This window comes from Heptranchias perlo, chromosome 1 (genome assembly GCF_035084215.1).
Source record: "Heptranchias perlo isolate sHepPer1 chromosome 1, sHepPer1.hap1, whole genome shotgun sequence".
NCBI lineage: Eukaryota > Metazoa > Chordata > Chondrichthyes > Hexanchiformes > Hexanchidae > Heptranchias > Heptranchias perlo.
Window position 1 is genome coordinate 93,377,959 of NC_090325.1, and position 69,059 is coordinate 93,447,017.

At 44.4% G+C, this 69,059-nt stretch overlaps 1 protein-coding gene across 1 annotated transcript; it reads right to left on the bottom strand.

Moving 5' to 3' along the window:
- Positions 1–1,342: 1,342 nt before the first annotated feature.
- On the bottom strand, positions 1,343–28,741 carry LOC137334784 (beta-klotho-like). Its single transcript, XM_067999792.1, has 5 exons — positions 27,989–28,741; positions 11,384–11,888; positions 8,160–8,428; positions 5,085–6,258; positions 1,343–1,810 (listed from the first exon to the last, which is right to left on the bottom strand). The coding sequence occupies exons 1-5, from the start codon at positions 28,739–28,741 to the stop codon at positions 1,476–1,478; spliced, it is 3,036 nt and encodes a 1,011-aa protein (XP_067855893.1). The 3' UTR covers positions 1,343–1,475.
- Between the last annotated feature and the right edge of the window lie 40,318 nt (positions 28,742–69,059).

Below are 69,059 nucleotides of genomic sequence, written 5' to 3' on the forward strand. Positions count from 1 at the left end.
ATAACTTCTCTTTAACTTTACACACAGAGGAAAATGTGCCTATGTATATTTCTTACTAGCACTCCATGGCATGCCATCTCAAAGACCAGTAAAAAATTAACAATTCTCCGAAGTAAGGTGGGTGAGTTCAGATGACAACCAGCCCTGGGAGTGATTCTCAGCATTTAGGATGAAGCCGACCCCTGAGCTGTTTCAACTGCTGGGCTAGATAAATCAGATGACCTTCTCTGCTTGCCTACTGATGGCCCAATATAGTAGTAGTTATGATGTTTCCTTCACATTGATATAACTGCCATTCACATCCCACTGTTGGCTGACTCTCAAATCCACCCCCTCACCCCCCACCCCTCTCATGAAACACAAAAGTGATGCCTATGCACAAATTTTATTTGAGGTTACAAAGTTGAGTACTTTAAAGCATTATTGTGCCTGGGATTAGAGAATTTAAAAACTGACATTATTCTTTGGGGATGCCACAATCAGCCTTTTTGACAGCACAAGAAATAATTTTGTGGAATATCATGAATATTCCCACTTAGGAAATGTAATATTTTCCTTCAGAAGGGCTTGGTGCTATGTTATTATTGTCTTAGCCATTTTTCCTACTGGTCTTCCAATATAACCATGGTAATCAATATTAATGATCAGCATGACAAAAGTAATGCAGTTGATGATCATTGAATCATGGATATTATCACGTTATCATCTGTGCTAGAAAGGGCTTGGTCTACCAATAAGTGTAAGCACCTCAACACCGCAATGAGAGATACATGGGGCAGTTTGCTCACTTGGGCCACATGAAGTGATTGCATGCTTTAGGTCTCCCACTTTACTGTGCATTTCAGATGAAAGGTCACTGAAAACATTAACTTTCCCTTTCAGATGCTGCCTGACCCTGCGTGCACTTCCAACATTTTTAATTTATATGTTTTAAATATTGCTTTAATATATTTGATTCCTAGATGTCATCAATTTGTAAATAATTTACAAAGAAGTAACATTCTGATATTCTTTTTGTCAATCTGCTGTCTGTTGGTCATGTAGCAGTGTCAGTGTCACTGACTATGGAAATTGTAACCTTTGGATAGAAGGCTGTGGTAACAGGAAAGCGAGGAGAAGCAGAAGTGTAAATGTAAGAAATTCTATGAGTGTACAGGTAAGATATTTTCTTTGAACCCTCTTGTGAGTACCTTTACCCCAGCAAACCAAATTTGTCTCCCATTCAGTCTTCAGGCGCATCCCAAAACTGGAGTGCAATAACTGATTCTGCTAACTCACATTCCTTTATCTTTAACGCTGTTTTTCCTTTATGCAAACACATTATAATGATGCCATTTCCCCTATTTTTTTTGCAATGGAAATCCAGTAATGAAAAATGGTATCTAAACAGCTAAAAGTGCAGGCCATGCACACAACAATATGAGCTGGAACATTGAGCTCCCAGGGCTCCCTTCGTGAAGTTGTAGGTATTTGATTCAGTAGGGTTTTCTTTGGTTTTTCTTGTGTATGAAAATGATTGTAGCAAACAGTACAGTGGTGAGCAGGAGACAAAATCCGAAGAATATAAATATTTTTTCCTCTTTTATAAGCACACACATGGGGCAGTATGTTGGTCTGTCCGTCTCTGTGGAGCATTGTTTGCTTGACATTCCCAAAGGAAAACCATTGGCACTGATAAGTTTGTTGTAAAATTCTACTGAAGTCTTTGGTTCAGAAGCGCTCAAGAATCCCAGTGAATGCTCATTTGTATTTGTATCCTTTAATTTCAAGGCATAGTATCCTTTGACATTGACTTGGTCTAGTAGGTGTGCTGTGGACAAAAAAGAGCATTTATTTCTTGAAAAGTAAATTAAATTATCACATTTCAAGATTAGTTTTCTCCCCAATACCCAAATAATTCCCTGACTGATAAGGTGGACAGCTCAGTGTTCCAGGCTTCTATTAATGCCAGTCTGTAACCATGATGTGGAGATGCCGGTGATGGACTGGGGTGGACAAATGTAAGGAATCTTACAACACCAGGTTATAGTCCAACAGCTCCGTATAGCGTTGGTTGGAGGTCCTGTGCAGTGAAGAAGTCGTGCTCGAACTTGTGCATGAAAATGTTGGCGTATTGGGGTGCGAATTTGGTCCCCATGGCTGTTCCGTGTGTTAACGCTATACACCAGATATATCGACGACATTTTCTTCCTATGGACCCACGGCGAAGAATCACTGAAGAGACTACACAATAACATCAACAAGTTCCATCCCACCATCAAGCTCACCATGGACTACTCCTCAGAATCAGTTTCTTTCTTGGACACACAAATCTCCATCAAAGACGGGCACCTCAGCACCTCACTCTACCGCAAGCCCACGGACAACCTCACGATGCTCCACTTTTCCAGCTTCCACCCCAACCACGTCAAAGAGGCCATCCCCTGTGGACAGGCCCTACGAATACACAGGATCTGCTCAGATGAGGAGGAACGCGATGGACACCTACAGACGCTGAAAGACGCCCTCGTAAGAACGGGATATGACGCTCGACTTGTCGATCGACAGTTCCGACGGGCCACAGCGAAGAATCGCATAGACCTCCTCAGAAGACAAACACGGGACGCAACCAACAGAGTACCCTTCGTCGTCCAGTACTTCCCCGGAGCGGAGAAACTACACCATGTTCTCCGCAGCCTTCAACATGTCATCGATGACGACGAACACCTCGCTAAGGCCATCCCCACGCCTCCACTACTCGCCTTTAAACAGCCACCCAACCTCAAACAGACCATCGTTCGCAGCAAGTTACCCAGTTTTCAGGAGAACAGCGTCCACGACACCACACAACCCTGCCACGGCAACCTCTGCAAGACATGCCAGATCATCGACACGGATACCACCATCACACGAGAGGACACCACCCACCAGGTACATGGTTCATACTCCTGTGACTCGGCCAACGTTGTCTACCTCATACGTTGCAGGAAAGGATGCCCCGGAGCATGGTACATTGGCGAGACCATGCAGACGCTGCGACAACGGATGAACGGACACCACGCAACAATCGCCAGACAGGAGGGTTCCCTCCCAGTCGGGGAACACTTTAGCAGTCAAGGACATTCAGCCACCGATCTTCGGGTAAGCGTTCTCCAAGGCGGCCTTCGAGATACACGACAACGCAAAATCGTCGAGCAGAAGTTGATAGCCAAGTTCCGCACCCATGAGGACGGCCTCAACCGGGATCTTGGGTTCATGTCACGCTACACGTAACCCCACCAGCAAAAAGGGGGGAAAAAAATTATGTTTTTAATATTCCCTCTCTCTCTCTGCCATTTGGGTTTCTTTCTGTCTGTCTGTGTAATTGACACAATGTATATCCAGTGTACTGGGACGTGCTGTTCTCCGTGACTGGCCTGTTTGAATAACAACGACACCTTTTGATTGGTGTGATGCTGTCCCAGCCTAGTATAAGATATGCGATTTGAGAACCTTTTCACTCATTCACCTGACGAAGGGGATAATCTCCGAAAGCTTGTGATTTTAAAATAAATTTGTTGGACTATAACCTGGTGTTGTAAGAGTCTGTAACCAGGCTCTACAGAGTCTGCAAGAGCAGCACAAGGTTGACTTGACTTCTGATTTTTCCTTTCTCCCTCCCTGGGGAAGGACATCAACTTCAGTCAGAACTTTCTCCTCCTCCCCCAAAGTTCAGTTGAGACTTGAAACTCATTGATTGAGGAAAATAACAAAAAGTTTGTTTAAAACTCAGTTTCTGCTATTCTTGTAGCTCATTGGTAAATGCCCTGCTCTGTGTGTACTGAGCCAGGGAGACCAGGAAGGGCTCAGGTTTGATCCCTGGTCAGTGTTGGGTTGGCTGATCTCAGGCAAACCAATGGTGGAAACATTAGAATTGGCCTCAGTGCCCTTGAGCTGGGGGTAGAAAATCAGATATGGCTGCAATTCCTGATTGCTATCCAGTGACCCATACTGGAAAATGTGTGAGTGTGGACTTCAGGTGAGGACAGGATTGGAGTTGGTAGTGATGGTCCTCTCAGTTGAGTAGCCTGCTAACAATCACTGTTCAGAAGACAGTGACCCACGTTGGAATACAATTCCACCAGTGACTGCAGCACACTGCAACCTAGCCTAAGTGATCATTCTTACTCTGAGCTTGAAGAGTGTCACTTCGTCATTTTACCATGGGGGAAGGGAATTCCATCGGAGTCCAATCCTGCCTTCACTCACTCGTTATACATGCTTGTTTCCAGTAAGAATCGATAGTTAACAATTAGGAAAGGGATTTCTGCTTCAGTTTTCCCTTCTTTGCTCTGGGACAAAGTAAGGATGGACCCTAGGATCTTCCTGGTATGTATGGTTCAGTGGCACACCATGGGTTATTGGGATACATTTGCTTTGCAATTACTGGGACAATTTTTCCTTTGAAAATTAATTTGAAGAGAAAATCAAAATATAAGTATTTTAAACTCACATCGCACAAGCAATAGATGAATCACCACGTGTACCGGCTCATCTACACTGGAACCAAATATGGAGGAGTACAATGAACCATTAAACACAACTTTTTTACCTCTTCACCAGAATGATTTTACCCAATTACTTTTCTAGTGCTCTCCCCTTTTCTTTCCCCCTCTTCCTCTTGCTGGTGTACAATCCTGTGGGTGACAGCTGTCCTCCATACTTTACCTAAGTTACATTCTTCCTGTATTAGTCATTAGGAGCATCACAGCTGAGCCCAGTCCTGTCCTCGCCCAATATCCAGACACTCTACCAGGGGTCACTGGACAATAATCATGATTGGGAACCCTCGCTAGCTGAAGCCAATCATAGTTGAGATCAGTTGACTGTGGACTGACCCTGAGTACTTCCTGGTCTACATGGTTTGGTATCACTCCAGGAAGTGTCTTTATTAACTGAGTCACCGGGGAAGCTCTGATTACCCACTTTATTTAATCTAATTTTTAACTATTGGCATAAACAGGATAAACTTTGTCAGTTGTGAGTTGTCAGGTTATATGGGATATAATTCAGACGTCATGGGTCTTCATAATGTTTCCTCTATGTATATAAATAATAAGACTCACCTTTCAAAACCTCATTAATATAACCTTTATGATAATATATTCGAAGTTGATCACTGATGGTGGACCTGTCCCAAACTCCATTTGCCATGATATAAATATCCACATTTCCATAGTGCAATTTGATCCATTCTAGAACTTTACGTATCCCCCATGGTGCGACTGCCATCTCAGAATGGTGGGGGGAGAGGAAAGGAAAGGAGGAATGGGGAGGGGATGGAAATGTCAGCAATGTTACATCTCTCAGCAAACTCCCATCATGATCCATTTCATACTTGCTTCCATTTTTTGGTTTATGTAAGATGAGCCTTGTGGTAATATGACTGATAGCAAAAAAGTCTGCACTTCCTTTAATCATCTGTTTTTCTTCCTCTGTGAAATGTGGCAAGAAGGAGCTGGAGAGATGTTTTTTATTTTTGAAGAGGATATAGTCCTTCATAATAAGTGGATAGTCTCCTGTCTTGAAAATGGCATCTGCAAACCAGGCTATTTGGAATTGCAGGAGCCTCTCAGCAGCTCTCCAATGGGATTTAAGGAAGGGATTTGCTGGTTCTGCCCAGTCAGCACGCAATGTCAGAGACACAAGACCATGGTACATATTCCTGAAGTCTCTGTTATAGGTATGCCAGGCCAGGGCATGAGCGATGATCATGTTGTGTGCTGTCCTGTAGGTGTCGTGTTTATTTTGAACGTTTATGTTTGGTTCATTCATAGTGAGCCACAATTTGACCAAATCACCAAATTCTTGAAAGCACAATTTTGCATAATCATTGAAAGCAAAGGCAGTCTGTTTATTGACCCAGCCTCCCTTAATCAGCAGTGGTGCAGGTAAGTCAATATCGTGGTATGTTGGATGATACAAAGTGATGGTGCAGGCAATATTCAGTTTTAACAGTTCACTGATGATACATCGGTAATAACTTAGAATGCTTCTGTTTACACTGGACAGATCACCACGGGGTAGAATTTGGGACCACTTGAAGGCGAAGCTGTAGTGGGTCACATTCATCTTCCTCACCAATGCCACATGTTGTTTGAAGTTGCTGAAATCAGTGCACTGAGGTGGACGCGGCCACATAGTCACCCCACTGACTTTGTATAGTTTCTTATCTCCACTACAGTTCCAAAGGTAAAGGTTGCGATCAATGAACGCAGGGGACAAAAACACATTGTTTACCTGCAACCAAAGAAAAAGGTAAAAAAGCGGCACATGACCTGCAGTTTTGGGTATACTATTCTAACGTTCCATTTTTTATGCCAGCAGGCCAAAGAATCAGATTTTCCACACTCCTTGCAGTGAGAAAGTTTATTCCCCAGTTGGGGTGCAACTTAACTGCTCCTACAACAAATATGTGGGCAAGGCATCTGTTAGACATTTGCCAAGCAATGGACTTGGGAAAACAACAGGAGACGGAAGCCCACTTTTTGTGGACACATTCCACTCCCCTCCTCCATGTACCACCGTAAGCTCCTGTAGCTGAATGGGCAGATTCCAGCACTCTATCGCTCTCCTAAAGAACCAGATGGAGCAGTGTACAATTAGCCCCCTGTTAATCTGCCTCCTTCCCCTAACTTTGGCTTTGACAATGTCAGTGACTAATACCACCCCAGAGGATAGAACTATTACACCCTCAAAGTATGTAGCTATAGCTACCAAATCAGTTGGGAGCACTCCCACTCTAATTCAGAAGGTTGTGGGTTCAGGGCTGGAGTACATATTGTAGACTGACACTTCAATACAGTACTGAAGGTACGTTGTTAAGGTACTGTTTTCAGATGAAACTTTAAACGGAGGTGAATGTTTGAGATCCTATAGCACTTCCTCTGAAGAAGAGCAGGAAGTTCTCTTGGTGTCTTACCAACATTTTCCCTCAACCAACATTATTAAAAAAACAACAGATTAACCTATCATTCATCTTATTTGCTGTTTGTGAGACTTTGCTGTGCACCAAATTAGCTATCATGTTTACGCAAGAACAGTGACTAAACTTCAGGAAAAATAATTCATTGGAAATGAAGCATTTTGGGACATCCTGAGAGAAGTGATGAGGTGCTATATAAATGTACATTATTTCTTCTTTACCATGTGGTCTGTAATATAGCACATATTCTGTGTTGTACATGGACCTGAAAAAAACATGTAAATTTTGTATAACTCAATTAAAAGAAGATATTTCTATTTTGTTTTCTATTTTAACTACCTTCAGCTGCCATAGTTCCTTCTTCAAGTGATGGAACATCCTGGACTGTAGATTTGTCCACAGTCACCATTATTACTGTTTAATAAACACCCAAATCTGCAACTGGCCCTGATAGTTTTCTTTCTCGCAGCATTTACCACTTTTAGTAGCCCAACTGAGAACTGGCGAGATTCAACTATTTTAATAGAGACTTAAGTTGAATTTGCCATATGGGGATTATTGATCTTAGGTGTGAAAGACTTGCGGGCACAACTCAGGCATGGCAACAGACTATCTGAGTACTGAAGCAGCTTCTAAAAATATGCACATATTTTATCACGGGGGCCACACAGGGGAGAGAGGGAGAGTCAACTCATTTTACCCATGTTACATACCAAACAGCTGGTGAGTGGTATGGGGAGCCTCCAGATTCAAGAGAAATGAATCATAGACATATTAGTGAGAGTTAATGTTAGAAATGTACAAAACAAAAATTTATATAATTTTCAATTCAGACTTATTAAATTACATTTCTTTGAACCCTTCAGACTCCTGATGTTGGTGCAGATGTGCTACTGTAGTCTCCTAAGGTTAAAACAACCAAACCTTATCAGCAAAATGAATGTATTATTTTTCCTTAATATTTCAGTAAATTTTTTCTTGTTTTCAATGACTTACTTGAAAATTCAGTTACTCTGAACACCAAACAGTAACTCTGTTGGATTCATTAAATATACAGAGCAAACTTTCATTTATTTTGACAAAGCTGAAGTAGTTTAAAGAAGATTTCGAGGGAATATGTTAATTTTCTGACTTCAAAATTCCAGAGGAAAAGGATCCATGCTGGAAGCCTGAAGTCGGAAAATGACCCCTCTAATTCAGACGGGGATGAACTTACCTGCAGCACTGTCTCTGCAGTTCCCCAGGAGAAGTTACAGGGAAACTGTCCATTCACAGTCTGGCTAACCTCAGTCACCGGAAAACCATTTTGTTCTATTATTTGTTTATAGAACAGAGCAGAGGATTTGGCAGTCCTGGACTTGTTTTTACTGTTGAAATCCACATAAAATAATCCACGTGTAATACTATAGCCAAACTGCCATTCAAAGCCATCCAGTAGGGACCAGGCATTATATCCAAACACGTTGACTCCATCAAAGCGGATAGCTAACCAGAATGAAAACAAATCAAATTAGTGATCAAAAGGCACTCAGATAAAAATATGTTTTATATACCAGCCTTCTTAGTCACAATCTTGTTTATTTGTCTCACATCAAACAGTTGTGATTCTGCACAAGTTCTCTGTGTGGTGCAAAAGAACAGTTTTCTATTTTATTTCTAATTTTTCCTTCAATTTTCTCCCTTGCTCACATGAAGGAATATAGGAATAGGAGTAGGCCATTCAGCCCCTCAAGCCTGTTCCGCCATTCAATTAAATCATGGCTGATCTGTACCTTAACTCCATCTCCCGCCTTGGTTCCGTAACCCTTAATACTCTTGCCTAACATAAATCTATCAATCTCAGTTTTGAAATTTTCAGTTGACCTGGCCTCAACAGCTTTTTGGGGGAGAGAGTTCCAGATTTCCACTACCCTTTGTGTGAACAATAGGCATTGATTCTTTGCTGGGGTATAGTCCCTGTGAGTGCTGGGCACCTTCTTATACCTTGGTAGGCTATTCAACCACTGGATGCAATACAGCTGAGGACGATCCTGTCCTCATCCAAAGCTCACATACATGCACTTCCAGCAGCCAGACAATGTACAGGACTGGGATGCAGGCCAACCTTCCCTCCCTAATCCAGAGGCACTGAGGACAGTAGTAGCACCCCTTCTGCCATCTCATTGAGATCGGCTAACTCAGAACAGACCAGGGATTGATCCTGGGGTATTCTTAGTCTGAATAGCTCCTCTACGCACAGCTGTAATCAGCTGAGTGCTGAGGAGCCCCAGAGGATAATTTTCAAGGGAGTCACAACTTTTATTTTTATCACAATTTTTAAAAATAAACAATCTTCAATGGTGTTCATTTTAGGAGGTGCAAAAGGGTTACCCAGAGTGACTCAAGCTTCGAATTTCTATCCCTGCTGGTCAGGAAAGCTTCTAACTGCCACCTATTTCCTGCATCTGATAGGATAGCCCATATTAAGATCTCACATGTTGGAGATTCAGGGTGTGAACCTGACACTCTAGGACATAAGCATGTTGGCACACCAGTCTGGTGCCCAACAACACACATGGGGAATTCTTTAAAAAACTGAACACTGATTCATCTGGGACTGGTAAAATGTGTTAGATTAGGTCAGAATCATTTTGCTAGATCATCCATGTTTGTCTTATGACTCTCCCTGGTAAGCTTTCTAAGGTATTTGTTGTTATTCTACAGATGAACTTTCAGTCATCCATCATGTCATAGATAGATATTTTAACACACTAGTATCAGCTGTGGAAACCATAACACATACATGCCAATTGTCAATGTTTCAGACTCACTGTCAGCATTTTGGGGCCTGGTAAGAGTGTCATTGTTTGCTGACACAAATCAGAGTGACTGGGCCCTCTCTGCCTCCCCTGTCCCATTTCTCCAGAGTCTGGTGGCTAATACACCATAAAGATTCCACTGCCTCTCTTCATACTGCTCCCAGGACCAATGATTTTAATCTCTGTATACTGTAGGCGGGAGCTCGCTCAGACTCAAGTAGTAGTGGGCAGGGGTCGTGGGGGGGGGGTGGAATTAATGCTAAGTGGGGGAGAGGGATGAGAATGCATGGTAATGTGAGGGAACAGAATTCATGGCGAAGGGATAGGGCAGAATGCATGGCAGGCAAGGGAAAGGGAAATGGATGGTAGTGAAAGAACGGGGATTGGGTAACGGTGAAGGAGAGAAGGAAGGGGAAAATAAAGGGGAGAGGGAAAGAGCAAATTGATGGCAATGAAAGGGGAGGTAAATGGATGACAATAGAGGAAAGAAGGAAATGCTTACTCATCAAGGAAAGGGATATTAGGCTTAATTTATGCAGGGAGCAGAGGAGCATCCCAGAATAAGTTGGCTGAGGGTCCACGGCAGCCCCAGGGAAATCAGGTGGGACCCAGATAAGCCAGGTCCCAACCCAGGCTGCGAATTTCCAATGGGGTCTGGGGTTGAAGGAACCTCTGTCCGCCTAAAACATTGCCTATGATGTCAGAGGTGGCGGGGCCGAGGAGGGGGAATTCCCATGATGGAAATTTCCTCAATCCCAGCCTCCCTACCGGCTAGACAGATGAACCTGGCATAGTCAGCTAAAGGGTGGAAGTGGAGCCCTCCGGGGTCTCCTGGTCTGGGAGAACCTGAAAATACTTCAGGCGCCCGTTTGGGCGCCTGACGGCTGATCCACCTGTCTGCCAGCATTTGTGGGGGAGAGGGGTACTGTGCAGCACCACATTTCCTACCCTCTCCTCTGGCACCTCGAGATGTGCCCGCATTGGTGCTGGTGCCCACCATACCCATGTAAATTCAGAGACCCCACCCTCGATACTCCAGCATGGTCCGGAGCAGAGGTCATTGGCTCCTGTTCTGCTACACTTACACTGCCAGAACAGGGCCAAGAATTTTCAGCCCTCTTGTCTCCAACCTCAGAAGACCACCCCCATCTTCTGCATTTTCCATTTCACATAGTAGCCATGCATATGCTTCTCCCAGTGATAATGCCAATGTATTGCCAAATGAGACACAGTTATGTGGAGTGGGTGGACAATCATTAGGAACTGGGTTGAGACTGGCCAAATTCATCTAACAGAGGACGCACGTAGTGAAGAGACAGAGGAGGATTTCCATCAGTCTGGAGCAGTTTCAAACCCAAGCCCCAGAAGTGAAAGGAAGTGCACCAACTCACTGAAACACTCACTACTTCCTCCGCCCCCAAATTTGCTCATCATATGATCCAAGGATATTCCACTAAAGCTCATGGGTGTAAAAGTTTGTACCTCAAGTGACATTTTAACCCTGTTTCCTCAACAAAATATTAATATTGTTATATTAATAGATATGACCTTGCCTTGGCCATTAATTAAAATGGAGATAAAAGTGACAACATAGATTATTGAGTATTGGATATAGAGATGTTAACACTCTAAATATACTCACCTTTTAACAACTCGTTTATGAATTTTTTCATGAGGTAAATAGCAATGGTGTCTTCTGTTTTAACATGGCTGTCAGAAAACCATCCATTCTCTGCAATTAAGATCCTGGGGCTGTTGTATTCCAGCTTTATCCAGTTCAGGACTTGCCCAAGATGGAGAGATATACGATCTCCAAGTTTGAGAATGTCTTGCAGTGATCGAAAGTTATTTGGACCAAAAGAAAAAGCAAAGAAATCTGCAGTTCCGTTAATGAAGCTCTTTTCTTTTTCAGTGAACATAGGCAAAGGAGGGTTGATTTGTGTTTTCAAGCTGTCAGGATAGTCACCATCCACAAAGATAGGTTTGGCAAACCACCCTAGCACCAGATCCATCGACTTCTGGAAGTTTTTGTAGTTGAAGCTGTCATTCTTCGGTTCAATCCAATGGGAGCCCAGCACAATGGACACAAAGCCTTTCTGTGACTTGCGAAATTGCCTGTCGTAAGTGTGCCAGACTGTCGCATGTGCCTGTAAGAAGAAAACAGTACAACACCGAACTGTTAACGGCAGCAAATGTGATCAGAGATTTGAAACCCCTTTAAAAACATATGGAGTTTTGATTATTCTTTAGGGTAGCATACCACATTGTCTCAAATATATGGCACTATGCATATATCCGCCCCAGGAAAAAAATGAACTCACATTTAGGCCACACACCCAACATAAGCTGATTTGTCTTTTGCAGCCAATAGTGGTGATTATACAATCGACGAACCTAGCATCTTTGGAAATCACAGGTGGCATGCCTGCCGTCTCCCAGTGCGTGCTCCCTGCGAGTGCTGCTCTCCACTGGGAGTCCTGGATTGTGGAATCACTCTTTATATGACAGTTAATGTGGTACGTCAAAACAAGTCACATTTTAAACAACAGCGAGTGACTATCATACCTAATGAGTGACATCTGGCAGATTTGGCAACATTACCTTCTTGGATACTTTTCTTTCCCTTCAATGTTCTTTCCTCTTTCTCTGAATTCACCTATTGGTGCTGAGGTACAGATTCATGGGCTCCTGCGGATTGTGATCAGGCATGGGGAGAGCAAAGGGGAAATGAGAGAAAATATACTAATGTAAAATCAGCAACAAAACCAGCAGGTGAGTGGGAGGACACTGTGCTTCTTACTTTACCATGTTCCCCATTTGTATTCTGGGGCTGATCCAGTATTTGGGGATGATGTTTGCTGCCTTCCTGTGGAGCAGGCTGGCAAGGTCTTTTTTAGTGCAGGCCTTAACTACTCTTCTGCCTCTGTCCCCTGACACGCAGCCCTGAATGCCCCTTCTATACAATCGTTGTTTCTGGGAGACGAACCACAGGCAGTCATTGAGGAAAGTGGGATGGACCAGAAAACTACACCTTCTCTTCATCAAACCAAGAACATGGCAAAGTGAGAACCACAATGTCCTCCTGCTCACCTGCTATTTCTGTAGCCTTTTTATATAGGTATATTTTCTCTCATTTCCCCATTGTTTGCTCTCCCCTATAATTTTACCATCGGCTCTTTGCTGAGAGCCTCATTAGTTACAATTTTATTTTTTGGGGGAGGGGAATATTGGTGACTTGTGCTCCTTGGGAGCCAATGGGACTTCCCACAGGCATCCCCCTGTTTCTCTGCTATGAGGAAGGAAATGCGAAGGATCAGGAAGTCCGATTCAGGGAGGCCAGGCTGATCAGGCACCTTAGATGTTGTCTAGTCTTGATCTGGAGGTACCCAAGCCACTGTATCTACAAACCCAGGTGGTCCTATTAGAAGCTCATGACTCAGCAATACTTGAGAAGGCGGCTCTTCCTTCCCAAGGCAGTAACTGAGTTCTGCCAGCTGCTTGGCCCGGACTTGGAGCCCACGTCTATCAGAGGCACTGCAGTGTTAGTGGCAGTAAAACGCAACACGGTTAGGAACTTATATGCCACTGGTTCCTTCTAGGTTCTAATAATGCTGGGAGTACACCCTGATTATTTAATGAAAATCCACAGAGGAAAATTGGACAAGGTCATGGTGATGTAACACTGACTGGGGGAAGTACAGTCCCACCGTACTTCTGGCGATAAGCCGGGCAGAGAAAACATTTAGCCCCAAGTGTCAGAAGGGTATTTGACTGTGGAGGACATCAATGCTGTCCTCACCTAATATCCACCAATGCAGTATCCAGTAAGGTATCACAGAATAGTGATCAGGAACCCTCTCTAGATCAGGGACATGTGGCATTTTCTGGAGGTCCTATTCCTACCCCAGCTGAGATCAGCTAATTCAGTACAGAAGAGTGATTAAACTTGCTGTATTAATGGTGCAACATGGTAGCCTAATAGGAAAATTGTAGATTTCATATGCTACTGGCTCCAGCTTCCTGTCCCATGTCAAGTTAGCATTCAAATTTGTCCATTCAGTTCTAGTGAGTTTAGTTTACTCTCACCTAGGCTAGACTTTCTACCTTGGTTCCATTTAATTTTTTTTCTCTTAGCTTCAATTTTGTTTCATTTTATATAAATTATATTTCTTGTTTGCTTTGTTTTGTCCTAATGATCACCTTTTCTGCCTATTGTTTTTCTTTATATAGTTAAAGCTTGTTACTGTTAACACCAAAAATGCTCGCCTGACTTTCTCGTTCAGATGCTGGTTGATCTGCTTTGTATTTCCAGCATTTTTGGGTTTTTATTTCAGTCACCGACCAACTAGTCCACTATCCACTATCCACCCCTGGGAGTGCAAGTCCCTTTGGACTTGAAGATTGGAACTAAGTCAATCTTCTGTGGCAGACTTGGTAATCTGATAACCAAGCCTGGGAGATCCTCAGTACTTCATTGAGCTTGACTCATTAATGGGACTTGGAGGATTAGATCTGTCACTGAGGCTGGGATTCTTCCCACTCAGATAACCCTGCAAGCCAATACCTCAATGGGTAGGATGGTCCTAGCTGTGGACAAGCAGAGGGAGGCTTATCAATGCTCTGTGCTGGTGAATGGTCTGACTTTAGTTGGTTAAACTCCAGCAGTAACCCTACACACACTCGGGGGTCCCTAACCTTGGTTCTTGGCCAAACTGCATCGAAAGTCTCTGAACTTAAGAGCACGGGGTGTATTCCTACAGGTAGAGAGTTTAACATTCCACTACAAACAAACAGAAACTCTACTTGAGTGGATTTCTCAGTAGCTTGGTTTGGGGATTCTTAAACAATGTTGGATACGGTAGCATAATGGTTATGTTACTTGGACTAGTAATCCAGAGCACCTGGACTAATCATAGAATCATAGAATCATAGAAGTTACAACATGGAAACAGGCCCTTCGGCCCAACATGTCCATGTCGCCCAGTTTATACCACTACGCTAGTCCCAATTGCCTGCACTTGGCCCATATCCCTCGATACCCATCTTCCCCATGTAACTGTCCAAATGCTTTTTAAAAGACAAAATTGTACCCGCCTCTACTACTGCCTCTGGCAGCTCGTTCCAGACACTCACCACCCTTTGAGTGAAAAAATTGCCCCTCTGGATCCTTTTGTATCTCTCCCCTCTCACCTTAAATCTGTGCCCCCTCGTTATAGACTCCCCTACCTTTGGGAAAAGATTTTGACTATCGACCTTATCTATGCCCCTCATTATTTTATAGACTTCTATAAGATCACCCCTTAACCTCCTACTCTCCAGGGAATAAAGTCCCAGTCTGTCTAACCTCTCCCTGTAAGTCAAACCATCAAGTCCCGGTAGCATCCTAGTAAATCTTTTCTGCACTCTTTCTAGTTTAATAATATCCTTTCTATAATAGGGTGACCAGAACTGTACACAGTACTCCAAGTGTGGCCTCACCAATGCCCTGTACAACTTCAACAAGACATCCCAACTCCTGCATTCAATGTTCTGACCAATGAAACCAAGCATGCTGAATGCCTTCTTCACCACCCTATCCACCTGTGACTCCACTTTCAAGGAGCTATGAATCTGTACTCCTAGATCTCTTTGTTCTATAACTCTCCCCAACGCCCTACCATTAACGGAGTAGGTCCTGGCCCGATTCGATCTACCAAAATGCATCACCTCACATTTATCTAAATTAAACTCCATCTGCCATTCATCGGCCCACTGGCCCAATTTATCAAGATCCCGTTGCAATCCTAGATAACCTTCTTCACTGTCCACAATGCCACCAATCTTGGTGTCATCTGCAAACTTACTAACCATGCCTCCTAAATTCTCATCCAAATCATTAATATAAATAACAAATAACAGCGGACCCAGCACCGATCCCTGAGGCACACCGCTGGACACAGGCATCCAGTTTGAAAAACAACCCTCGACAACCACCCTCTGTCTTCTGTCGTCAAGCCAATTTTGTATCCAATTGGCTACCTCACCTTGGATCCCATGAGATTTAACCTTATTTAACCTTATGGAGTCATGAGTTCAAATTCCACCATGGCAGCTGGGAAATTTAAATTCAATTAATTAAATAAAGTCTAGAATAAAAAAAACTAGAATCAGTAATGGTGGCTATGAAACTACCAGATTATTGTAAAAATCCATCTGGTTCACTAAAGTCCTTTAGGGAAGGAAACCTGCTCTCCTTCCCTGGTCTGGCCTATGTGTGACTCCAGACCCACAGCAATATGGTTGATTCTTAATTGCCCTATGAAATGGCCTAGCAAGCCACTCAGTTGTTCAAGAAGGCAGCTCACCACCACCTTCTCAAGGGCAATTAGGGATGGGCAATAAATGCTGGTCTTGCCAGTGATGCCCACATCCCATGAACAAATAAAAAAAAGCATGGAGATGGGTTTCCAAGAGCATCAGATACCACTTCACGAACAAAATTTAAGATTTCTGGCATTCATAGCTTTTCTTTGTATTTCAAGTTCTATAGGGTTCATTTCAGAAAGTAATACCATAGGCCACTATGCAACTTTTGAGTTGTACTCTGCACTGGAAGTTTTTAAAATATTTCTCCTGAGGTGATAGCATTTTCTTGTGCCCTGTCACAATATTGGTGGCGCAGTATTGCAGCTCAAACTGAGGGCCATTAATGTTGAATACTGTTCAGTTAATCGAACGTGGTCAGAATTACTGAATATCTGCAGCAGAAATGTGTAGGTTTCGTCTATAATTTCTTACCCTTCCCCATGAGTTTCACAGTTATCGCATGTTACAAGAATGAAGAGTAACAATAAATCAAGTGAAACAGATCTGGGAAAGTGAACTGACTGCATAATGGAAAATATCTTTGGCTCTTTTGTATCACCATATGGAATTTCAGTAAGAAGGTTTTGCTCTTTCAATTTATTTCCAACGTTGTTTAGGCCAGCACTACTTGTGCTGAGAATATTAGCTCCTCCACAATGCAATATTTTCAAATGAAATTCTTAATACATTCGCTGCCTTAAGCTGTAGTGGCAGGAATCCTGTAAGGACTCTATTCCTCCTTCTCCCAGTTCCTCCGTCTCTGTTGCATCTGTTCTGACGATACCACCTTCCGCACCAGTGCTTCTGATATGTCTTCCTTTTTCCTCAACCGAGGATATCCCTCCACTGTAGTTGACAGGGCCCTTGACCGTGTCTGTCTTATTTCCTGCGCTTCTGCCCTCACCCCTTCCCTTCCCTCCCAGAACCATGATAGGGACCCCCTTGTCCTCACCTTCCACCCCACCAGCCTCCACATTCAACGTATCATCCTCCGCCATTTCTGCCACCTCCAGCGCGATCCCACCACCAAACACATCTTCCCCGCCCCCTTCAGCATTCCGAAGGGACCGTTCCCTCCGCAACACCCTAGTCCATCACCCCCAACACTCGCTCTCCTCCCCACGGCACCTCCCTGTGTGAATGCAGGAAATGCAACAACCGCCCCTTCACCTCCTCCCTTCCCACCGTCCAGGGCCCCAAACACTCCTTCCAGGTGAAACAGCGGTTTACTTGGACTTCTTTCAATTTTATATACTGTATCTGCTGCACACAATGTGGTCTCCTCTACACTGGGGAGACCAAATGCAGACTGGGTGATCGCTTTGCTGAACACCTTCGCTCAGTCCGCAAGCGTGACCCTGACCTGCCGGTCACTTGCCATTTTAATTCCCCTTCCCACTCCTTCTCTGACCTTTCTGTCCTCGGCCTCTTACACTGTTCCAATGAAGCTCAACGTAAGCTCGAGGAACAGCACCTCATCTTTTGATTAGTAACATTACAACCTTCCAGATTCAACATTGATTTCAATAACTTCAGATCAGAACCTCTGCTCCCCTTTCTTTGTAAGGAGTCGCACAACACCAGGTTATAGTCCAACAGCTTTATTTGAAATCACAAGCTTCCGGAGCTTTGCTCCTTCGTCAGACTTCACCTGACCAAGGAGCAAAGCTCCGAAAGCTTATGATTTCAAATAACGCTGTTGGACTATAACCTGGTGTTGTGCGACTCCTTACATTTGTCCACCCCAGTCCATCACCGGCATCGCCACATCATGGCCCCTTTCTTTGGTCAGCTAGTGCTGGTAATAGTTCTGCTGTTGCCATTTACAGCTACTCCTGATCAATCTTTTGTTTCTTAACCTGTCCCATTACCACCCTCCTTACCTTGCACCATCATCCCTTTTGTCATTTAATCACTCGTGCCCTCTACTCTATCACAGACCTTCCCTTTTGTTCTTTCCTCCCCTCCTCCCCTTTCCCTGGCTCTGTACTTGCTCAAAAACTTTAACTCTTTCAACATCTTCCAGTTCTGATGAAAGGTTTTTGACCTGAAACGTTAACTCTGTTTCTTTCTCCACAGATGCTGCCCGGCTTGCTGAGCTTCTACAGCATTTTCTGTTTTTATTTTAGATTTCCAGCATCTGCAGTATTTTGCTTTTGATTTTGTGGCAGGAATCTTTTTATGTTGTTCAAAATATTGTTACAACAACAACAACTTGCATTTATATAGTGTCTTTAACGTAGTAAAATGTTCCAAGGCGCTTCACAGGAGCGATTATTAAACAAAATTTGACTCCGAGCCACATAGGAAATATTAGGACAGGTGACCAAAAGCTTGGTCAAAGAGGTAAGTTTTAAAGAGCTTCTCAGAGAAGGAGAGAGAGGTGTAGAGAGGTGGAGAGATTTAGGGTGGGAATTCCAGAGCTTAGGGCCTAGGCAGCTGAAGGCATGGCTGCCAATGATGGAGCGATTAAAATTGGGGATATGCAGGAGGCAAGAATTGGAGGAGCTCAGAGATCTCGGTGGGTTGTAGGGCTAGAGGAGGTTATAGAGATAGGGAGTGGCGAGGCCATGGAGGAATTTGAAAGCAAGGATGAGAATTTTAAAATCAAGGCATTTCCGGACCAGGAGCCAATATAGGTCAGCGAGCACAGGAAAGCAATGGCTTCAGTCTCCCCAATGTTTAGTTGGAGGAAATTTTTGCTCATCCAGTACTGGATGTCGGACAAGCAGCGTGACAAATCAGAGTCAATGGAGGGGTCGGGAGAGGTGGTGGTGAGGTAGAGCTGGGTGTCGTCAGTATACATGTGGAACCTGACGTTGTGTTTTCGGATTATGTCGCCCAGTGTCAGCATATAGATGAGAAATAGGAGGGGGCCAAGATAGATTCTTGGGGGACTCCAGAGATAACGTGCAGGAGTGTGAAGAGAAGCCACTACAGGTGATTCTCTGGCTACGACTGGATAGATAGGAATGGAACCAGGCGAGCGCAGTCCCACCCACCTGGACGACGGAGGAGAGGCGTTGGAGTAGGAGGGTGTGGTCAACCGTGTCAAAGGCTGCAGACAGGTTGAGATGGATGAGGAGGGATAGGTTACCATGGTCACAGTCACATAGGATGTCATTTGTGACATTGATAAGGGCCGTTTCAGTTCTGTGGCAGGGGCAGAAACCTGATTGAAGGGATTCAAACTTGGAGTTGCTGGAAAGATGGGCACAGATTTGGGAGGTGACAAAACGTTCAAGGACTTTGGAGAGGAAAATGAGGTTGGAGATGGGGGCGGTAGTTTTCAAGGACAGAGGGTTGAAGGGTGTTTTTTTTTGAGGAGGTGGGTGGTGACGGCAGATTTGAAGGGGAGGGGGTCAGTACCTGAAGAGAGGGAACCGCTAACAATATCAGCTAACATGAGGACCAGGAAGGGAATTTGGGTGGTCAGCAGTTTAGTGGGAATAGGATCGAGGGAACAGGAGGTGGGTCTCATGGTCAAGATGAGTTCGGAGAGGACATGAGGGGAGATAGGAGAGAAACTAGAGAAAGATGCATATTCAGGGCTAGGGCAGGGGGCAACCGTAGGGGAAGTTTGGCTTGGTGGACATGGGAAGGGAGGGAAATGGCAGAGGCAGCTGAACGGATGGTCTCAATCTTAGTGACAAAGTAGTCCAGGAGCTCCTCACACTTGTTGTAGGTGATGGTGGAGGGAGCAGGGGAAAGGGGTTTAAGAAGATGGTTTGTAGTGGAGAAGAGAAGCCTGGGATTGTCTGCATTCCAGGATGATTCTGGAATAGCGAGCAGTTTTGGCAGAGGAGAGCAGGATCCGATAGAGGTTTACATAAGAACATAAGAAATAGGAGCAGGAGTAGGCCAATCGGCCCCTCATGGCTGATCTGATCCCAACCTCAAATTTAAATTCATGTCCAATTTCCTGCCCGCTCCCCGTAACCCCTAATTCCCTTTACTTCTAGGAAACTGTCTATTTCTGTTTTAAATTTATTTAATGATGTAGCTTCCACAGCTTCCTGGGGCAGCAAATTCCACAGACCTACTACCCTCTGAGTGAAGAAGTTTCTCCTCATCTCAGTTTTGAAAGAGCAGCTCCTTATTCTAAGATTATGCCCCCTAGTTCTAGTTTCACCCATCCTTGGGAACATCCTTACCGCATCCACCCGATCAAGCCCCTTCACAATCTTATATGTTTCAATAAGATCGCCTCTCATTCTTCTGAACTCCAATGAGTAGAGTCCCAATCTACTCAACCTCTCCTCATATGTCCGCCCCCTCATCCCTGGGATTAACCGAGTGAACCTTCTTTGTACTGCCTCGAGAGCATGTATGTCTTTTCTTAAGTATGGACACCAAAACTGTATGCAGTATTCCAGGTGCGGTCTCACCAATACCTTATATAACTGCAGCAATACCTCCCTGTTTTTATATTCTATCCCCCTAGCAATAAAAGCCAACATTCCGTTGGCCTTCTTGATCACCTGCTGCACCTGCATACTAACTTTTTGATTTTCTTGCACTAGGACCCCCAGATCCCTTTGTACTTCAGTACTTTCCAGTTTCTCGCCATTAAGATAATAACTTGCTCTCTGATTTTTCCTGCCAAAGTGCATAACCTCACATTTTCCAATATTGTATTGCATCTGCCAAGGTTTATGTGGTCTAGACAGATCTGGTGATGAATGGCTAAACCAGTTGTCCGCTATAAACATTCAAGTCTGCGTCCCTCGGACTTAAGGGAGTGGAGATGAGGTCCACACCAAGGGGAATGACCAGGGTGAGAGAGAGTAATGACTTTAATGGGGACTAGGAAAAGATAGTCGGATCTTCTTGATGGCTAGGGGGGTTTTGTACTCCACATGGTGTAGTACTGAGCCATATGGGGGGGTGGGTCAGGTAAGTCGCAGGCCTGTGTTAGGTCAGCTTACCTTGGCTATGGTGGTGGTGGTAGCACATTGATTGACTACGTTGTCCTTGAACTAAGGACAGGAAAATAAATGGTGGGGTGGGGGGTGGGATCATTTTAACCTAACTCGAGATTTGCCTCTGATTTGTCATGCTGCATGTCCGACTGGAGGAACAGAAATTTCCTCCAACTAAATATTGGGAAGACCGAAGTCATTGTCTTTGGTCCCCACCACAAACTCCGTTCCCGAGCCACCGACCCCATCCCTCTCCCTGGCCACTGTCTGAGGTTGAACAGACTGTTCGCAACCTCGGCGTCCTATTTGTCCCTGAGATGAACTTCCGACTCCATATCCGCTCAAACCAAGGCCTCCTACTTCTACCTCCATATCATTGCCGGTCTCCGCCCGGCTCAGCTCATCTGCTGCTGACACCCTCACCCATGCCTTTACCTCTAGACTTGACTATTTCAATGCTCTCCTGGCTGGGCTCCCAGCTTCCACACTCCATAAAATTGAGCTCATCCAAAACTCTGCTGCCCATATCCTAGCTCGCATCAAGTCCCGTTCACCCATTGCTCCTGTGCTCGCTGACCTACATTGGCTCCTGGTCCGGCAATGTCTCAATTTTAAAATTCTCATCCTTGTTTTTAAATCCCTCCTTGGCCTTATCCCTCCCTATCTCTGTAACTTCCTCCAGTCCTACAACCCTCCGAGATCTCTGTGCTCCTCCAATTCTGGCCTCTTGAGCATCCCTGATTTTAATCGCTCCACCATTTGCAGCCGTGCCTTCAGCTGCCTAGGCCCCAAGCTCTGGAATTCCCTCCCTAAACCTTTCCATCTCTCTACTTCTCTCTCCTCGTTTAAGACATTCCAGAAAACCTTCCTCTGTGACTAAACTTTTGGCCACCTGTCCTATCTCCTTATGTGGCTTGGTGTCAAATTTTGTTTGATGACTCTCCTGTGAAACGCCTTGGGATGTTTTACCACGATAAAGGCACAATATAAATGCAAGTTGTTGTTGTTGTATGAGGTTGGCCACCTGATTTACATGCTGCCCGACTTTACATTCCATTGAAGTCACCTCCTCTTGACCTTCAATGGAACTATCATTGGCGAATCCACCACCATAAACATCCTGGGGGTCACCATTGGCCAGAAGCTGAACTGGACCAATTATAACAACACCATGGCTACAGAGCAGGGCAGTGACTGGATACTCTGTGACGAGAGGCTCAGATTTTGATCCTCAAAGCCTCTCAACCATCTACAAGGCTCAAGTCTGGAGTTTAATGCAATACTCAGCACTCACTTGGATGGGTGCTGCCACGATAGAACTCAAGAAACTCGACACCATCCAGAACAGAGCAGTTTGTTTGATTGGTGCCACTGCCACTGAACTTAATATCCACTCTCTCCACCACTGCAGCTCTGTGGCAGCAGTATGTGCGATCCACAAGATGCGCTGCCGGAAGTCACCAATGTTAATTCGACAGCACCTTCCTCCTCATGACCTCTACCACCGAAAAGGACAAGAGCAGCAATGTCATGGGAACATGATCACCCGCAAGTTCCCTCCACATCACACACCATCCTGATTTGGACGTATGTCACCGTTATTTCATCCTGGAATTCCCTACCTAACACCATTGTGGGAGTACCATCACCACAAAGAATGCAGCAGTTCAAGGACAAGGCCCAGATTCTCTTGGCAATTAGGGATGGGCAATAAATGTAAGAAACATAAGAAATTGGAACAGGAGTAGGCCATACGGCCCCTCGAGTCTGTTCCGCCAGTCAATAAGATCACGGCCGATTTTCGACCTCAACTCCACTTTCCCACCCGATCCCCATATCCCTTGATTCCCCTAGAGTCCAAAAATCTATCGATCTCAGCCTTGAATACACTCAACGACCCAGCATCCACAGCCCTTTGGGGTAGAGAATTCCAAATTCCAGTGTCACCCACATCCTGAGACTATTAAACGAAAAGAGGTCAGGGCACTGAGGACATGATCAGCTAATTCAGCACAGACTGGAGATTTGAATCAGAGTCCTTCCTTCCTCGTTCGTGTTTCAAATCTCTCTATAGCCTCAGCTCTACCTACTCCTGCAACCTCCTCTAGTCCTATATTCCAGCATACTTGCTCTGCTCTTTTGACTCGGTATATTGTGTTTCCCCCTCTGTCTACTTCACTGTTGATGGCAGAACCTCTGTCAGCATTCCCCTGCATTCTGGAACTCTACTATAGAATATCAGCTTGGCTCAGTTGGTAGAACTCTTGCTGATAGAAGGCTGTGGGTTCAAGCCCCACTCTAGGACTTGAATAACAGTGTACTGCTTTGTTAAAGGAGCTGTCTTTAAGATGAGATATTAACCTGATCCCTCATTTGCTAGTTTATTTAGCCATAAAAGATCCCATGGAACTTTTTGAAGAAGAGCATGGAGTTCTCCGGGTGTGGGCCAACAATCCTCTCTCAACCATCAACACTAAAATAAACAGTTTAAATGGTCATTCTTCTCATTTGTGGGATAAATAAAGTGTTGGAGATTCACAGCCCATTAGTCAGCAAGGCTGTACACCTGAAACATCATAACCTGCTTTTTCTCTTTTCGGATGCTGACTGGCCTGCTATTTCTGTTTATTTCAGATTTCTGGCATTTGCTGTTTTCCCCCTTTATTTTGCTGTTTGTGGGATCTTGCTATGTGAAAATTGGCCTCCTACATTTGCCTACAAAACAATAGGACTGCACTTCAAAAAATAATTCATTGGATGTGAAGCACTTTGGGCGTCCTTAAGGCCTTCTAAGATGCTACGTAAAGGCAAGTTTATTCATTCCTTATTTCTGAAACGTTTCCTCCTTGCCACTCACTCCCATCTGCTCAAAACCGCCTACAATTATACCTTTGATCATCTCCTATAATTTCTCTCCTAATGCCTTCTCAATGTCCTTTGATATCAGCGCCTTGAGAAATTTGTTACGTGAGAAGCACTATATAAAGTTGTTGAATGGCTCAGTTCCACTCTCAGCATCGTTCTCTACCAACTGACTCGGGGAAGCAAAACATTCCCAATTTGAAATTCTGTGGCGGTTCCGCCGGTCTCCCACTGGAGTTACTGTGGAATTTCAGGACCATTATCTTCAGCAAAGTAACCCTTGGTGCATAAGTATCCAAACTACGATGTGGAGATGCCGGTGATGGACTGGGGTTGACAATTGTAAACAATTTTACAACACCAAGTTATAGTCCAACAATTTTATTTGAAATTCACAAGCTTTCGGAGGCTTCCTCCTTCCTCAGGTGAATGTTGTGGAAATGAAATCCTCGAACCCTTCGCATTTATAAATCACAGAACAATGCCTGGTGATTACAGATAGTCTTTCCAACTGCCCGTTGCCAAGGCAATCACAGTGTGCAGACAGAGAGGTGTTACCTAAAAGACTACCGAATATACAAACCACCAAAAAAAAACAGAGAGGCAGAAACATAGAAAAGACAGCAAATGACCCGTTATATTAAAAACAGATAACATATGTTCGCTGGTGGAGTTACGTGTAGCATGACATGAACCCAAGATCCCGGTTGAGGCCGTCCTCATGGGTGCGGAACTTGGCTATCAATTTCTGCTCGACGATTTTGCGTTGTCGTGTGTCTCGAAGGCCGCCTTGGAGTATGCTTACCCGAAGGTCGGTGGCTGAATGTCCTTGACTGCTGAAGTGTTCCCCGACTGGGAGGGAACCCTCCTGTCTGGCGATTGTTGCGCGGTGTCCGTTCATCCGTTGTCGCAGCGTCTGCATGGTCTCGCCAATGTACCATGCTCTGGGGCATCCTTTCCTGCAACGTATGAGGTAGACAACGTTGGCCGAGTCACAGGAGTATGAACCATGCACCTGGTGGGTGGTGTCCTCTTGTGTGATGGTGGTATCTGTGTCGATGATCTGGCATGTCTTGCATAGGTTACCGTGGCAGGGTTGTGTGGTGTCGTGGACGCTGTTCTCCTGAAAGCTGGGTAATTTGCTGCGAACGATGGTCTGTTTGAGGTTAGGTGGCTGTTTAAAGGCGAGTAGTGGAGGTGTGGGGATGGCCATAGGGAGGTGTTCGTCGTCATTAATGACATGTTGAAGGCTGCGGAGAACATGGCGTAGTTTCTCCGCTCCAGGGAGAAACTACGCCATCCCCACACCTCCACTACTCGCCTTTAAACAGCCACCCAACCTCAAACAGACCATCATTCGCAGCAAATTACCCAGCTTTCAGGAGAACAGCGTCCACGACACCACACAACCCTGCCACGGTAACCTATGCAAGACATGCCAGATCATCGACACAGATACCACCATCACACGAGAGGACACCACCCATCAGGTGCATGGTTCATACTCCTGTGACTCGGCCAACGTTGTCTACCTCATACGTTGCAGGAAAGGATGCCCCAGAGCATGGTACATTGGCGAGATCATGCAGACGCTGCGACAACGGATGAACAGACACCGCGCAACAATCGCCAGACAGGAGGGTTCTCTCCCAGTCGGGGAACACTTCAGCAGTCAAGGATATTCAGCCACCGACCTTCGGGTAAGCATACTCCAAGGCGGCCTTTGAGACACACGACAACGCAAAATCGTCGAGGAGAAATTGATAGCCAAGTTCCGCACCCATGAGGACAGCCTCAACCGGGATCTTGGGTTCATGTCACACTACACGTAACCCCACCAGCGAACATATGTTATCTGTTTTTAATATAACGGGTCATTTGCTGTCTTTTCTATGTTTCTGCCTCTCTTTTTTTTTGGTGGTTTGTATATTCGGTGGCCTTTTAGGTAACACCTCTCTGTCTGCACACTGTGATTGCCGTGGCAACGAGCAGTTGGAAAGACTATCTGTAATCACCAGGCATTGTTCTGTGATTTATAAATGCGAAGGGTTCGAGGATTTCATTTCCACAACATTCACCTGAGGAAGGAGGAAGCCTCCGAAAGCTTGTGAATTTCAAATAAAATTGTTGGACTATAACTTGGTGTTGTAAAATTGTTTACAAATATCCAAACTACAACCTGGTCACATGTGGTTCATGAGACTTAGCCATCTGGCTCATGAACCATTGCTCCTGAGATGAGTGACTGCATCTACTGGGACATATTCTCTCCTGTGCTTACGCTCCGTGTTGTTATTTAATGGAGAAGTTAATTGTGGCGGCAGTTTTGGGGAGAAGAAAGTGAGACAGACACGTAGAGGAAAATCGCAGGGTGAGTGTCACCTGTGCAAAGATTTAGTTCAGTGATAAGTTATGGAGCAGTTTTGTGGGGAAATTGAAGAGAGAAAAAAAATTGGAACATGAGTAATACAGAGGAAAGTAGATTTTGTTTTGGAGGGGCGGGGGAGATAAAGCAGTAAATAATAAAATGACTGATCAACTTGACCGGAGTCTGTGCGAGTGCAACAACTTTTTTGCTTTTTAACTTCAAACCTAAAATGTAAATTCCTGCCTGTTTCAATGTGAAATAAATCACTACTTTGGCCACTTTTTGTTTGGGCTATTGAAGGTGCCCAATGACAGGGAGTTGGAAGCTGCTGCTATTTGACACCTCAAAAATTTTACCTCAAAAATGGACAAAGAGGGTTACCAGCTTAAAATGAATTTCCACTCCCCCAGCTTGTTACTGTGTTGTTCCAAAAACACCAGGACTGGAGTAAACCCTCTGTATGTTCCACTACCAAAATACATTCAAATGGGAGCATGTACAGTTTGTGCTGTTGTGCCAAGTAAAGAAACTCCATTCCAAAACTGTGGTATATGTGACCTGTGGGATATTCCATGGTGCACAATTAATGTATATGTGACTTGTGGGATATTCCATGGTACACAATTAATGTATATGTGACTTGTGGGATATTCCATGGTACACAATTAATGTATATGTGACTTGTGGGATATTCCATGGTACACAATTAATGTATATGTGACTTGTGGGATATTCCATGGTACACAATTAATGTATATGTGACTTGTGGGATATTCCATGGTGCACAATTAATGTATATGTGACTTGTGGGATATTCCATGGTACACAATTAATGTATATGTGACTTGTGGGATATTCCATGGTACACAATTAATGTATATGTGACTTGTGGGATATTCCATGGTACACAACTAGTATATGTGACCCACGGCATTCCATGGTACACAACTAGTGTATATGACCATGGTACATAACCAAATGGTGTATAAAAACAAAGAGATTGGACAGTCTGTTTATAAATACTTTAGAATCCTGTAAGATTCTATAGATTGCTTTCAGAGAAATAAAGATGCATAGATCTAGAGGACAAATTATAAATAATGAAGGATTTATTTAGTGCATCTTATTTAATTTAACAGAGTCCTGAAAGACAATTTTAAAAACGTTTTACACAGTATTAATGGTAATCTGGAGTCAGATCATCTAGTCAGCAACAACAACTTACACTTATATAGTGACTTAAACATAATGAAAGGCTATGAGAGGGGAGGGGAGAAGAAAACAGCCAATCTCGATCTTTGAGGCAAGAAACTCCATCAACTCCTCGAATTTATTTAGCGCCTTTAAGGTTAAAACGCATTCCTACATGCTTCATAAAATAGAAATAAGTGACGAAAACAGTGATAGACTTGGAGTGGATTGAGGACATCAAAGGCAGAGACAAGAGTGCAAGTCAAGATATTATGATAATTTAGCAACACAGCTACATAAATATCATCTTGTCACAGGGATAAATTCCTCTCAGTGAAAAGCGGGAGAATGCCTGTTATTCTCCGTAATTAATGATCCGCTAACAAATTCACATCCCCGGAAATCATGTTCCAAGGCTGCATGTTCCTATAATTTCAATAGCAGGCCATTCATTCTGGATAAAAACAAGCATTCTTATTTAAAAGAGGAATATCTCCGTAATGTTAAATTAAAGAAGTGAAAAAAATGTAAAACAAATGGAATTACTATTCATTTTTACCTTAATCAGGTTGTGCCCTACAGTATACATTGCTGCAGGGTTCTCTCTCTGTCCAGGGGGATAGTTCCCTGTTTTGTATCCATGCCAGGCAATTAGGAAAGGATTGTAGATTGTGATCCAAAATTTAACACGATCCCCAAATGCCTGAAAGCAGAATTTAGCATATTCATTAAATATATCAATCATAGCCTCGCTGCTCCAGCCTCCGTACTGCTCTTGCAATGCTAAAGGAAGATCCCAGTGGTAGAGGGTGACAATGGGAGTCATTTTTCTCTGTATCAGGGAGTCGATAAGTGTATTGTAGTACTGGAAACCCTTGTTGTTGACAGATTCCACCATTCCGTTTGGAAATAGCCGGGGCCAGGAAATGGAGAAAAGGTAGGAAGTGACTCCCAGGAATTCGAGGGCCGCCAAGTCCTTGTCTAGGAACGTATAGCTGTTACTGGAGGTGTCTGCTGTTGCGTTGTTGAATCTGAAGTATTCAGTGTGGGTAAAGTGATCCCAGACAGAAGGTCCTTTTCCATCCTTCTTCCAACCTCCTTCGATCTGAAAAGCAGAACTTCCCACACCCCACATGAAGTTCCTGGGAAAGGTGTCATAGAGAAAAAGACCTCTATCCTTCGTATAATTGTGGCTCCATTTGTTTTCCCAGACAACTTTTCCTGCCCCTGGTTCTCCTTGAACAGTAATGCTTCCTCCAACATAAAGCAACAGGACACTTATGAAAAGTCTCCCTAACCCACACTCAGTCATCGTGTGTATATGGATCCCAAAACAGATCTGACTCAGTTCATTATTGTAAAAACATCACTGAAACACAGTAGCCTGGTTCCATTAAAAGTGAACCAAGCACTAGTTTAACTGTGTGGTTATATCTGATCTCTGTCAATGATTAGCTTGTTCTGGACTTCTAGCTTGGGCTGTTTAAACATTGTTGCTGAAACAGCAGGTTGGATAGATCCGTGTCAGAATTCATCATCTACAAAGTGTACAACATTACTGGAAAAAAACACATCTATATCAAATAATGTAAGCCACTAACAATGAATTAGTATCTATTTATCTATCTATCTATCCACACTAGTGGAACTCCATGGCATTACTCGTAAAGATAGGCCTTTAGAATGATAGGAGTGTTGTACTATGTAACACAATGTATATTATCTCAGAAGCCTCTCCCTACACCCACCATAATTGATCTCTTGTGGCATTTGCGCAAACAAAATAAAATCTCTTCCTGTAACTGTTTCTCTGCATTTTCCCCACTATCCATTGTGTTGTACTCTGTATTCTTTTTTGTCTCTTTCATCCTCTCAGGACAGGTGTTGAAACTGCACAGGCCACGCTCCTGGCTGTTGCACCAGGATTGGATCTGCCAGTGTTCTCTATCACTGACCCTGCCAGAGTGAGTGGGAGGGTACCTCATTAGCAGGGGGCGGGTGGGTTTTCGCATCATTCCGTGGCATTCACGGGTGCTTGCCTGCTCCATGCTCCTGGAAACTCCAGAGCCTGACTGCCATCAGGGGGGTGACCAGCCACCCTCCCAGAAGACTCCATATATCCTTGGCCCCCTGTTCTAGGGGCTTATACTAGCACTTATACCCTGCCTGGTAAGGCCCACTTCTGCCCTTCTGGAAGCTGCTATACCTCATCTGACTCAGCGTACTGGCCTCCAGTCTTATGTTGGGTCCCTTATGGGGCCGGTGAAGCGGGAACTCCCAGTGTAGGGAGTCCCTCGGTCCTCTGACATGCCTGGCCTTTTGAGGGGCGAGTGGAGGCTCTGCCCCTTACAAGGCCGACCGAGATTTCCCAATTGAGGTCGAGACCCAGTGTAATTGTTATGGTCTGTCTCCGAGTAGTTCCGTTAGACTTTCACCGGAGTCGTGGTGGACGTACGGCGGAGCTGGTGAGGATTCCAGGCCTGAGTGTCTGTATCACACCGCACAACTCTTCTTGTTCATTTTTTCTGTTTTACTCTTTCTGTAAGTCTCTGCTTCGTTCTGCCTTCTTTCTCTTTTGTTTGTCTCCAAGATCTCTGTGTGACTCTCACACATGCTCCTTTACCTAATGCAAATTTGCAATGCTGGCACGGGACCTTGTCCACCAGCAGCATACAACATGAATTCAGCACAGACCCCCCCACCCCATGATTTTCTGTCCATTCACTTTAATCCTGATCATTTTAAGCCATGTCAGCAGTGCAAACTCATAAAGTTACCCCTAATATCTGTCTCTTGCCTCTTTTAGGCCTCGGGCATTCAGGAAAATGGGAGACAACATATATTGGATTGGAGCAAGATAGGAACATAGGAACAGGAGTAGGCCATTCAGCCCCTCGTGCCTGCTCCGCCATTTGATAAGATCATGGCTGATCTGTGATCTAACTCCATATACCCGCCTTTGGCCCATATCCCTTAATACCTTTGATTGCCAAAAAGCTATCTATCTCAGATTTAAATGTAGCAATTGAGCTAGTACCAATTACCATTTGCGGAAGAGAGTTCCAAACTTCTATCACCCTTTGTGTGTAGAAATGTTTTCTAATCTCGCTCCTGAAAGGTCTGGCTCTAATTTTTAGACTGTGCCCCCTACTCCTAGAATCCCCAACCAGCGGAAATAGTTTCTCTCTATCCACCCTATCCGTTCCCCTTAATATCTTATAAACCTCGATCAGATCACCCCTTAACCTTCTAAAATCTAGAGAATACAACCCCAATTTGTGTAATCTCTCCTCGTAACTTGACCCTTGAAGTCCGGGTATCATTCTAGTAAACCTACGCTGCACTCCCTCCAAGGCCAATATGTCCTTCCGAAGGTGCGGTGCCCAGAACTGCTCACAGTACTCCAGGTGCGGTCTAACCAGGGTTTTGTATAGCTGCAGCATAACTTCTGCCCCCTTGTACTCTAGTCCTCTAAATATAAAGGCCAGCATTCCATTAGCCTTCTTGATTATTTTCTGCACCTGTTCATGACACTTCAATGATCTATGTACCTGAACCCTTAAGTCCCTTTGGACATCCACGGTTTTTAACTTTTTACCATTTAGAAAGTACCCTGTTCTATCCTTTTTTGATCCAAAGTGGATGACCTCACATTTGTCTACATTGAATTCCATTTGCCACAGTTTTGCCCATTCACCTAATCTATCAATGTCGCTTTGTAATTTTATGTTTTCATCTACACTGCTTACAATGCCACCAATCTTTGTGTCATCGGCAAACTTAGATATGAGACTTTCTATGCCTTCATCTAAGTCGTTAATAAATATTGTGAATAATTGAGGCCCCAAGACAGATCCCTGCGAGACTCCACTAGTCACATCCTGCCAATATGAGTACCTACCCATTATCTCTACTCTCTGTCGCCTTTTGCTCAGCTAACTTCCTAACCAAGTCCGTACTTTTCCCTCGATTCCATGGGCTTCTATCTTAGCTAACAGTCTCTTATGTGGGACCTTATCAAATGCCTTCTGGAAGTCCATATAAATAACATCCATTGACATTCCCCTGTCCACTACTTTAGTCACCTCTTCAAAAAATTCAATCAGTTTTGTCAGGCACTACCTTTCACAAATTCATGCTGGCTCTCTCTGATTAACTGAAAATTCTTGAGGTGTTCAGTCACCCTATCCTTAATTATAGACTCCAGCATTTTCCCCACAACAGATGTTAGGCTAACTGGTCTATAATTCCCTGATTTCCCTCTCTCTCCTTTCTTAAAAAGCAGAGTGACATGTGCAATTTTCCAATCTAGAGCGACAGTTCCTGAATCTTGAGAACTTTGAAAGATTATAGTTGGGGCATCTGCAATGTGCTCACCTACTTCCTTTAAAACCCTGGGATAGAAACCACCTGGTCCTGGGGATTTGTCACTCTTTAGTGCTTTTATTTTCTTCATTACTATTGCTTTACTTATATTAATTTTATTGAGTCCCTGTCCCCGATTCAATATTAGTTTTCTTGGGATTTCTAGCATGCTGTCCTCTTTTTCTACCGTAAATGCTGACACAAAGTAGAGAGGCAGGGACTGATTAGGAACAGTCAGCATGGTTTTGTGAGTGGAAAATCATGTCTCACGAATTTGATTGAGTTTTTTGAAGGGGTAACCAAGAAGATAGATGAGGGCTATGCAGTAGACGTGGTCTACATGGACTTTAGCAAAGCCTTTGACAAGGTACCGCATGGTAGGTTGTTACATAAGGTTAAATCTCACGGGATCCAAGGTGAGGTAGCCAATTGGATCCAAAATTGGATTGACGACAGAAGACAGAGGGTGGTTGTAGAGGGTTGTTTTTCAAACTGGAGGCCTGTGACCAGCGGTGTGCCTCAGGGATCGGTGCTGGGTCCGCTGTTATTTGTTATTTATATTAATGATTTGGATGAGAATTTAGGAGGCATGGTTAGTAAGTTTGCAGATGACACCAAGATTGGTGGCATTGTGGACAGTGAAGAAGGTTATCTAGGATTGCAACGGGATCTTGATAAATTGGGCCAGTGGGCCGATGAATGGCAGATGGAGTTTAATTTAGATAAATGTGAGGTGATGCATTTTGGTAGATCGAATTGGGCCAGGACCTACTCCGTTAATGGTAGGGCGTTGGGGAGAGTTATAGAACAAAGAGATCTAGGAGTACAGGTTCATAGCTCCTTGAAAGTGGAGTCACAGGTGGATAGGGTGGTGAAGAAGGCATTAAGCATGCTTGGTTTCATTGGTCAGAACATTGAATACAGGAGTTGGGATGTCTTGTTGAAGTTGTACAAGATATTAGTAAGGCCACACTTGGAATACTGTGTACAGTTCTGGTCACCCTATTATAGAAAGGATATTATTAAACTAGAAAGAGTGCAGAAAAGATTTACTAGGATGCTACCGGGACTTGATGGTTTGACTGAAAGGGAGAGGTTGGATAGACTGAGACTTTTTTCCCTGGAGAGTAGGAGGTTTAGGGGTGATCTTATAGAAGTCTATAAAATAATGAGGGGCACAGATAAGGTAGATAGTCAAAATCTTTTCCCAAAGGTAGGGGAGTCTATAATGAGGGGGCATAGATTTAAGGTGAGATGGGAGAGATACAAAAGGGTCCAGAGGGGCAATTTTTTCACTCAAAGGGTGGTGAGTGTCTGGAACGAGCTGCCAGAGGCAGTAGTAGAGGCGGGTACAATTTTGTCTTTTAAAAAGCATTTGGACAGTTACATGGGTAAGATGGGTATAGAGGGATATGGGCCAATTGCAGGCAATTGGGACTAGCTTAGTGGTATAAACTGGGCGACATGGACATATTGGGCCGAAGGGCCTGTTTCCATGTTGTAAACTTCTATGATTCTATGATTCTATGAAAGTAATCGTTCAACATGTCCGCCATTTCCCCATTGTCAATGACAACTGATGTTGTCCACCCTCTGCTGTTGTCCACTGCTCCTGACCACCCTCTTTTTTCTAATATAACCATAAAAGTTCTTCGTATTGGTTTTGATATCCCTTGCAAGTTTCTTTTCATACTCTCTTTTTGTAGCTCATACTATCTGTTTTGTGACCCTTTGTTGATCTTTGTATCTTTCCCATTCGCCAGGATCTGTGCCATTTTTTGCCCTTTCCTCATGTCTTATACATTCCAGTACAGCTACAACACTGGCATCTACCCGACAATGTGGAAAATTGCCCAGGTATGTCCTATCCACAAAAGCAGGACAAATCCAATCCGGCCAATTACCGCCCCATCAGTCTACTCTCAATCATCAGCAAAGTGATGGAAGGTGTCGTCGACAGGGCTATCAAGCGGCACTTACTCACCAATAACCTGCTCACCGATGCTCAGTTTGGGTTCCGCCAGGACCACTCGGCTCCAGACCTCATTACAGCCTTGGTCCAAACATGGACAAAAGAGCTGAATTCCAGAGGTGAGGTGAGAGTGACTGCCCTTGACATCAAGGCAGCATTTGACCGAGTGTGGCACCAAGGAGCCCTAGTAAAATTGAAGTCAATGGGAATCAGGGGGAAAACTCTCCAGTGGCTGGAGTCATACCTAGCACAAAGGAAGATGGTAGTGGTTGTTGGAGGCCAATCATCTCAGCCCCAGGACATTGCTGCAGGAGTTCCTCAGGGCAGTGTCCTGGGCCCAACCATCTTCAGCTGCTTCATCAATGACCTTCCCTCCATCATAAGGTCAGAAATGGGGATGTTCGCTGATGACTGCACAGTGTTCAGTTCCATTCGCAACCCCTCAAATAATGAAGCAGTCCGAGCCCGCATGCAGCAAGACCTGGACAACATCCAGGCTTGGGCTCATAAGTGGCAAGTAACATTCGTGCCAGATAAGTGCCAGGTGATGACCATCTCCAACAAGAGAGAGTCTAACCACCTCCCCTTGACATTCAACGGCATTACCATCGCCGAATCCCCCACCATCAACATCCTGGGGGTCACCATTGACCAGAAACTTAACTGGACCAGCCATATAAATACTGTGGCTACGAGAGCAGGTCAGAGGCTGGGTATTCTGCGGCAAGTGACTCACCTCCTGACTCCCCAAAGCCTTTCCACCATCTACAAGGCACAAGTCAGGAGTGTGATGGAATACTCTCCACTTGCTTGGATGAGTGCAGCTCCAACAACACTCAAGAAGCTCGACACCATCCAAGATAAAGCAGCCCGCTTGATTGGCACCCCATCCACCATCCTAAACATTCACTCCCTTCACCACCGGCGCACTGTGGCTGCAGTGTGTACCATCCACAGGATGCACTGCAGCAACTCGCCAAGGCTTCTTCGACAGCACCTCCCAAACCCGCCACCCCTACCACCTAGAATGACAAGAGCAGCAGGCACATGGGAACAACACCACCTGCACGTTCCCCTCCAAGTCACACACCATCCCGACTTGGAAGTATATCGCCGTTCCTTCATTGTCGCTGGGTCAAAATCCTGGAACTCCCTTCCTAACAGCATTGTGGGAGAACCGTCACCACACGGACTGCAGCGGTTCAAGAAGGCGGCTCACCACCACCTTCTCGAGGGCAATTAGGGATGGGCAATAAATGCTGGCCTCGCCAGCGACGCCCACATCCCGTGAACCAATGAAAAAAAATACTGTCCCTTACCTCTTTAGTTGTCCATGGCTTTTTTTTTCGCAAGTAGAGCTCTTGCCCTTCAGGGTATAAACCGATTCTGTATCACGTTAAATGTTTCTTTAAACATTTCCCAATGATCATCAGTCGTTTTACCCATTAACAGATTTGCCCAGTTTACTGTGGACAATCTCTGTCTCATCCCTTTGAAGTCGGCCTTACCCAAGTCTAAAATCTTAGCAGCTGACTCACTTTTTTCCCCTTTCAAACACTACATTGAATTCGATCATGTTATGATCGCTATTGGATAGATGTACAGTTAAGCCGTTAACTAAATCTGGTTCATTACTCATTACTAAATCTAGTATGGCTTGCCCCCTTGTTGCCTCTAGGACATACTGTTGTTGAAAACTATCCTGGACACACTCAAGAAATTCACTACCTTTCTGACAGTTGCTAGTCTGCTTTCCCCAATCTATGTGAAGGTTAAAGTTCCCCATTAAGACCACTATGCCTTTGTTACACGCTTGTCTAATCTCTGCATTTATACAATCTAGCACTTCAGAGCTGCTGCCAGGGGTCCTATACACAACTCCCACTTTAGTCTTAGATCCTTTCCTATTTCTCAATTCAACCTATAAGGTCTCGATTTGCTGCTTACCTCTCGTTATATCCTCCTTTATCAATGAAGTGATTTCAACTCTAATCACTAAGGCTACACCTCCCCCTCTTCCATTTTCCCTGTCTCCCCTGTAGACCTTATAACCTGGTATATTCAGTTCCCAATCCTGACCATCCTGCAACCATGTCTCGGTAATAGCTATCATGTCATACCCTCCAATTTGAATTTGAACCTGTAGTTCATGCATTTGCATATAGAACTCTTAGTTGGGCCACACACCCTATCCTGACCTTCAGCTTTGATGCTGGGTTAATCGCCTTACGCCTTCTAGTTTTCACTTTATCTGTAGTGTCTAAAGTACACTTTCTTTCTGCTGCTCTACACTTTCCCTTTCACTTGTTCTTGAACAACTGTTTGTACTATTTGTATTGTAAATTTCCCCTGGGTCTTCCCCTCTCGTGCTGCTCTCAACTTTACTCCCTTCTGTCTCCCCGCTCAGGTTCCCATCCCCCTGCCACTCTAGTTTAAACCTTCCCCAACAGCACTAGCAAACACCCCCGCGAGGACATTGGTCCCAGTCCTGCTCTGCTGTAACCCGTCCCGCTTGTACAGGTCCCACCTTCCCCAGAACCGGTCCCAATGTCCCAGGAATCTAAATCCCTCCCTCCTACACCATTCCTGCAGCCACGCATTCATCCAGTCTATTTTCCTGTTCCTATACTCACTAGCACGTGGCACTGGTAGTAATCCTGAGATCACTACCTTTTGAAGTCCTGCTTTTTAATTTATCTCCTAACTCCTTAAATTCACCATGCAGGACCTCATCCCTTTTTTTACCTATGTCATTGGTACCGATATGGACCATTGACTACTGGCTGTTCACCCTCCCCCTCCAGAATGTCCTGCAGCCGCTCCGCAACATCCTTGACCCTAGCACCAGGGAGGTAACATACCATCCTGGAGTCACGTTTGCGGCCACAAAAACGCCTACCTGTTCCCCTTACAATTGAATCTCCTAATACTATAGCTCTGCCACTCTTCTTCCTCCCCTCCTGTGCAGCAGAGCCACCCGTGGTGCCACGAACTTGGCTCTCGCTGCTTTCCCCTGATAAGCCATCTCCCCCAACAGTATCCAAAGCGGTATATCTGTTTGAGAGGGAGATGGCCCCAGGGGACTCCTGCTCTACCTGCCTTGTCCTTTTACTCTGCCTGATTCAGAGAGTACGGGCATTCGACCATGAAGGTATTGCTGAAGGTCAAGCTAAGAGGGACAGGATTGCTGACACTGGGAGAGTTCAGCTTGAGGCCTGGGAGTTGTAGGGGGAGGACTGGACATGGAAATAATCATGGATGGGCTGGTGGTTGGGGTTGGGAATACTCCTGGTATTGTTGTCGAGGGTCCGGGAAGACTTTAGAGATGGCTGGGCTTTGGGAACACTCATGGAGGGATTGGGCATGGGAATATAAGGTGGGCTGTGAGGGCTGGAAGCATGGGAGGGTGGGACTGATGCTGAGAGTAATCAGCATTAGCACTCAAGGAGGAATTGGAAAGTTGGTCAGGGAGAGCTCGGAGACTAGAGTCTGTTATGGAGGGGTTTGGGAACATGAGCAATGACAGTATTGGAGCACAGAGTGGTTGGGAGCACTGGTGTGGGTGGGGTTTAGAAGAACTACAGGTAGATGGCAGCACTGGAAGGGAGGATGCATTTGGGAACTCTGAGGGAGAATATGGAGCCTGGAACTACTAAATGGATGGGGCTGGATGCATTTCAGCCACCAGGCGGGGAGTGGCCCAACATAGGAAAAGTGCATAGACTCTAGTCGGGAGCATAATAGAGGTGCTGTGCCATCGAAGCAGAAGCATTGGACAACAGACAGAAGATGCTGCAGTGAAGACACATCTGAAGAGTCCCTGAAAATGCTTTTAGAGTAGAAGTGAGCCAGAAGTGCTAGAGGGAAGCAAGCACAGTTATAAGGTGTGACCAGTGTCTCTCTTTGGAATGACCAAGAGTGGGCACATCTAATTTAGTTGGAGCAAAATCCTGAAACTCTGAAGCAAATTTAGTTTATTTTGATAAGACTAATTCTGTGTCGTGAATTATCCTTCCTTGCTCATCCTGCAGCGTTCAATGCAGTTGACTATGCCATGCTCCTCCAATGCACCTCCTTTGACATCCAACTCCGTGGCACTGTGCTTGGATGCTTCCATTTCTACCTATCCAAAGGCAGCCAGTGCATTTCCAGCAATGGCGTCTCTTCCCTCCGCCACCCTATTGCCTCCAGGATCTCACAAAGAACCTATCCTTGCTCTCTCATTTTCCTAATATATATGTTGCCCCTCAGTGACATCATCTGCAGGCAAGGATCAGCTTTCACATGTATGCTGATGATACCTAGCTCTATCTCTGTGGCATGGGACCTTGCCCAGGAGCATAAAACAGGAATTCAGCACAGACCCCTATGATTTTCTGTGCATTCACTTTACTCCTGATCATTTTAATCCATGTCAACAGTGCAAACTCGTAGAATTACCCCGAATATCTGTCTCTTGCCTCTGTTAGGCCTCTGGCTTCAGGGAGTATGGGTAGTTGATCTTCTCTTCTCTTGACCCCTCAATTGTCACCATTCAGTCAAACTGCCTGTCCGGTGAAATCCTACAGGAATGACAACTTCCTCCAGCTCAACATTGGGAAGACCGAAACCATCATCTTCAGCCTCCACCACAAACTCTGCTCCCTTGCCACTGACTCCATCGCCCACCCCACTCACTCTTTCAGTTTTAACCAGATCATTCTCAATCTCATAATCCTATTCCACCCGGGGCCAAGCTTTAAATCCCACTACCTATCCATTACCAAGACTGCTTGCTTCCACTTCCACAACATGACCCACCCAAAGTGTAAAAAAGGGGAGAGAACGAAAACCAGTAATTTCCTGCTAATTTTCTGATCTTGGTAGAAACTAGAAAACAATTTTCAAAATCTTTATTCAGGTAGAGTGATCTTTCCGAAACAGAGATGTGTGTGTGTGTTTGTAAGAGGGGGAGAGAGAGAGAACCAATTACACACCTGTTGTAACTTTTTTTGTGTTCTATAAACTTGAGAAAATATACACAAGTTGAGTTTTAAAGCAAACAGAAAGCCCCTTAAATTATTATCACCAGTGTTTTGTTCACAGTTATAAAATGTACACATTCTAACTACTGACACCTATGTACCGAAGAAAGAGAGACAGAAACAGTGACAAACACAAATAGAAAAAAAGGCAGCAGACAGAATGCCTTTCCTCATCCCAATTTGATCTCTTTTGATTTTAAAAAGTTGAATTTTGAAAACAAACAAAGCCTCTGAAGGAATTGGACAGGAAGGGAGTGTAGGAAGGGTGAAGGGGAGGAGGGAAACAGTTTGAGGGGTCTCTGATCTCTCGCCACTCATTCTTGGTGGAGCAAGTGGGAGTTAGGGAGAAATGGATGGAGGATTATGGGTGAGGTGAGTGACAGCATCATGAGGGGTAGAGGAGGATACAGGGGTTCAAAAAAGAGTGGGAAGGGGCAGTGATAAGAGTGAGGGAGTGGTCAGAAGGGGAGAGGGTAGTGGGAAGGTAAAGAAATAGGGGATGCATTGGGAGTGAGGGAGTGGGTGTAAGCACAACTGATGGTGAAGGAGATCGGAAGGAAGCCATTGATGACAACATTTCCTGCAATCCCTAGTGGAAAATGGAGCTTGCAGCCAGTGGTGGCTCTTATCCCTGCCACACCCTGCTACACCGCCCACCACCCAAAAGAAAAAAAGAAATAGGCAGATAGAGAAGCAGAAGAGGATAGAGACAAGCATAGAGAATAATAAGGGGGTTAGGGAGAGAGAAGCAGAAGAGGAAATCAGCAAAATGAGGACAGGGAAGAGAGAGACCATATTCTCCAACTTATTGTGTGTAACACCACAGGAGATTCATTCTCTAGGACCTGAGGGAGTCTGAAGAGGTTAAACAGATCTTCTATTTATAATACGTATCATCTGAGATATAAACTGATTAACTGCCACACAATGCTGTTGTCCTTCAGGTCGGATATCACAATAAGCAGCAACCAGACCAGTTAAAAAATGGTAATCATGTCCAAGTGGTCACTGCAGTGAGGGGATCAGGTCTACTAATGCATAGTCTCATGATTGGTGTTGACTTTCAGCCCATCAGGAAATGATCTAAACTTACATAGGTTCCAGTTCCGTATGAATCAACAGGATGGAGGCAAAGGAAACCAGGAACATTATTTAATAAAAATAAGTCAGCTACAATAAAAATTAAAATAAGAATTAAAATGTTTTATTTAAATACATCACAACTTCAGCATTACGGGTGCACAAAGAGTTTATTATAATAGCCACCATTCTATGTCCAGAGGACTGTACTTTCAACTGTTAAGGGCCGATTCTAACCCTGCCTGCCCAGAGGAGACATTTTCTAAGGGAAGACAGATTCCATATTAAGTATATTTACTTTAAAAACTTTCTGAAATGCAAGCCAAAAGTTTGTCATACTAATACCTGAGAGTTATGGACACTTTTCCAGTCCCAAGATGTCCAGATGACTGAAATTTTTACTGTAATGAATAATATAAAATAAAAAGAGCAGGGAGGAGAGAGAGAGAAAAAGTAAGGAACAAAAAGGACTACATGGAGAAAATGACAGCCAAAATCTGGAGCTTGAAAAGGGAAGTTGGAAAAATAATGGAAAGTATCCCGAAAAGAGAATAATGAAGCATCAGGAAGACAATTTTGATCTTCCCCTCAGCTCCCTTACAAAGCAAGCCGATAATAAAAATTAGAAATTTATTTTTACCTACCAAGTCTTTGGGAGTCCAAGGTGAACCCATAACTGCCATTGAAGATACCTCTTCCGTCTTGGCATACCAGCATCCAAAAGCCAGGCTTTTGAGAGGCCCGGGACATGGGAACTCCCAGCAAAGGGAGTCCCCACCCCTAGCTGTGCCCTCTACGCATCAATTCTTTTGGTGAGTGGAGGCTGTACCTCCAAACAAGACCATTGGAAACTCCAGTGCTAGGCTGGGACCCGACGTATCCAGATCCTCAGCCCATCCGCTGCACTCCCGCAAGAGTTATGGCGGGAGTGCGCCAGACAGGATTTTCTACCTCATGAGAGAATTCTCTAGTAGTTAAAGTCCAAAAGTTTCTGACGGCAAAGTTGTTTAATTAACTAACGTTAAAGACATAATAGCAGTGGGGGAGACTGTATATCATGTTAATGAGTTGGGACCCTTACATACCCTAATTGTTTTGATCATGTATAATTCAAGTTACAGCTGTATCTTGTCTAATTTCTAGTTCAATCAACTAGGCCTGGGTCCGATAGACATCCCTATTACAACCTCGGGTGGATGTCTCCAGGCTGGTGCTTGGCAGGGTGAGTGACAGCGCGCTTTATGCTGTGTTGGCAGGGCCGGATGCTTCCTGTTCCTGTGTCATATCTAAAGGAGGAGGAGGAGGAGGAGAAGAAGAAGAGGGGTTAGAATGGGTCGCTGAGGAGCAGAGTTCACATGTGCATTTCAGCAGAAGGAGTGACAGGAGGGGTTCATAATCTGGTTTGCTGCCAAGTAATGTGTGGTCTAATAAAATGCAAAGAAAGACAAGCAGAATGTCGCAATAAATCTGCAGCTGGTACCTGCCCTCCGACTTCCACCTTTCCAACTACCTCTGCTTCAGCCTTCCCAGGAGCTTCAAAACTTCCTCCTCATAGGCCACGAAAGGTTTGAGAGGTCCACCACACGTGCCCAAGCTCTCTCACATATTATGGGCTGCCTTCTCTAAAAAAAATGGGAATGCCCTCTGGTTGCTATGCGATGCAGTCAGACCCAGGTGTCAGCAGGCAGTCCATAAAGAGGGTGGATGATGACAGGTGCATGAAAATAGCAATTATGTACTATGTGGGACCACCCATGTAAGGTTGCAAGTGAAGGAAGGACTTGTAGGTAAAGGATATCCCAAAGTGCTTCACAGCCAATTAATTACTTTTGAAATGTAGGGGGCAATTTTAACCCACCTCGCCCGGCAGGAATGGGATGGCTTTGCAGTTAAAGCCACCTCTGATAAAGTACAACCCCATTTCCACTTCATTCCCGCCTGCCTCCACCTTACCTGGGCCATATCTCTTGTGGAGTGCAGCAGACGGACTGACTCAGGTGGGAAAGAAAGAAAAGAAAGAACTTGAATGTATGTAGCGCCTTTCACGGCCTCAGGAGGTCCTAAAGCTCTTTATAGCCAATGAAGTATTTCTGATGTGTGGTCACAGTTGTAATGTAGGAAAGACTTATCACTACATGTAAATCGGGGCTCTTTGATGTCATTAGGACTACAATGGTGTTTTAACCACCATCTGAGCCCGCCGAGGCCGCTCTGCTCTGTAAAACCTGTTGGGGAAGAAGCGGATGCCCTAAAGGGTAAGTTTTAAACTTAATGACCGCTGCAGGAAAGTGCACATGTGTGACTGGGAACACAGAATCAGGCTCAGCAGTAATGCCCTGAATGGTAGACTGCCTGTCGATCCTCACTGTCAAGAAAGGCCACTTGGGCCGAGTACCAGAAGGACACAAGTGTCCTTGGAACTGTATCCCGACACAAGACAATGCCTTCAGGAACCGGAAAGGAGAAAACTGATTAAACAAAAAAGAACTATTCACAGTTAGCTAGGAGTTGAACAATTTTGAAATTCAAATTAACAATCTTAATCTTATATTATGACTTGGAGATTTGAGAAAAAAGTTTAATTATACATTTCTTAACCACACTAAGTATTGCTGGCTTCAATTAAAGTTAAATATGCTCAGTTTGCAATGAGAAAATTTGCAGATGATTTCAAACAATAATTCTGGTGACTCCTTTGCTATTTTTTGGAAAATCATGGCTAATTATTAAACAATCAAGGACATTTTTCTCCCACACATATAAAAACAAGGTAACAAACACCAAGACTCCCAATACAGCCAAGGACATTTACCCAATATAGAAAAAAAACTGTACTTTGAACTAAACTGCAACTGATAGCCACTCCACAAGCACTAAAATCCTACGGTCATTGTCTCCTCAAGGACTCCTTTTACTCTGGATAGGAGGGAGGCTCCTGCACTCCAATCTAGGGTCCAAGGATCATAAAGAACTTCAAAGCAGAAACCAGAAAAAAAGCTCCCAAGTTAATATTCTCCATGCTCAAAATAAGAACTTCGATACATCCCTGAAAATGATAAAAGTGAAACATAAAATGATCGAAATCTGGATGATATGAACCGTCTGAGAATACAAAGTATCCCAAAATATTTTCCTCTCTTTATTCCTGAAGGTGTCACTATGGGGACGAATTTCCTCGGAGCTTCTCCCGCTGGGTCACTGTTACTCCGGTGTAAATTTGGCGGAAAACCCGTTTACGTGGAAAATCAGGGGCCGGTGAGCGCAGAATCCAAAAAGCCCCCAGGTAGTGGCTTCTGGGTGGCTGGGTTACAACGTATCACCTAGTGTTGCCAGGTTGAAAAGATGATTTGAATATACACGCCTCTCAGCAGTGCTGGCACATGCATGCAGTCCACTGGTACGACAGCAATCTGCAATCATTGTGACATGAATCGCACACTAACCACACAGATGTGCACCAGCTTTAACACCCACCATTGATTTCAGTTGAATCCCAGTAGGTCGGATGTACAGCTGCCCATGAGTGGGCACAGGGCAGTTTCCCGCCTCTTGTTCTCAGTCACCAGTGCATGTGAGGATGTCTTCTTAAAAGGACAGTCAGTTTCCTACAGAAGAGGTGCGGGGATATTTATTGCTGTCTGAATCTTTCCCAAAAATGAAGAATGAGATGTTCCTGTGCATGGAATTTGGAGAGTGCAGCTGAACACAACTGGAATGAAATCCACATTGAAGCAAAGGTATCTGTTGAAACTCCTCAAATTTCATGTTAAGCTCTTCATAGCTACTGAACTCCACCATTGAGAAGTTGTCATGGAATTACTGAGTGGTATCCGTAATGGTGTACAGACGAGGTGAAAACCAGAGTGGAGAAGCATTTGAGTGGAACGACTTGGACAGTTTTTATAGTTTGTAATATACACCAGCTGCATTTATTTTATTCATGTTTCTGGATGAACATCTACAATATGCCATCATGGACTGCAGTTCTACAAATCTTCACATTGAACGAGTGGCACATACAGTTAGCGGAAGCAAAATAAATTGGGAAAGACAATGCAAGAAAAGGAACTCAACAGCAGAAAGAACTCAGACCTGGGTTGCTTTGCTGATGTGTTTGTCTACCATAGAGACACTACTGCTTTGTTCAGGATTCTGGTGCCGAATGGAGAGTGGCAGTGGATTGGTCAGTGTCCGTGCACCTGAAATTGGCACAAAGCACAGCTGAGGGAGCATAAGAGGAAGATAAAATGGGAGACAGTTTTGAGCAAAGTCCATAAAGTCTAAAGGGAGTTAGGTAGCTGCTCTAAAAAGAGGAACATAGAAGGGTATGGGAGTGAGCAGGTGAATGTGATTAGGCTGGTACATGGCGAAAAACACTGGCAGAGGCTTGATAGGTTGAACGGCCTTTTTTTCTGTGCTATGATATTCTGCACACAGAGCTCTCATAATTGCATTGGAAACAAAATGGAAACACCAGGAATATCCACACTTTCACAAAGTGAAGACCCGAGGGATTTCTCAGGATGATTGCAGTTCTGAATAGAACAATTACACATGTTCAAATGTGCTGCAACTCTGAACACAGCAGAAAAGGGCACAAAGAAAACCTCATGGAGCAAAACTCTGAACACAGCGGCCCAACATAGCACACAGTACTCCAACTGAGGCTTTACTAAGGGTTTATATAGATTCACAATTACATCTGGATTTAAATAGGCATATTTTTTTAAAATCACAACTTTCATTCAGAGCCTCCCTCCAAAATTGAATCATGAAACAGTCCTTCTAGAGTTTGCCACTGTTTATATTAATTATTTGTTTTCCAGGTTTTAATTTCTTGAGAGAAACAGGAATAAAATAAATGCAGCTGGTGTATATTACAAACCATAAAAACTGTCTGAGTCGTTCCACTCAAATGCTTCTCCACTCTGGTTTTCACCTTGTCTGTATCTGTGTTAAGCTCTCTTATTGTACTTGCCAACAGTTTTTGTGAGAGATTATATTCATTATTTTTCCTTTCAAAGTTACCCAAGAAAATGTTGTAGTTCGTGCATTATATTATTTTTGATGTTTTGTACAAAAAGAATCAAATTCTGGTGACTCTCACTGTTCTTAAAGGTCATTTCCCTGCAGCATTTCTCTACAGTGATTTTCCCTCAATGCACAGGAATGGAGCAAGTCCTGATATGCTATCTTGCTGTCAATTGATTGTTCATGATTTGTTGCAGTAGGGAAAGCAGCCTTTTAAATTTTAAATCCCCTATGACAACCAGTAACAATGCTATTTGCCAGGGTTGCACAGCTATCCCTTGTACTAGGGCACAAATGGAGGAAAATACATGTATGAAATATTTCCCTCATTTTCATGGTATAATAATAAATCTGCCCATGAGAGGGTATTATTTGCCTGCTCATCATTGGACAGAAATCCTGACGGACAGAAGAAGTAGCAGGGATTCTGTGTGACTGGGTTCTGCTGTCAGATTAGATCACAAGCACTCCATTTATAGCCCCAGGGCTATAGAGTTTTGGGGCCTATGTCTGTGTTAGGTATCTGAAGGAGGGTAAAACCCCAATTGAAATGGGCTTTTTTAAGTTTAAGAGACACACTATTTATGTGGCTAGACTGGAGAAGCTGGGGTTGTTCTCCTTGGAACAGAGGCAGTTGCGAGGAGATTTGATAGAGGTATTCAAAATCATGAAGGGTCTAGACAGAGTAGATAGAGAGAAACTGTTCTCATTGGTGGAAGGGTCCAGGACCAGACGACATAGATTTAAGATGATTGGCAAAAGAACCAAAGGTGACATGAGGAAAAACTTTTTTACACAGTGAGTGGTTAGGATCTGGAATGCACTGCCAGGAGGGGTGGTGGAGGCAGATTCAATCATGGCCTTCAAAAGGGAACTGGATAAGAAACTTGAAAGGAAAAAAATTTGCAGGGCTATGGGGAAAGGGCGGGGGAATGGGACCAGCTGGTTTCCTCTTGCATTGAGCCGGCTGGGACTCGATGGGCCGTATAGCCTTCTTCCGTGCTGTAACCTTTCTATGATTCTATGAATATCGAAATTTCCTCTGTCCTGGTCAAATTGTGAAGAGGATTTCTCAATTGTTCCAATTGAGCAAACCATCTGAAGCCATCAGAGAGAGAGAAGTCAGAGAGACTCCGTGGACCATCAGTAGCAAAGTGCTATGTAAATGTTAATATTCATAAACAGTTCAACAGTTTAGTGCAGCAGATGCAACTGTTTATTATTTTCTATCTTCTAAGGAGGGATAGTTAAGCCTGAAACTGCTGTAAATATATAATGTATTATTGGTTCTCTTCATTTGTCCATTTACTATTTAATAAATCTGTTTGGCAGTTTATACCTAAGCCACAGTCTAGGGAAATGTTTATTCTACTGTCTTCTGAAGTCACATGATATAACCAGTAAGGCAGTGACACTGCTTCAATACCTGGGTTTGCTATACATTACCAAGATATTGGGAATGCAGAGGCACACTCCAGTTCCTAGCAAGACAGGATGCCTCTACAGGAGTGGTCTGAGATGCTAAATACAAGAAAAATACATCAAGTGAAAACCTAAAAACATAACAGCATGCACAAATGAATGCTCAGACATGTAGTTTGACATCTTGTTACATCTCTTCAGGGGACATTGATAGAACTGAGAAGTTGCATGAATTCAACACTCAGGCTTTTCACATTGGCACAGGCTTCCAGCAGAAACCATTTTTGCACAGAAAATGATACTGTATAGATATACTTAATCATTTTCTTATAAACATCTCATGGGTCACCATTGATATGGGCTAGCCATATCAGCATTGTGGCTACAAGAGCAGAATACCTAACCCCTCAATGCCTCACCACCATCTGCATGCTCAGGTCAGGAGTTTGATGGAATACTCACCACTCACCTCGATGGGCACAGCAGCAATAACACTCAAGAAGTTCAATACCGTCCAGGACAAAGTAGTCTGCTTGATTCGGTACCTCTGCCACTGGAGTCAATATCCATCCCCTTCATCAACGGCGCATTGATGCTGCAGTATGGTACGATCTACGGGATGCACTGCAGCATCTCACCAAGGTTACTTTGATAGCATCCACCCTGTCCACTACGATCTCTACCACTGAGAAGGACAAGAGCCGCAATGTTGTGGGAAAACCATCGCCTCCAAGTTCCCCTTGAAGGCTTACACCATCTTGATTTGGACATATGTCACAGTTCCTTCATAATTAATGGGTCAATATTTTGAAATTCCCTACCTAACACCATTGTGTGAGCACCATCACCAGAAGGACTGCAGCGGTTCAAGGAGAAGATCCACCACCACCTTCTCAGGGCAACTGGGGATGGGCAATAAGAGGCGATTATGCCGCCCACAACCCAAGAACAAAAATTTAAAAATTCATATACCAATCTGCTACACCACAAAGTGAAGGTTGCTAGCCACAATATCCTCGTAACGGTCAGTTAATGATATCAGCTAAACACTGAGTGGAGGTGCTTCACCAAAGAGAGGGAATGAAAATCAGAGGGTGTCAAATCCACATAATGGTCATTCATCTCCGAGTGGTCAGCTCCAGAGTGCCAACAGCAGAGGCCTGGAAACTGGTCACCTACCTATCACTGTACCTTGGTTAGGCTCCTTTTTAGAATGTGGTGCTGTTATTTTTCATTTTAATATTTAAATCTTCCTACTGTATTTGTAGTAGAATGAGAGAACTAGAAAACCACAGGCCCAAACTTAATCCAGTCCAATCACCCACCTTTGATTTCATTATGACTGTTTGCAGTCATTTATCACATGGTGTCCTGGTCCTTGTACTGTTGGTACAAGATATTGACTTAGAGCTCTTTATATTAGGAGAGCTCATCAATTCCATATTTTTCTTATGATTTTAATCGGAAGTGCTTTCATGTCTAATCTCTGCTCTGCACTTTGCTCAAAGAGAAAACAGTAATTTAAAAACATTCTGAACTAAATTCTCTCGTATATATAGCAGCAGTAAACACTGCAGCATGGTTACCCAGCAACAAAAGGCCGTTAATCTCCTGTTAAAGAGTCTAGTAGTTATTTCCTGGACATTGGAAAATGTTCACTTTAAAAAATCATATTTACCGTTCAAATGAAGCGATGGATTAATACAAAGTAGATTTTGGAGGAGTCTTTTGTGCATTCACTGTAATAAGCAGAGAGCTGATGGTTTCCCACAGCACTAAACAGACCAGCCTCTTCCCTTTAGAGTAATTCCCATATATTGAAGATTTAGGCAGCATTGAGTTTAAAGTTGCCCACGGGGCGAATCTCCCTGTAATTGTGTATTGTGGTGTAAAGCATTGGCTTGCCAATGTGCAGTGTCACTGGCCCCCATTTTAACTGCCCCCACTTGGTGGAAACCAAGCGGGAGGCAGTTAAAATAACGGGAGTCACTTACCCCCACCGATCCTGCTTCCTTCCCGGTGTGTCCCCAGATTAACCTACTCTTTTGAGCAGTCGAGCAGCACACCCGCAAGAAGGAAGTGGGATCCTGTTTTAAATATACAGATTGGGTCCGACGATGCAACCAGAGGCCTGAGCAAGGGTAGGGGGGTATAGTGTCGACTTCCCTGTCAGGCAAACCTGCCAGGAGCCGGATCCTAGGCCAGAAGGGGCCCAGCAGATAATTAAAACGTTTATTTTTCAGGTTTTCTTGTGGGCCAGGAGGTGCAAGAGCGGTCCCGTCAGGCCAACCCACCCGTGACTGGATCGGGGCCAGAAGGGGCTCATAAAGGTAAGTTTATAAATTTTGATTTTATTTCCTTGTGGCCCAGGAGGAGCAGGAATGCTCCTTCGGTCCCCACAAGTAAATCGGAGGCCTCCCCTGTCACAATCTCGCCCCCCACTCCGATTGTGGGGAATCCATAGTTAGGCTCAGAAGCAAATCCCGCAGACTTATCTGCTTGGCGGGTGGCCTTCAAACCCTGCAACTTTGCGCTGCTCGCTGCCAACTTCCCGATCACAGTTGGCAGAAAGTCGGCTTGTGGCATTTAAAGGAAGCCCGGGAGTTAAAATATCCGAGGTCTTTTTTGTTCCCAAGCGAGTAAGTTTTGAACTGAAATCAAAACTCACCCACCAAATAGTCGCCCCCGGTTAAAATTGGGGTTTCTATTTAAGTTTTTTTTTTACTAATGTCTTCTTTTGCAGTGCAATTGACGGCGTTAATTTGAGCTGACATTTTATTGAGCCAACCCTAATCTTCTGTTTAGTTCTAGGGCAGGTTCAGTGACGTGATGATTGTGCCTTAAGGTCTGATTGGCTGCTGTATATGTAGCACCATTTTGATCAATAGCAACATAAGCGATAATAGGAGGCCCAAGTGCTGATGAATAACAGGTCAAGGCCAGGGTCCTCAAACAGGGCAAAGCTGACTCTACTTAAATGTGACTGGCCTTGCTTTGTGCACGAGTCCTTGTTATATCTAGGATTTTATAGCTGCCCTAGTTAATCAGTAGGTAAATGTACTGTTCAGTGTGGTTCTGTGCCAGATCCTGGTCCGTGCTGAGTTAACTTCTCAGCTGACACGTTAGTTGTAGCACACTGGACTAGGGAGGAGAAAAATAATCAGCCAGAATTACTACTCCTGATCTGATGATTTAGTAATGATTTCTGCTGAAAAGTGTAGATAGTTGGATGTCAGATGGAAAAAAGATTGGGCTCGGCCTCAGCACTGCCCATAGTCGAATAGACTGTCAAATACTGTCTTAGCTCAAAATTGAAGAATACTAGGGTGAGCGGGAACCATGCCCTCCCACATGTCGGTGCATTTGCACGTGTAAACAGGGCTTCCGTCAAGGGCACAGCAGAGGTCTCGAGTAAATTCACCCCCATGGTCTCTGCTTCAATCGCTAACTTCAGTCGTGCATTCCCTAGCCTCATGACCTTCTGTGTAAAAATTTTTCTCTCGCCCTCTGTACTAAATGTCTTACATTTAATCTTAAATCTACATCCCTTAGATTCCTCAACCACTGGAAACAATCTGTTTCTACCTACTCTGCCCTATCCCTTCATAACTTTAAACAGCTCTATCAATCACCAGTAATCTCCTCTGCACTGATGAAAATAGGTCCAATTTTGCACGTCTTCCTTTGTATTTGTATTCCCTCAAACCAGGCAACATCCCCGTGAAATTGCGCAGTACCCTTTCTATTGCCTCAATATCATTCCTTTTGGCTTGCAGCCCAAACCTGCACACAGTACAATTGTGGACTTACTAAAGTTTTATACAGATTCACCATTACTCTATACCTCTTGCCATAAAACCCAGTATTCCATTAGCATGTTTGTGGTTTTATCCACTTGAGGTGCTGCTTTAATGTCTTGTGAACATGTACCCCCAAATCCCATTGCTCTTCCACCAAAGTATAACTATTTCCCCAAAATATAATTATTACTTTTAACTAAAATGTGCACAATTACTGATAATGAATTCCATCTGCCACATTTTAACCCATTCCACCATCTTATCAATAGCCCTTTGCAACCTCCTTTAGTCCTCAGAATTGTTTGTTATGCTTTCTACTTTTCTATCATCTGCAAATTTGGACACCACTGCTTCACATATGAATGTGGCAGATATCAAAGTACCCTTTAATAGCCCAGACTAAAATTTTTTGTGTTTTATTTTATAAACTGAATGTGGGATACACTGAATACGGGATAAAGGAGTAGAGGGATCTGGGGGTACAGATAAATGACTAAAATCACTAATGCAGGTTAATAAGGCCATTAAAAAAAGCAAACCAAGCACTGGGGTTCATTTCTAGAGGGATAGAATTGAAAAGCAGGGAAGTTATGTTAAACATGTATAGAACCTTGCTTAGACCAAACTTGGAGTACTGTGAGAAGTTCCAGTCTCCATATTATAGAAAGGATATAGAGACACTGGAGAAGGTGCAAAAAAGATTTACTGGGATGATACCAGAACTGAGAGGTTATACCTATCAGGCTGGGGCTCTTTTCTCAAGAAAAGAGAAGATTGAGGGGTGACCTGATAGAAGTCTTTAAGATTATGAAAGGGTTTGATAGGGTAGATATAGAGAAGATGTTTCCGCTTGCGGGGTAGACCAGAACTAGGGGCCACAAATATAAGATAGTCACTAATAAATCCAATAGGGAATTCAGGAGAAACTTCTTCACCCAGAGAGTGGTTAGAATGTGGAACTCGCTACCACAAGGAGTAGTTGAGGCGACGAGCATAGATGCATTTATGGGGAAGCTAGAAAGGAATAGAAGGATATGCTGATAGGGTTAGATGAAGTCGGGTGGGAGGAGGCTCGTGTGGAGCATAAACACCGGCATGGACCTGCTCGGCCGAATGGCCTGTTTCCATGCTGTACATTCTATGTAATTCCATGTGATGGTGAGGCAAGTTGTGAGTGAACTGTTACTGCCTCCCCTCACTCATGGCATAAATTCTGTGGAAAGTGGGCTTCTCCTTTGGATATCCTTTTTAAAGCAGTGACTCACACTGTAAACAGCTGATCTGAGAATGATTGTTTAAGACCAGTGCTCCCAAAAATCTTATTTTATTTAGCATTGTCCTTCAAAATTCCCAACAATGTTGGAAAAGTGTGTTTTGCAGAAATTTCATCTGAACTGCTGATAAAATCAGACATGTTGGACTGGATTTCTCTTTTTCTGGTGGGGTAGTTGGAGGGTGGCTAGGCTACTACCTCTAAGCCTGTTTTTCCTGGATGGGTGTTACTTAGGTATGCAAGGTGGGCTCCTGGCTGGATCCTATTGGCACAACCTTTAAACATACTGGCCTAAGAGAGATATTTGTTCCTATTGCATGTTGGTAGGAATACACTAAATAAAGCCTAGTGACAACTTTGACCCAATTTTAAAGGTAAAAGGGCAGTTGAGATCAACCCTGTTAACACTGAGAGTCATGATGTGGAGATGCCGGTGATGGACTGGGGTTAACAATTGTAAACAATTTTACAACACCAAGTTATAGTCCAACGATTTTATTTTTAATCCCACAAGCTTTCGGGGGCTTTTCGGCCCCCGAAAGCTTGTGGGATTAAAAATAAAATCGTTGGACTATAACTTGGTGTTGTAAAATTGTTTACAAACACTGAGAGTGTTTGCAGAGGTAAAAGTGCAACCTGAGATGGTATCTATACCTCCTACTCACCATAAACTTTGTGCCTTGGACATGCAGGCCTCTTGAAGCTTTATTCACTGAATCAATTTACGAGATATAAATCATAAAAACACAAACATAGTTTGAGAGCTGTGTGAACCTTTTGATCTTCAGTTCAAAATACTTGCAGTATTAAAACCGATTGCATCATTTTACTGATTACTCATTCAGCATCCTCCACATACCCATGTGCCAACACCCATGAGCGGTCCCCCTGAGATGTTGGCTCGACTTTGGCACTTTTGCTCTCTGACTCTCCTTCCTGGCAGTTTTGTGTCAGCCTAGTGAGCCTGTTTGTGAGCATTGTTGCCTGTGAGTGAAGGCATTACCTGAGCCTGTTTGTGAGCACTGTTGCCTGTGAGTGAAGGCATCACCTGAGCCTGTTTGTGAGCACTGTTGCCCGTGAGTGAAGGTATCACCTGACCCAACAATGGGGTCATGACTTGACTTCCTGAGCATTGGCTATTGCTGGGAGTCAAACCAGTATGGTGCCGACTGAAGAGCAAGGTAGATACTGGTGAGATCTGAGAATGTAAACCAGTTCCACATGTTCATTTTTTGCCCAGTTTATGGCTTCTGACTGATGACACCCTTTTATGCTTCCAGGTAGAGATACATGTACTTTAATTTCAGTGAAAGATGCTTTCTAAATGACTGATACTAACCTTTAGCACCAACATTGAAGAAACGGGAGTAACTAGTGTTGTGCCTACAGATCCTGTCTCAACACCAGGTCCCTACTAACTATATCTGGCATCAAATAGCACCAACTCCAGACAGAGCATTTGCCTGTCTGAAATGCTATGAGAAGTGAGACTTCAACCATTATGAAGTATTATTTGGCCCTTTCTTCCCCAAGAGTTGTATTGATATTCAAACCGTTTTCTCACTCCTGACAGTGTTAACAATTGTTTGCTTTTCCAAAGTGCCAATGGAGTGAGGAGACCATGCTGACACAGCCTTGCCTCTCCTGAATCAGGGTATTCCTTCTTAAATCAAAGGTTCTTGTTGGTGAACATTTTAATTTGAGAATTGGTGCAGAACATTTTTCAAGCTCCAGCTGTTGTCAGCACTATTGCCAGGCATCAAATCTCTACAGTGGAATTGCAGCACACTTTCCCTTGGATAAAGAATCTGGCGAGAAGGACCCTCTCCTTCCTGATGTAGCCCCTACAAGATCCTTGGCCATGACCCTTTGACTTGTGTAAGTTCAAGGTGATGTGCAGTTTGCTGTGATATTTGTCCTTAAGGATCCTGTGCCGAAAGCTGAGGCCATCCTTCAAATTTCTGAAGCCATTCCATTTGACAGATTACTTCACCAATCTTATGGACGAGGAATGTGGTTAGGTACAGACCAACTCCTTCCAGGGTGGGACAACTTTATAAGGTCCATGAAGCTTGACATGAAGTACTTTATACTCCTGCTACTAATTTCATTTTCAATTATACTTCAGGTTAGCAGAAGCATTTGAAAAATGGATAACCTACCCTCAGTTTCCTAGGCAGGATTTTTGCACCAAGGGACGCTTCCAGGTCCTTTCTAAATTCAGTTCCCTCCTCCTGTACATTTATAGACCACTTCACTGCAGCAGCAGGAAGAAGTGGATGCTCTGAACCTGGGAGCACAGTTTGCCGTGCAAGATGGTCAGTTTTACTAATGAGCTTGAGTTTGAGTCTCAGAATTTGCTGGAGAACTTCATGCTGAGATTGTCGAGACAGCCTCTGATAATGTCCTATTTCAGAAATAGAGGTCTGAAAATGATACCAGCAGAACCTCAAGGCTTTTACTGGAGTTATATGAGTAGGCTGAACCCACATGGCTACACTATCCACAGACCATGCAGGCCAATACCTCCCCTTTAGTTGCAACGAGGTGCCCCATGGCAGGAATTGAGTATATTGCCTGTAAGGCAATTGAAATAAATAAGATAAATGTATTGAAGAGATAACTAGGTCTGTTTCTAGACAAAAAGGATTGAGGGATATGCTGTGAAGCCAGGAAGGTAAGATTGAGATTAATTGAAAAAGAATGGATTTGTTGGGCCAAATGGCCTTTTCCTGTAATTAGATTTCCTATATTTACAAATAAAATCCATTCCCTTCATAGCTTAGCTGGTTAATGCAATGAGTAGCTGAACCATGCAGATCAGAAAGGTTTTATGTTTTATCCCAGTCTGAACTCAATTAGTTGATCTCAGTGGTGGAGGGGTGGGGGTACTGGGAGTGTCCTCAGTGCCCTGGGTTAGGGAGGAGAAAATCTGCCAGGGCTTCTGCTCCTGATCACTGTCCGAAAACCTTCATGACTGAAAGTCACTGCCTAGGCTTATGCACGAAGAATGGCTGCTTGGGGAAGGTACTGGAGGGTGGTCAGCGTCTGTGGAACCAACCCCAGTGTGAACCATAACCTTCAGGTGAGAAGAGCAGAATGATTGGAGCAGGAACACAACAACTTTGGAAAGAGAAGTGAAGGGATTTATACTTTGTAAAGGTTATGGGCCAAAAATCACTCACCTCCGGACTTCGTTCCATAATGACGTCCTCTCTCTCCGCTGGTGAATCCAGGAAGCAAGTTCACAAGTGCACAGTAAAACCTAGAAATCGTGAACTTGCTAAAATTGGTTTGCCGGTGGTTTGACAGTTGCGAATTAAAGGGGCATGTTATGCTACAATCATGGAAATCATTCAAAAATTGTAAATTTACCCATCAGCTGGAACGAAAATACTTACGCTGAAAAATGCCAACTCTACACTACTTTTTAAAAGCGCGATGACTCCTAATGACTACGAAGAAACTAAAAATTAAATTTTAAAAATGTGGAATGTCATATTACGTTTATTTTAATATTTTTTGATCATTAAAAAAAATTAAAAATGTAAACTTTTTTTTACTTTTAACTTCTGTCTGTTTCATTAAATTAAATCATTTGCTTGGTTTTTTATAAGAAGATATGTTAAATTTTTATTTACACTGACATGCAGAAGTTTACTTTAAATGAATGGTTTCTACCTGTGGGCGGGGCTTCCATTCCCACAGACATTTCCCGTGCGAATCAACCCACGCTGTTCAGAGGCTGGGCTGATGTCCCGATTTTTTTCAAAGCTTCAAAATCACGCAAGTCTAAGCAAGATCCGTGGTAAGTAAATTCGTACATTTTATTTGCAGGAGCTACTGCAAATGTTGCCAAGCCGGCCCAATGATTTAGCTCTTGTAAAGAATTGAGGTAATAAAATGGTTCCTGCATTGAATGAACACAAAGATAATCTTGGAGTTGTTGAAATTTCTTCTTCAGCATTGGAGAGGTGTAACCTGACGTGGAAGATGGTATTGATTCCAATATTGTTCTACAGGCCAAAAGTGTTTGGTGGCAGTTACAGATTAATGACCTATTGAGGAGGAGGGGTGGTGGGTGGGGAAAGTGATTTTGTTCTGTGAGGCTTGATGGCAGGACCTTTGCACCGATGTATTTTAAATAAATGATGATCTGCTTTTCCTACTATCATTACAGTTCTCAAATTTAGTAGCTTTTTATGATGGAGGAATTTCCTTAATTTTAAAAATTGTACCAGTCAGTCTCAGCCTAACATTCTTTCTCTCCTCCTCTCCCACAGGCTATGTACTATTCCTGTGCCGTGTTGGGGGGTTTTACTGGTGACCTGCTCCAGCATTCTGCCAGTTCTGTCTGTAGCCCTTGATCAGAAGCGTGCAACAGTTGCCTGGTGATTTATCTGCTCATTTTTGTTCTGTCCTCCTCTATGGGGCACCCCTCCCTGATGGTAGTGAGCAGGTTGGAGAACATCTGGCACAACGCCCATAGTGACTGATGTTGGTACACTGCTGCACTGTGCCACCACGCTGATTTGGTTCTCACCTTTGTTTTAAAACTGGAGTTACTGACATGTTTGAGTTTATTGTCTGAGTATAGTGTTGGAGTAAGCAGTAAAACTACTGGTTGTGGAAGAATGGAAAGCAATGGAGAATGGTTAAACATTTTGGTTTATAGCGCAGTTAGGCCATGAAAAATTGGAAGATAGAAATATTAAAACTTTGATCATGATTTAGAATACTTTAACTGTGGGGCTATCGCTAAAAAAAATGCTTAGTGGCTCACACTGAGTAAATACACCACCTGGTGTGATACTGAGGTAAACAAGCAAGGAATGTCCAAGCTTAATTTCCCCAATCTATGTTGAGTTAGCTGACCTTTTCCAGGGCAATGGGTAGCGGTGCTACAATTAGGCACAGTTCCTGGGGGTAGGGAGGGGATAATTTGCTAGAGTTCCTGCTTTTGATCACTATGGGGTATACTCTCCTAGGAGTACGTGTGTGACATTGTGTGAGAACAGAACCAGTCTTGACTGTGAGGCCTTCCACAATTGAATAGCCTGTTACCACTGTTTGTCTAGGCTTCAATATGAAGAATGGCTGCTTCGGCATAGAGTTGGACACCAGCAAAAGAGGAGAACATTGGCAGAAGGATAAAAGTTGTACACATTTTGGGCGTTGTTTCAGCGCTATTTGGCCTCTTGAGGTGCCAAGATGGCATTTCGGCTGCACACGCATGTTTCCAGCGTGACGTGCCTCGGACGCCATCTTGGTATAGGAGTTAGCGCATGTGCAAATATCGAACGCCGGAAGCATGTAAGGTAGGGAGAAAATGCGTGAAATTAGTGTGCAAAGCTGATTTAAAGTGATAGACACCATTTTGGACCTTAACACTCAACTCAACGCACAGTCTTAACCACGCACACCTGAACGTGTCTTACAGTACCTGGAGGACCCCCCCACCAGCGTTATTTAAAGAGACCATGCAGGATTTACAGGTTAGTTGCTGGATTATTGCTTCTGGCTGCTGGTGGAATAGGAAGTGTTTTTTGAAGCTCCCTATATTTATTGAGAGTTCCTAGAATACATTTGAGAGTTTGGCAGGTACTGCCTTACGGGTTGAAAAGTTACAATCATGGTTGAACAACATTCCTGGCAACCATGGGTGGTCTGCTAGGGCTCCGGCTGGGCATTGAGCATGACTGAGAGCATGCAGAGAGGCCACGCATAGAAACATAGAAACATAGAAAATAGGAGCAGGAGTAGGCCATACGGCCCTTCGAACCTGCTCCGCCATTCATTATGATCATGGCTGATCCTCCACGTGCAGCTGGTGTGCGACCACACGCATCGAATCATGGAGGTCGATGCCCGCTACCCTGGGAGCAGTCACAACGCCTTTGTCATGCGGCAGTCCAACGTCCAACTTTCATCCGCCTCGGCAAGTCAAAGGCTGGCTACTGAGTGACAAGGGCTATCCCCTCACACTGTGGCTCATGACTCTGGTCAGGAACCCACGCATACATGCACAGCAGGCCTATAATGAGAGCCATGCAGCCACATATCATAGAGCACACCAAAGGCCTCCTCAAACAACGCTTCCTATGCCTGAACCGGTTTGGAGGAGCCCTGCAGTACTCCGCTGAGTGGGTGGGCATATTCATGGTGGAATTCTGCATGCTGCACAACCTCGACATCATGAGGGGACCAGCCTTTGCCACCAATGATCAGAGAAGACCCTGAGCCAGAGATGGAGGAGGAGGAGGAGGCTGAGGAGGAGGAGGAAGAGGCTGAGGAAGAGGAGGGGGATGAGCCTGAAGAGGAAGTGGAGGAAGACGCAAGGGTGCAACAGGGACCGCACACCTTGAGTGCAAGGGCTCTGCGTGCTCGCCTGATCCGTTCCACTATCAATAACGTCAGCTACAGCCCCCAACTCACCAACAGTCCTACACTCCTCACCTTTCCGCTCCCACAAGGCAATCAAATCACCCTCCATCTGATTACACATTGGTTTTCCCCTCAGCTCATTGCACAAATAAAAACCATCACCAAATGCAAATTTAAAGTCACACTTATCAATGAATAAATGAAATTATGCAAACATAACAGAACTATTCATCCTTGTGCATTCCCTTAGTGCCTGTTCGTGTGCCGTTACCTATCCTAGTGCTCCTACGAGGTTCTTCATAAGACCATAAGACCATAAGAGATAGGAGCAGGAGTAGGCCATTTGGCCCCTCGAGCCTGCTCCGCCATTTAATGAGATCATGGCTGATCTGATTTTTACCTCAACTCCACTTTCCCGTCTTTTCCCCATATCGTTTGACTCCCTTGCTGATCAAAAATTTGTCTGACTCAGCCTTGAATGTATTCAATGACCCAGCCTCCACAGCTTTCTGGGGTAATGAATTCCAAAGATTCATGACCCTCTGGGAGAAGAAATTCGTCTTCATTTCCGTCTTAAATGGGCGAACTCTTATTCTGAGACTATGCCCCCTAGTTTTAGATTTCCCCATGAGAGGTAACATTCTCTCAGCATCTACCCTATCGAGTCCCCTCAGAATCTTGTATGTTTCAATAAGATCTCCTCTCATTCTTCTAAACTCCAATGAGTATAGACCCAACTTGTTCAATCTTTCCTCATAAGACAACCCTTCCATATTTGGAATCAACCTAGTGAACCTTCTCTGAACTGCTTCCAATGCAAGTATGTCCTTCCATAAATAAGGGCACCAGAACTGTACACAGTACTCCAGGTGTGGTCTCACCAGCACCCTGTACAGTTGTAGCATGACTTCACTGCTTTTATACTTCATTCCCTTAGAAATAAAGGCCAATATTCTGTTTGCCTTCCGGATTTCCTGCTGCACCTGTATGTCAACTTTTTGTGTTTCATGTACGAGGACACCCAGATCCCTCTGTACCGCAGCATTTTGTAGTATTTCTCCATTCAAATAATATTTTGCTTTTTTATTTTTCCTCCCAAAGTGGATGACTTCACATTTTCCCACATTATATTCCATCTGCCAAATTTTTGCCCATTCACTTAACCTGTCAATATCCCTTTGCAGACACTTTGTGTCCTCATCGCAACTTGCTTTTCCATCTATCTTTGTATCATCAGCAAATTTGGCCACAAGACACTCTGTTCCTTCATCCAAGTCATTGATATATATTGTAAACAGTTGAGGCCCCAGCACTGAGCCCTGCAGCACCCCACTAATTACAGATTGCCATTTTGAAAATGACCCTTTTGTCCCGACTCTTTGTTTTCTGTTAGTTAGCTAATCCTCTATCCATGCCAATATATTACCTCCAACACCATGAGCTCTTATCTTGTGCAGTAATCTTTTATGTGGCACCTTATCGAATGCCTTTTGGAAATCCAAATATACTGCATCCATTGGTTCCCCTTTATCCACCCTGCCCGTTACTTCCTCAAAGAACTCTAATAAATTTGTCAGACATGATTTCCCCTTCATAAAACCATGTTGACTTTCCTTGATTGTATTATGAGTCTCCAAATGTCCTGCTACTACTGCCTTAATAATGGATTCTAGTATTTTCCCAATGACAGATGTTAGGGGTTAACTGGTCTATAGTTACCTGCTTTTTGCCTCACTCCCTTCTTGAATAGGGGTGTTATGTTTGCGGTTTTCCAAGCCGCTGGGACCTTTCCAGAATCTAGTGAATTCTGGAAGATTACAACCAATGCATCCACTATCTCTGTAGCCACTTCCTTTATGACCCTTGGATGCAAGTCATCAGGTCCAGGGGACTTGTTAGCCTTTAGACCCATTAGTTTGCCAAGTACTTTTTCTCTAGTGAAAGTGATTGTTTTTAGTTCCTCCCTCTCCTTTACCCCTTGATTTTCTACTATTATTGGTATGTTATTAGTGTCTTCTACTGTGAAGACAGATACAAAATATCTGTTGAATTCCTCTGCCATTTCCTTGTTTTCCATTATTATTTCCCCAGTCTCATCCTCTAAGGGACCAATGTTTACTTTAGCTACCCTCTTCCTTTTTATATACTTGTAGAAGTGTTTACTGTCATTTTTTATACTTCTTGCTTGTTTACTCTCATAATTTATTTTCTCCCTCTTTATTATTCTTTTAGTCATCCTTTGCTGGTTTTTAAAGTTTTCCCAATCTTTGGGCTTACCAGTAATCTTTGCCATGTTGTAAAATTTTTCATTTAACCTGATACCATCCTTGACTTCCTCAGTTAGCCATGGTTGGTTCAACCTTTTTGTGGAGTCTTTCCTCCTCACAGGGATATATTTTTGTTGCGAGTCATAAAATATCTTTTTAAATGTTTGCCACTGCTTAACCACCATCGTACCATCTAATCTGCCTACCCAGTCCACTTTAGCCAATTCCACCCTCATTCCTTTATAATTCCCCGTATTTAAGTTTAATACAGTAGTTTCAGACCCAAGATCCTCGCTCTCAAACTGGATGTGAAATTCTATCATGCTATGATCACTGCTTCCCAAGGGATCCTTTACTTTGAGATCATTAATTAATCCTGTTTCGTTACCCATTACCAGATCCAAAATGGCCTGTTCCCTGGTTAGTTCCCTGACGTATTGGTCTAAGAAACAGTCCCTAATGCACTCTATGAACTCCTCCTCAGGGTTATTTTTGCCAATTTGATTTGTCCAATCTATGTGAAAGTTAAAATCGCCCATGATTATTGCATTACCTTTTTTATAAGCCCCCCTTATTTCCTGATTAATATTTTGCCCTACAGTGTAGCTACTGTTAGGGGGCCTATATACTGCTCCCACCAGTGATTTCTTTCCCTTGCTATTTCTTACCTCCACCCAAATTGATTCGGCATCTTGATCTTCTGAGCCAAGATCATTTCTCACTATTACACCAATTTCATCCTTTATTAACAGAGCTACCCCACCAAGCCGAGAGGGCCCGGCTTCAGACTGCACCATCTCAGCATGGGCTGCAGCAGTCTGGCCTGGCTGGCCGATAAGCAACAACAAGGGCACTGGTGGAGTGGCAGGGGTGGGAGTAGGAAGGCTGTCATCCTGAGAGAGGACAACAGGTCCGACTGCCATGGTGCCACTGCCGCTCTGCCAGGGCGGCGTCTCAGTTATCCTGATGTTGAGCTGGAGAACGGATTGCTGAAGTGCTGTGACGCCCTGAAAGCCCCGTTACACAGTGGTCCCCAGAGCCTCGATAGCAGCAGCCTGAGCTTCCATTGCAGCTGTCTGAACAGCACCGGTATCTTGCAGACCTTTGATGACATTGGTTTGTGTTGCAATGGAAGCCGTAACATCGGCCATCAGACGCTGCATCATGGTGGGTTCCACAGCTGTGCTGACGGAGGTGACCACCTGTTCCATGTTGGAAAGGATGGGCTCCAAGCTCTGCGCAAAGCCCTGTGCCAAGTTGGAGCTGGACTCCTCCATGCCCCTTCTCATTGTGCGCAGGCTTTTTGGCAGGCTTTCCAGGCATTTGTTGGTGTACACCCATCAGCCGTCTTCTGTGGCCTGGCCCATCGAAGTCCTCATCTGACTCCTCTGCAGCAGAACCAGTGAGCGACCTTGCCCTCCAGCGAGCTAGCACCTGTGGTATCCGTGTCCTCCACCCCGGCTCCTGTGCACTTGTGCTCGGTGTTTCACCACGTGCAGATCCCTCCTCTAACCTAACGTCTAAAGGACGCGCAGTGTCAGTCTCTGAGCTGGTGGAACCGTGTCAGATCGAGTGACGGTGTGGCTTCATTGTCCTCGTCCTCCTCCTCCTCCTCCTCCTCCTCGGACGGTGCCGCCACGTGTTCTTGGGTATCTGCAGTGACAAAGGGAAACAGGTTGAGTTGTGGAGTGGGGAGAGGAGCAAGTAAGAGGTGCGTGCTGGCAGCATCTGCAGCACGTGAGTCAGAAAAGATTATGGGAGGAGGGAGATGTGGGAAACGAGAAGGAGCATTAGATATGCAGAGACCCCCTTCATTGGGACCTCCAGCGCAGCATGTTGTCAAGGCTGCAGCGATGGCCCGACCAATGATCCGAAGCATTGTTTCCTCTAGGGGGGTGAGGATGTGTAAGCGTCCCCGTCCACCCTCAGGTCTCTCCTGCTGCCGGCTGTTATGCGCCACCTTCTCCTGCAAGACAGAGAACAGTGTGTCAGTGAGTATCCTGCAAGGTGTGTGGGTGATGTGCATGTTGTGGTTGAATAGCTGCCAGTGTGTGTGACCTGTGAGCGGTGGTTGTGTGGCCTACAAGTGTGATACTATGTGAGGGTAAGATGCAACATGCCATGTGCAGCATTGCGTATGGATGGGCAGTGTTTGTTGGTGGGTGGGTGCCGGGGAGTGTGATGCATGGAGCAGTGGTGCAGTTGGTTTGATGTGCCACTTGACACTTGCATTCACACACCTTGACCACTCGTGTCAAATCATTGAACTTCTTTCGGCACTGCAACCATGTGCGTGGTGCAGTGCTTCTGGTGTTCACTTCCTGTGCCACAGCCTGCCAATGCCTGCGAAGCTGCAGTCTGGAGGGTCTCTGGCCACTCTGCAGGTACATGTTGGCCCTCCTTTTGTCCACTCCTTTCACCAGGGCCTCCAGTGCATCATCCGAGAAGCGCGGGGCCCTCTCTCGCGCCGGTCCTGCCATCCTTGCGGCCATCTTTCCCTCCTCCTAGTGGACTGTGCATGTCCCATTTTAAAATGTGCACCTGCACCTTTAAGAAGTGCAGGGTGCCGATGACGTGCACTGTGTACGTCCCATTTCCGGCTTCCTCATTCTCCGTGTAACCTCTCAGCAGCGTCAGTAACGCTGACTGCACGGAGATATCATGGTAAGTAGCAGGCAGTTCGAAATTCACGTGCTGCCTGCGTAGGGGCCATCGGGCGCGGGGTAATGGCGGATCACGGTACCCGCGCCTGAAAATAGGCCTTATCGAATTTTTTTTCCCCCCCTTTATATTTTTAGTCATGACATCCAGTTCAAGATACCTTAATTTAATTTAAGCAGACAGGATGCATTTGAGGTGTTGGCTGTGACCTTTATTTACAGATCCAATTAAAAGTTTGTGCATTTCAAAATAAGTAATTTTTAAAAAATGCACAAAACTTGTGAGACAAGGTAGGTTTACGACTATCTAGGAACGGTAGTTTGTCAACACACCGTAAATAGATTTGAGTGAACTGTGATACTGAGCTTTTCAGCACCAGGCCTGTATTACAAGTGTTTGGACTGAGGTTGGAACCTCACTGTTGATAAATTGGGCCCTCTATTATTGGGAGCATGTGGTACAGAAGCACAGTTATTGACAGAGTGTGTTACAGAACAATCATTTTTAAACTGGTTTCTCTCCCAGAGCCAGGGGTTTTATCTGAATCTGTAAAGAGGATATAGTGAGGGGTTAGCCCAGTTTCTTTCTGTAACATAGGTCCTGATTTACACATTGGGCTAGAAATTTGGTCGCTTAGCGCCCATTGATTCGGCGCTACGCAGCCTCCCGACGTGCCAAGCTGGCGTCTTGGCTACGCACGCACATTTCCAGTGTGATGTGTGCCGGACACCATCTTGGTATAGGTATTAGTGCATGCGCAAATACCGAATGCCAGAAGCATGTAAAATAAGGAGAAAATAGATACAATCTGTGTACAATACTGATTTAAAGTGATAGACAACATTTTGGGACTTAACGCTCAACTCAATGCACAATCTTAACCATGACCATCTGAATATATCTTGGAAGACCCCCACCAGCTCTATTTAAAGGGATCATGCAGGATTTACAAGTTAGTTGCTGGATTATTGCTTCTGGCTGCCGATACATTTGTAACTGCTTTTGGAGGTCTCCTAGACTTGAATACTAGGACGCAGGGACATAGCCTAACATTTAGAGCCAGGACGTGCAGGAGTGAAGTTAGAAAACTCTGCTACATGCAAAGGGTGGGAGAAGTTTGGAACATTCTTCTGCAAACGGCAGCTGATGCTGGTTCACTTGTGAATTCTAAATCTGAGATTGATAGATTTCTGTGAAGCAAGGGTATTAGGGGTTATGGGGCTAAGGCGGGTATATGGAGTTAGGTCACAGATCCACCATGATCTCATTGAATGGGCGGAACAGGCTCGAGGGGCTAAATGCCACTGCCACTTGCTGCCTCCTGTTATGCGCCACCTTCTCCTGCAAGAAAGCGCGATGTGTTTCTGGGTGATGTGCCTGTCTGGTTGAATAGCTGCCAGTGTCGTGGCTGTGAGTTGTGGGCGGGCGGCTTGCAACAGTGGTAATGTGTAAGGGTGAGAGGAAGCATCTGATGGAAAGAGTTTGTTGGGGTGTGGGTGATGGGGGGTGTAGTGTGTGGAGCAGTGGATGTGGCTAGTGGTGCAGTTGGTAGGAGACACCACTTGACAGTTGACCTCACTCACCTTGACCACTCGTGTCAAAGCATTGAACTTCATCCTGCACTGCATCCATGTTCATGATGCTGTGCGCCTGGCATTGATTTTGTCCCCCGCTGCCTCCCACTGCCTTTTGGGCAAATGTCTGGAGGACCTCTTGTCCACGCCCCCCGCCACCCCCCTCCCCCCCCCCCCCCCCCCGGCTGATATAGGATGTCCCTCCTTCTGTCCATCTCTTACACCAAGGCCTGTAGTGCATCAGCAGAGAATCTTGGTGCATGCACTCTTGCAGGCCCGGTATAAACTCAGATCGGCAGATTGGTGAGGTCTGGCGTGCAGATTGGAGGATGTGGGATTTAGTAGTGTGCAACCTTTATTCAATGTTTTAACATAACTCAACAGTATGTAAACATAGGGACGGGACCTGCATCTATGTTTTACGTGTGAAATGTCTGATCTCCGTACAGACAGCAGACTGTTATTTTCAGCAAGTAACAGGTACCAGCTACCTTTAAGAGATTTTAAGCGACAGCCTGTCTTGAAGAGAGTGGGGCTCCCCCTGCTGGTGGAAAGTGCAAATTCCATTGAATCCTCGTGTCAACGCTGATTTCCAACGCAGCTGGAAGGTAAGTCCACAGGCTGGACGAAAGTCAGGAAGCACTGGGCGCGGGTTAATAGCGGATCGCGCTACCCGCGCCCGGTTTTTGGGGTTATCCAATTTAACCCCCATTGTATTTAGTATATCAGTTGGCTGGATCACAGCTTTACTTTTGATTTGCTGTACCTGCCGTGGAATGAATCAGCAGCCTTTGTGTGTCAGTATCTAGCACGGCAAGGCCAGGGACTAGCTGGTAACCCACTCGATCGATTGGACGACCAAACATTTTATCTAAGTTGATTGTATGGAACTGATAAAGAACACTGCAATAAATGGCCTTCCACAAAACATCAAATATTGGTATACAGTTTAAATATTTAATGTTGCAGTCTAATTTATTAAAAAAATGATTTAGAACTTGAATTGATTTGGTCCGAAAACACAACAACAGATTCCACATATATGCTGATGACACCCAGCTCTACCTCACCACCACTTCTCTCAAACCCACCACTGCCTCTGATTTGTCACACTGCTTGTGCGACATTGGATGAGCAGAAATGACCTCCAATTAAATGTTGGGAAGACCGAAGCCATTGTCTTAGGTCCCCGTCACAAAATCCGTTCCCCAGCCACCGACTCCATCCCTCTCCCTAGCCACTATCTGATGCTGAACCAGACTGTTCGCAATCTTGGTGTCCTATTTGACCCTGTGATGTCCTTCTGACCCCATATCCTCTCCATGACCCCTGTGTTCGCTGACCTACATTGGCTCCCGGTCCGGGAACGCCTGCATTTTAAAATTCTCATCCTTGTTTTCAAATCCCTCCATGACCTCGCCCCTCCCTATCTCTGTAACCTCATCCAACCCTACATCCCGCCGAGATCTCTGCGGCTCCTCCATTTCTTGTCTCTTGCGCATCCCCGATTTTAATTGCTCCCCCATTGGCAGCCGTGCCTTCAGCTGCCTAGGCCCTAAGCTCTGGAATTCCCTCCCTAAACCAATCCACCTCTCTACCTCTCTCTCCTCCTTTAAAACACTCCTTAAAACCTACCTCTTTGATCTGTCCTAATATCTCCTTATGTGACTCGGTGTCAAATTTTGTTTGATAATCACTCCTGTGAAGAGCCTTGGGACGTTTTACTATGTTAAAGGCACTATATAAATCCAAGTTGTTATTATTGTAGTTGTAGGTCAGTCCTTGTATTGTAGCGATCAGTGGAATAATGAATTGTCTGGTAAATCTTAGTGGTGGTAGAAATAACACTGAAAAGTATGGCTGCCCTGGGCTTGGTACTTGTTGAGCTCCAATATAACTGAAGTGTCACCTGACCCTTAAGATATTGGAACAGTTTCAAGAATAAAAACAGAAAATTCACATCTGGGTGTGCAGCTCCTGAGAGAGTAAAAAAGATAGGCTAGCATTTCTGGTGAGACTGTTATAGGAAAAGCAGTTTTGCTACATTTTTACCCATGCAAATGGTCATCAAATATTATGAATTACACCTCTGTCCTCATTAGAGGTGTTTAAAAGGAATTTTTTCTTTGGGCTTAACAACAATATTCAGCTCTCAAAAGGAAACTCAAGTGAAGTTCACACTCCCTCAGTGTTATACCGCAGGGTTCTATTTATCTTATGCTGCGGATCCTCATTTTTGCTGGATGGTTACCTCAGTGTCTCACCTGTTCCCAATTGTACTGGCTTTTTTGAAACTTGCGTTATACTGGAGCTGATACAATACTAATTCACTAAGATCACTGCCCTAAGAATGTGGCAGAAGAAGCCTCAGCAGTAGAAGTGATGCAGTATAGGAACAGGAGTGAGCCATTTGGCCCTTCTGCCATTCAATTAGATCATGGCTGATCCGTACCTTAATTCCATTTACTTGCCTTTGCTCCATATCCCTTGATAACCTTACCTAACAAAAATCTATCGATCTCAGTGTTGAAAATTTCAATTGATCCAGTATCCAAAGTCACTCCATACCCCAACAGTTACAATTGCAGCAATGCAAGTGCAGCACCAACATCCAAATATAAATGGTTTCGTGTCCAGAGACCTTTTATACTGCAATTCGAAGACTTCATGGACCATTGATTTCAGTTCTGTGCCTTGCAGTTCTTCCTGATAAATGCAGTACGTCTGTCGCCATTTGCCATAGAGCTCAGCTGGTTTGTCCCATTTTGGGGACCCAGTACCGATCTCTGCAGAACTGAGAGCTGGGGACTTGATCCTGCACCTCAAAGCAACTTATACTTTCCTGGTGTTCACTTTCACCGTACATGACCCAGTTCTGGTTTTGGTTAATGATATTGCCACTTGAGTTTGATGCAGCCTTTAGATTACATCACCGACATGTAATATAAGCACAATGGCACTTATGCCTACGATGGCACAGAGATACTCCTCAAGAGGTGGTTTCTCCCTGTGACTCTGGAGGCACACATAAACGGTGCCAGCACTGGGCGCTGTGTGCAGTACTTTTACTCCTAGGCTGAGCTCTTAATGAAAAGAGTTTGCAATCTAGCTGTGGCAAAACACTCCACTTGTTTTTAACCTACGTCAGGTCGATTTTTGTTCTCTGCCAAGGTTCCACACATTTGTGCTGAAGGCAATTTCTGACAGTTTGTAGAACTGTTTACTTTGTACGATATGCACTTCAAAATTGAATTTATGATGTAAAACTCTATCAGTTTGTATAATTCACATAGAGAACAGCTGGATTCATGGCTTACAGGTTAGAAATTGGACCTTGTTGTGCCCGTTTTATGGGTGCAAAATGGGCACAAGTGAAAATTTTGGGGGCCAATATTCCATGCCAAAAGTATGCCTGAAAGATGTTTGACCCGATATTGAGACGGGCCATTTTTCAAATGTTGCTGGTGAACCCAGGTCCTTCCTGGTCTGTATGGAATAAGATTGATGCCATTAGATCCTGCAGACCCCACATCAGGCCCCAATTTGTTTTTGAAGGACGGATGAGTTGGAGGGAAAATAGGGGAAGAGGCCGAGACCATGGACTCTGATCTAAAAGCTCGCGCTGGGACAGTTTTACAAAATTCTTGATGGGGAAGAAACAATCCATCATGTCTCTGACCACATGTGTAGTGTAAACTAAACATGAAAGATACTAATTTGATGTGGATGTTGGGATAATGCTCATGAATCAACAGCGTGCAGTTATTTATGATGAAAGTTGAGATTAACACTGAAAATTGTGGTTAATGTCACCTTCCCCTTAACTGAGAATCTGAGAGAGCAGATGTGATAAATGTGGATGATTCACACTTTGTGACCTTTGCTCATGGATTCTGGAACAGTGATAAACAACTCCTTGAACTGAGAGACTTGGCACCATTACCTACTCCCAGTTGCGCACTGTCCCTCTTTGTTCCTGCTACCACTGTCAGGTGAGTGTTTACAGAGAGACTAATGTATAGGTATGACCTTGACACATGTAATTACCCTTTTTAGTAGGCTAGATAAGACTGGAGGTCGGTGTGTTTTACGTTCGCACTCTACGGAGGCGTTGCACAACTTGTCAACATTAAATGTTGCCATAATAAACATGATTATATCTCCAAATAACTCGTCTCCCTGAAAGTGTCAGTGTCACTTATGACTGTAATGGATGGCTCAGCAAAAACTCCAGGGCGCCTGAATAGTGAGGCCTGATGCACCCCCAATGGGTCTCGGGCCTCATTTCCATCGAGCTGGTAAGCTGTGGAGAATAGCAGGCAGCTCGCCGGCGAAGCTTGATTGAAGCTTGGCACCGCAGCAGCGCTGAGGTAAGTGAGGAAGGGGGTGACCGGATCGGGGGGAGCAGGGGGGAGGAGCGGTGGCGATTGAGGTGGGGTGGGGGGGTGGGAGTGGCTGACAACTGCCCTCGTTCTTTTAATGTACTCCTTCCGACTCCACGTTCAGCTAAGATACCTTTTAAACTTACCTTGTTGGTTGCGGCCTAACAGGCGGTCCCTTTAGTTAACTTGAGCACCTGTTAGGCAGAGTTTTGTTCACCAAATGGCCATTCCTTTCTATTTGCTGTTACTGTGCAGTATAGGAGAACAGGTAACTGTGTCAATTATTTTTGGAAATGGGAATTTGCTGAAGTTTTTGTGAGGCTAGCAGGCAAAGGCAGACACTGATTTGTTTTGAATAATTGATTAAATTTCCCTCCATATCGTCTCTGGGGAAA

What these genes read in the sequence shown, in the direction of transcription:
- LOC137334784 (XM_067999792.1), bottom strand. Translation starts at nt 28,741, where the DNA reads ATGACTGAGTGTGGGTTAGGGAGACTTTTCATAAGTGTCCTGTTGCTT. An exon ending in CATAAACGAGTTGTTAAAAG is followed by an intron (nt 8,429 to 11,383) that starts GTGAGTATATTT and finishes CATTCTGGTTAG; the next exon opens with CTATCCGCTTTGATGGAGTC. An exon ending in TATTAATGAGGTTTTGAAAG is followed by an intron (nt 1,811 to 5,084) that starts GTGAGTCTTATT and finishes TTTTGTCCACAG; the next exon opens with CACACCTACTAGACCAAGTC.